Source organism: Salvelinus namaycush, chromosome 3 (genome assembly GCF_016432855.1).
Source record: "Salvelinus namaycush isolate Seneca chromosome 3, SaNama_1.0, whole genome shotgun sequence".
NCBI lineage: Eukaryota > Metazoa > Chordata > Actinopteri > Salmoniformes > Salmonidae > Salvelinus > Salvelinus namaycush.
This window is the reverse complement of record NC_052309.1, coordinates 11,701,800-11,761,411: the sequence shown is the minus strand read 5'-3', so window position 1 is coordinate 11,761,411 and position 59,612 is coordinate 11,701,800. Positions and strand designations below refer to the sequence as shown.

Genomic DNA, 59,612 nt, shown 5'->3' with positions numbered 1-59,612 from the left:
GCTGAACAAGCAGAAACAATACCCTGTGACAAGCAATCATCACAACGCTGCTGAAAAGCCAGACCGGCAGAAAGTAGTCTGGACAATGCCTATCGTAGTCATGGAAGCCTATTATCAGCCTATGAATGTGTGATGATAGGGGGAAAGTATTCAAATAGGGGTCCTGTTACCAAGGTGTTGTTGATCTTGCTATACAATTTAAGTTTGAGTTACTTAGTACCCTACTTCACGATAAGATCTAATCCTATCTACCCTCAGGTGCTTTCATGTACAACATTACAATACATGTTTGTTCTTTGTGTTGCAAAGCTAAGGCTAGTATTTATCAAGTGCCATTCTCTGGCAAGCAAGACTAGCATAAGGTGGTCTGTAAATGGTGAGGATGGAGGAGGGAGTGTATTGGTGTTGGGTAAGAGGTGAAAAACACCTAGAGTAGCATAGCCTTTTCCCCTTACTCATTTCCCCTAGACAAGACGTTGTCAGTCAATCGCACAGCATCACGAAAACCACAAAATACCAGTTCTGTTTTGCTATTACAAATACATCCAAACAAACCGTATAGATTGAATTACAGTCTCACATTTCTCTCACTCCTTAGTTTGTTCTTAAATGTATTCAGTTCAAATACAGTAGAGCATAATCTCTTATTCATATGAATGGAGTGTTGTCCCCATGGAGCTCCAGAATACATTGAATGGGAAACATTGTGGGTGCTTCATGAATGGTGAGCTGTTTGGGTAACAAAGTTGACCATGGGGGAGTGGTTGCTGCTTACTTTGTGATTATGACAAGAGGCCGCATAAGTATCAGTGTCCTGCATAGAAAACAGGTTATTAATCAAAGTCTGTTGCTCTGGCTCTTAGCTGTGATGCCTTTCCTAGATCCATAATGTACTGGAGCCAAATAAAAAAACTAATAAAATGAAGTGTTCAATTATCCTTGCTACACATTTGTGACTTTCTCAACATTATAAATGTGTGTGTGTGTGTGTGTATGGACGTGTTTAACTATACTTGTGGGGACCAAAGGTTCCCACAAGAATAGTAAACAAACATTTGACCAACTGGGGACATTTTGTTAGTCCCCACATGGAAAAAGGCTATTTCTAGTGGTTAAGGTAAGAATTAGGGTTAGGGCTTAAAGGTTAGATTTAGGGTTAGATTTAGAGTTAGGGGTTAGGGAAATTAGGATCTGGAATGGGAATTAATTGTGTCCCCACAAGATTAGTTAAACAAGAGAGAGAGAATGTGTCGTAGAACAGAATGTCCTACAAATCCTCCCATGACCATGAGGCATAACAGTCTCTAGATTGGAAGGCTCTTGTCCCAGCATGACCGTACAGCACCTTTACTCAACAAACACTAGCTGCAGATAAAGAATAGTACAGAGGAAACCCTTTCTCTCTACCTCATGTTTTCGCTGCTTTTCACAGACAAACTCAGACATTTCAGAGCTCTAGTCTTCCTCAATGTCTTATCACTCTCAGTGGCTGTTGGTCTCAGCTTCACACATAAGGCTCCATTTAAAAATAGACTGTACCTCATGGGTATCATGTGTCTATAACAGTGTTGTAAACAAATAAACAAACCGTAAGCACAAACTGACTTCTTATGTGACAGAGAATGTAGTCTTGTTGATCTTGACCTCATTAAGTAATGCTTCAAATAAACTGAACACTGATGGACAAGAAAGGTCTCTTAATTAACATACTGTTGATTGTGTTAGCAAAGTCACACAAGCTGATGTAGTGAGTAAGAGAGACTTCATGCCCATAGGGGGCACAGGGGCACGTAACCCACCTAGTCCTTTAAAAAAATGTTTTATCTGGTTTGTGTCCTGTTCCCTGTAAGTGGAAGCTCTAGCCTTTAGCCCAGCACGGATATTGCCTGTAATCTATGGTTTTTGGTTGGGATACATCCGTATAGTCACTATGGGTACAACGTCATCTATTTCTCCGGTTAGGCCTACATTAGCAATTTTTGTTTGAGCTTGGCTATCCAGGGAAAGTGTGTCGTATTCTCATGTGGCAGGGAAAATAAACTTGGCAATGTGTCGTATTCTTATGTGGGGAGAGGGAACAAACTCTGCGCATAGACAAATAGAACGTTTTAGCACCACACAAATTGTCACGACTTTTTCCGAAGTCGATGCCTCTCCTTGTTCGGGCAGTGCTCGGCGGTCGACGTCACCGGTCTTCTAGCCATCATTGATCCATTTTTCATTTTCCATTGTTTTTGTCTTGTCTTCCTTCACACCTGGTTCCAATCCCATTCTTACATGTGTATTTAACCCTCTGTTTCCCCTCATGTCCTTGTCAGAGATTGTTTGTATATTCGTGTATTATGTATTGGTGCGCGACTGGTTCTTCTACTCACTTTTATTTCATCTTGTATTTTTGATTATGGAGTTTTGTCAAGTATATTACACGACTCCATTTATACCAAGTTCGATTCTCCTGCGCCTGACTTCCCTGCCACCTACACACACGACATTACACAAATAATGGCCTCAATGCGTGCGTGGCTGGTAGCCTTATGTCTGCCTCACTGCTCACAGATTGGAATACACAACAGAATGCAATGCAACACAACAAGCCCCTGGGCTTTTTAAAAAGTGTATCTTTATTAAAAATGTTTCTGACCCGCAATGTAATTGTTCTGAACCACAAGCCGACCCACGGGTTGAAATAATGTTTTCATTCCACCCGCCAGCTGATTATTTTGTGGCTCACCTGTAGTGAACCGTGGGTATCTGACCTGATGCAAGACTCTACATACCGGTAAGCAAGAGAATGGCTCATCTTTACTGTGTCTTAGTCTGTAAAAGCAATCTACAGTTTATCTTCCCCCCAAAATAAGTTTTGTGGGTTACATACGTTTCCCAAACTCAGGATGCACCCAAGTTGATCACAAGGAGTGCCATTTTCAGAGCACATTTAGCAGGAGGGTGCTTTGAGAACCTGATACAAAAAACTATTGCGTATGTCAAGCTTCTCATACTGAAGCCCGATGCATTCCCAACACGTGAGTGGCCACTGACAGTCCCAACAACAAGCGTGAATCAATGTATGTAGCTAACATAGAATAGTAGAGATTATTAGCTAGCTAGCTAATACACTTGTCAATAAACTAACGTTATATTTCCGACATGAACCTCCATACCCTTGCTTTCACTGAGCTAGTTAGCCAACTTAGCTAGCTAGCTTTTAGTCAAATCTATGACTCAAAAGAGAAGACGTTTTACAATTGGATTTCTATGCATCTCTTTCGGTGCATAAACAATCTAAATAAGACTGTAAAACGTCTTCTCCTTTGAGTCATAGAAATGGTAATGTTAGCTATATGTTGTGGTATTTTTATGATTTGGATGGAACATTGTTTATAAATGTTAGGCAATATGGTGGAAGCTGCATGATGCACGGAAGTACTGTAATTGTCATATTTTATAGTGTTTGATCATCATTCAGATACACAAACATTCCAAAAATAAACAGGGATTTTTTTTATATGGTTATTTCCTGTAGACTACACAACATCTCCAGAAAAGACACTATAGAATACTTTAGCATCATAACTCAGAACAGTAAAGCAAATAAAATTCACTACCACTTAATCTACAATCTTCCTTTTCACAAACATTACAGGCTAGATAGACTGCTGGATTTCATCTTCAATGCGGTCATCCACGATCTGTATGTGGAGGAGGTGTGTGTGTGAGTTCGCCATTCCAGAACCCCTGTGTGCCCAGTACGAGAGACCTGACAAGGAGGAAGCCATCGCTGGATTTGTGTCCTCCTTCAGCAATCTAGGGTGAAAGTGAAGACTCTGGGCTCTATAGGTTCTTGCACCATAGTCACTGGAAGAGATGACGTATGTACGTTTCCAATGCACTGACTAATTGTTCCATCTTTAAATGTCTGTTTATGACCAAGATTATTAATTAAGAGGTGATGCACACATATACACACAAATACACACACACATACACATACATCTCACACTAAACAAACCTCTCTCTCTTCTCTGTGTCTCTGTAGAGCGTGTTTGTGTTGGTGGCTACCTCTCCTCAGCCTCTGGTATACACTCTGGTCAACATACCGTGCAGCCTTCTCCTGCTATATAAGCTGCCAGTATGTCAGTGGTCAGTTCTGGTCTACTCAAGGGGGTGGCTCTCCCATAGACACCAATGCGATAGCAGTTGGGTCTGGTCTACTTAGCTCATTTGACCTCCATTGAAACAGAAAACATTTGTATGTGTCACTTCCTTTTCCATCTCTGCTAGTAACACCAGAAGAGAACAACTGAGCCAATGCTAAAGTATCAGCAACAGCCAAGGGGGCACGGGGAGATACGTTTCCCCCCAAAACATTCATACACCTAGCCTGGGTACCAGTCTGTTTAGCTAACATTCCACTACTTGTACTCTGTGTCATGTTTCAATCATGTTTTGCAATGACACAGAGTTCAAGGAGTGGAATGTTGGCTAAACAGACACCATATACAAATCAACTGTATATTTGTATATATGTCATAACCCAGCCATCACCATGTCTTGAGACCTCTTAAGACATGTCTTAGACACCAATGAGACATCCGTCTTAAGACATTTTATAATTTATTGTTTTCATGTTTTATTAGTTATTAATATTACTTATTCACTCTAGAACTCTCATGCACATTCATAGCACAAATTGTACTGCACACCAAATCAAAGTAAGCAAGATTTATTGACCAAATAACAATTTTAGAATGATGCAACAAAATAACTTGTGGTAAAGGCGGTATAGAGCTCCAAACAACGCTTTTACAGCCAGATAGTAATCGCTTGTTTTGGGATCTCAGAGCTGCTCCTCCTGAATCTTTTCGGAAATAAAATGCCATTAGGTATCCTATCAGAAAATAACAATATCACATTTACCATGCTATTTTCTTGTACTTATAAATAGCTCACCTGAAGCAGAAAGCCCTATCGTCCGTGAGGGCTAAATGTTTGACACCAGGTAAGACCCCAGCTTTATTGTATGTCCAGTCTGAAAATAGAACGAGCCTATGTGATTCAAAGACAGCTGATTAGAGAAAGTGACCTTTCTGTGATTGCATGTAGAATCACAGACATTACATTAAACACACTTTACTGCATATTTACTTTCAATTATTGCAGTATAATTAAATAAATAATTAAACAGCATGTCTGACAGCCTTAATGTCACATTATTTTGCATGTCTTTAAAACATGGCATTAGTGTCTTGAGACATGTCTTGAAGACACACATAAAATGTCTCAAGACATAGTGTTGAGTGTCTTGAGACGTCTCAATTGCATGTCTCAAGACCCCACCAATACACATTTCTGAATGTTCTACTGCATCATGGAAAACACTAGATCCAAAAATAGCTCTGTTTGTTCGGTTAAGGACAACAACAAAAATAACTTACATATTTATTTACGTACTGTATGTGCACAATCATACCCAGCCATCATCTTTGTCTTGAGAAAATAACTTGAGGCATATTATTTCTAAACAAATATTAATCAAGTAGGTGGGGATGTCGTGGAACTTGTTGCACCTTCTGGTAACCTGTGGGGAAAAGTATACATTTAATAGGCCACTCAGTTTATAATGACATCTATTTCACATGAAATCAATAATAGTGTATAATGCATACAAACGCACATTAGGGACTTCCATACAGCAAAGGTTTTCTGCAGCAGTGCCGGTGGGCTAGTTTGGCAGTGCCAGCGACCACTGCAGAGTTTTCTGAGCAAAAAAACCTTTTTAAATTATTTTTATTTTCATTGTTGGACATAAAAGACTGTAAAAACACCAGGAAATCAGCTCCAAGTGATTTTAATTTAAGAAATCTGTTCCCAAGTATTCCCACGCATAATAGAGAGACACGTGATCGTATATAAATGTAAGCAAGGTTTGAAATTATCTGTTTTGGCTTCTTGTGGTCAATTTGCAGTCTACAAATGATTTGTACTTATGTTTCAGCCTCTCGACCATCCGCTCAAGAACAAATCGGTTACATGTGGTCTGTGGTTGTGAGGCCGGTTGGACGTACTTCCAAATTCTCTAAAACGACGTTGGAGGCGGCTTATGGTAGAGAAATTAACATTTAACTCTCTGGCAACAGCTCTGGTGGACATTCCTGCTGTCGGCATGCCAAATGCACGCTCACCCAAAACTTGAGACATTTGTCGCATTTTGTTGTGTGACAAAACTGCACATTTTAGAGTAGCCTTTTATTGTCCCCAGCACATGGTGGACCTGTGTAATGATCAAGCTGTTTGATCAGCTGCTTGATATGCCACATCTGGCAGGTGGATGGATTATCTTGGCAAATGAGAAATACGCTTTTCGTGCGTATGTGACATTTCTGGGATATTTTATTTGAGCTCATGAAACATGGGACCAACACTTGACATGTTTGGTTCATATTTTTGTTCAATATAGATAGCTATACTATTGACATTGCAAACATAATTTGTAAGCAGTTAGGGAAATACTATTGACATTACTTGAAACAATGCGACGGCTGTCAATAGCAAGCCTATCAAAATGAATTAGAATAGATGCACCTTATTCTCGTAAACTTGTTAAAGCACTGGTTTATACCGCATTTATCCCATGTAGCAACAGCTATATCAGAGAGTATCTTTAGCTATACAGAGAGTTACAATATCCTATCAGTTACCACGTGATGAATACAAAACAAACCACATACAGTATCTGAGTTATACAATTATGAGGATACAGTATCTGTTATATAACTGATTTATCTGTTTGCTCTTGTCAACTATAATGGAACTCAGCAAGTTAGTTGTCGTTTTGTTTTCAAAACTTTCTCACTGTCTTTTGGATTGTATGTCTGTGTCTGCCTGAGTGCCCGTGTTTCATAGCGAGTCATGCTGGGTCTTCCACGGAATGGGTGCCTTTTGCGTCCCGTTTATATTTTAATTACAAATTGTGAACCAATATTGAATTTTAAAAGCCTGTTTCACCATCATTGTAAAGCCCTAGTTATTGATAGTCATTTCTGAAGATGATTAGTGATTCATTAATGTCTGTCACTCATTTTAAGGTCAACCCTGTTATGTGAACTGAATTCTCATTTTAATATGGTGAAACTATTCCTTTTTAAATATTTTTTTTCAAAAGCAATTATTGAACATCTAACACAATAGTCAAATCATAGTGTAAAAACAGGTGAACTGGTTCTACTCTTTTTGGTAATTTTCTGGTGTTTTCTGGTAGAAAAAGAAGCAGGTCGAGCATAAGACTTCAACCCTATTACCCATAGATCGACAGGCTAGAAATGTTAACAATTGCATTTTTTTGTGAAGCTTGCATTTAATTGCCAATCACTGTTGCACACAACAATTATATTTTTTTGAATGCTTACTTACGAGCCCTTTCCCAAAAACGCAGTTTAAAAGTAAGAACATTTACAAATACATAAAAATGAAATTGTAACACCATAAAATAACAATAACGAGGCTATATACAGGCTATATACAAGGTGTAACGGTACCGTGTCAGTGTACTGGGTTACGAGGTAGTTGGGGTAATTGATTGAATGTATGTAGGGGGTGAAAAGCAGAAAGTCCGGGTAGCCGTTTAATTAACTGATCAGCAGTCTTATGGCTGTTCAGGAGCATTCTGGTACCAGACTTGGCTCTCCAGTACTGCTTGCCATGCGGGAGCAGAGAGAACAGACTGTGACTTGGGTGGCTGGAGTCTTTGACAATTTCTCCGACACCGTCTGGTATAGATAGAGCTTCTGTATGGCAGGGAGCTTGGCCCTAGTGATGTACTGGGCCGTATGTACTACCCTCTGTAGCACCTTACGGTCGGACGCAGAGCAGTTGCCATACCAAGCAGTTATACAGCCAGTCAAGATACTCTCAATGGTGTAGTTGTATAACTTTTTGAGGATCTGAGGGCCCATGACAAATCTTTTCAGCCTCCTGAGGGGGAAGAGGTGATGTGGACACCGAGGAAATATAAGCTAACGACCCGCTCAACTACACCCTTGTCGATGTGAATGAGGGTGTGTTCGGCCATCCGTTTCCTGTAGTCCACGATCAGCTGCTTTGTCTTGCTGACTTTGAGGGAGAGGTTGTTGTCCTGGCTCCACACTGCCAGGTCTCTGAACTCCTCCCAATAGGCTGTCTCATCGTCGTCGGTGATCAGGCCTACCACCATCGTTTCGTAGGCAAACTTAAAGATGATGTTGGAGTCGTGGGTGAACAGGAGGGAACTATGCACACACCCCCATATCCTTAAGTTCATATAAGGAGCTAAGAGCTTCTCCATAATGGGACAGTTTCTACATGCATCCAATCCAGACCTCAGAAATCTTCCTGACACGATATGAGTCCAGGGAGATATTTGACATTTTAGCAGACGTTCTTATCCATAGTGACTTACAGCAGTGAGTGCATGCATTTTCATACTTTCTTTCGTACTGGACCCCCAAGTAAATCAAATCCACAACCCTAGCATTGCAAGTGCCATGCTTTACCAATTGAGCCACACAGGATCATCTGGGGTGAGAAATGTTCAGGACACACACCTGATGCGTGTGCACCCGCTTTCATATTTGTAGAATATTCTATCTCTGGAAAAGGTATGACATATCTAAGTCTTGATTGAATCCACATATTTTCAGAAATGTGTCACATGTCTGTAGTCATTACCTGATAATTGATGTATCCTTTATGCATAATTTCAATCGATATCTTTACATGATATGTAATATAAAAATGGGCTAAATCCTACTCAACAATTGTCTGGCGACCAAATTATTCTACCGTTTCAAGCTCATAAAATTGTCCTTCACATGAAGGTGACGTATCTAAGTATACATTTGCACCACATTCAGTAGTAGGCTATACAAGGTATGGAAAGGCAAACATCATTTTATTTAATCCAAGTTGCTATTTCCAAAGCACATCTTTGCTATTTCTGCAGCATAGAAAACCCAATCACAACACATTTTTTGTAAAGATGCAACATAGGCCAATCTTTGCGAAAATGTTATTTTATTTATTTAACAGAAAATAAAAGTTGCACACCCTCAATACCCCTGCCTGCCCTGTTTGTTATGGATGGATGCAGATTTGGTTGTCAGCAGCGGTTCCTCGCAGTCCAGACCCAACGTTAACTGTCACCTTGAGGCTTGATAGGGGGTACAAAAAAAAACCTGAAGGGAATTTAGTTATTTGTTAGCTAGCGAAGTCTACAAGTTAGCTTATACCCTAACATCAAGCCTATCTAGCTAGCAAGCCCTACCTGCTGCAGGTCAAATTAGCAAACATTCTTGACTCTAGTTAATAAGATAAATAAAACATCTCAAATTAGCTACTCGCTTTAGAGTCAACTTTTTTGAGGTATTTGCTGAACAGCTTCTCAATTCATTGTTTCTCCATTTGTCAGTTCCACCACACACTCATTTATGGCGCCCAAATTCAGAAATGACAGTTGGAACTCCACAGCAGAAAATATGTGATTCCTAGATTTAATATTTGTCAAATTATTGAGCATGTCCTCAAAACTCAAATAAGCATCAGAAATTGACCTTATTTAGCATATCAAGATCCTGATATGGACCTCAGTTAAGAGCATATGCATTGTATGTGCTGAGAAAATACAGTGTATTCTCATCAATCTACACACAATACCCCATAATGACAAAGCAAAAACCGTTGTTTGAAATTTTTGCACATTTCTTAACAAATAACTGAAACATCACATTTACATAAGTATTCAGACCCTTTACTCAGTACTTTGTTGAGCACCTTTGGCAGTCATTACAGCTTCAAGTCTTCTTGGGTATGACGCTACAAGCTTGGCACACCTGTGTTTGGGGAGTGTCTCCCATTCTTCTCTGCAGATCTTCTCCAGCTCTGTCAGGTTGGATGGGGAGCGTTGCTGCACAGCTTTTTTCAGGTCTCTCCAGAGATGTTCAATCGGGTTAAAGTCCGGGCTCTGACTGGGCCACTCAAGGGCATTCAGAGACTTGTCCTGAAGACACTCCTGCATTGTCTTGGCTGTGTGCTTAAGGTCGTTGTCCTGTTGGAAGGTGAACCTTCGCCCAAGTCTGAGGTCCTGAGCACTTTGGAGCAGGTTTTCATCAAGGATCTCTCTGTACTTTGCTCCGTTCACCTTTCCCACGATCCTGACTAGTCTCCCAGTCCCTGCCGCTGAAAAACATCCCCACAGCATTATGGTGCCACCACCATGCTTCACCATAGGAATGGTGCCAGGTTTCCTCCAGACGTGACTCTTGGCATTCAGGCCGAAGAGTTCAATCTTGGTTTCATCAGACCAGAGAATCTTGTTTCTCATGGTCTGAGAGTCCTTTAGGTGCCTTTTGGCAAATTCCAAGCGAGCTGTCATGTGCCTTTTACTGAGGAGTGGCTTTCATCTGGCCACTCTACCATAAAGGCCTGATTGGTGGAGTGCTGCAGAGATGGTTGTCCTTCTGGATGGTTCTCCCATCTCCAAAAAGGAACTCTGGAGCTCTGTCAGAGTGACCATCGGGCTCTTGGTCACCTCCCTGACCAAGGCCCTTTTCCACAGATTGCTCAGTTTGGCCGGACGGCCAGCTCTAGGAAGAGTCTTGGTGGTTCCAAACTACTTCCATTTAAGAATGATGGAGGCCACTGTTTTCTTGGGGACCTTCAATGCTGCCGTAATGTTTGGTACCCTTCCCCAGACACAATCCTGTCTCAGAGCTCTACGGACAATTACTTCGACCTCATGGCTTGGTTTTTGCTCAAACATGCACTAGACAGTTGTGTGCCTTTCTGAATCATGTCCAGTCAATTGAATTTACCACAGGTGGACTCCAATCAAGTTGTAGAAACATCTCAAGGATGATCAATGGAAACAGCATGCACCTGAGCTCAATTTTGAGTCGCATATCAAAGGGTCTGAATACTTGTGAAAATAAGGTATTTCAGTATTTTTTTTAATACTTTCCGAATGCACTGTATACTACAGTACGTAGGCCTACTGTCAGTATTTATCATCATATAGAGAAAATAAGGTGTTCAAAGGCCTATCTCAGGATATCTAATGAGTCAATATCCATGATATCCGGAGGGAATGCAAAAAAGATTTTTGCATGAAAGAAAAATACGGATTTCATATTTGTCAAATTTTTGAGCATGTGCAGAAAACTTAGAAAGGTATCAGAAATCGTCCTTATGTTCAGCAAATGAAAAGGCATATCAAGATCCGGATATGGACTTCAGCCAAGAGAAGCATATCTGGAATCAATATAGCTTCATATCTTAAATATGATGAGAAAACAAAGATATGCTATGTATAGTCAGTATTTGTCAACATGAAGAAAGAAAATAGGATGTCGCATATCTCAGGCGATTGAATGAGTCCATATCTGGCCATATTCGGAGTACTCCCAATATCATATATGTCTAAAAGACACATCTGGATCCACAAAACTGAAAAAACATGCATTGGAAATGGTCTGTATTCTGAAGAATTGTAACTCGCAAAATGTTTTATTTACTTTTTCTAGCATGAGAGCTACTTAAAAAAAATTAAACGTTGAGAGCTACACTATTTTTTTCTAGCTTTCAAATGGGCACATTCTTCTTTCCCCTGCAACTCATCCCCGGGTGTTTAGTGTACAAGAGAAAACAGTGCACTATGTTTTCTGTCAATACCTGGTAAAATAATGGATAATAAACAACTCAGTTGTTATTTTTATTTATTTAACCTTTATTTAACTAGGCAAGTCAGTTAAGAACAAATTCTTATTTACAATGACGGCCTACACCGGCCAAACCCAGACGACGCTGGGCCAATTGTGAGCCGCCCTATGGGACTCCCAATCACTGCCGGTTGTGATACAGCCTGGATTCAAACCAGGGTGTCTGTAGTGACACCTCTAGCACTAAGATGCAGTGCCTTAGACCGCTGCACCACTCGGGAGCCTCAAATGTAGAATTGCTCATAGAGAAACAAGGAAATTGGATGTTCTGAGGCCATGTCAATGCTTAAATCACATCAGAATACCATTTGTTTTAGGACTGGAAGAAAACTAACACATTTAGATTTTTGAGTGTAATTCCCCTTTAATTGTGCATCTAACGAGTGAGGAATGTGCCTTCTAACTGCTGGTCTAGTGATGGTTCTATACTGCAGCTGCTCATTTCATGGCAAAGTTTGCGAATAACAAATAACACATACAAAATATATAATGACTCATGATATAGGCTAATCTCCCAGGTAAGCCTACTTTGCAGTTAACATTTAATTAAGAAAGATGTTGGGGAAAGTATTTCTGTCAACCCACAAGACGGTTATCACATCAACTGGCTACACACAGAGTGAAAGTCAAACGGGTGCACCACACAGACAGACGGGCAATTTTGCTGGAAATTAATTGGCAGATATTGTTTGAGTTTCTAAGCCAAAAGTAGCCAACCAAGGATGGGATAATGTTCACGTTGTGTTGATTAGATAGTAGCTGGGAGCTTGCGTTCTCTGATTCTTGTGAGGTTTATAACAGTTTGCAGTGGAACATGTGAAAATTTCATATACTTTCAGAATTGTTTGGCAAACTACTCATAGATGGGCTGTGAGCTACTTAGATGGGCTGCAATCGACCTGTTGGAGACCCCGGCTTTAGAATTTCAAAAATGTTTCATGTAAAGATATCCCGATATGGACCCTTTTTGCCTAGTGGTTGGACGCTGAGCTGTAGGCCATGAACAGCATTCTCAAATAGGTGTTCCTCTTGTCCAGGTGGGAAAGGGCAGTGTAGAGTGCAAAAGAGATTGCGTAAACTGTGGATCTGTTGGGGTGGTAAGCGAGTTGGAGTGGGTCCAGGGTGTCTGGGGTTAGCTTGGCGTTTTTGGGCAGGTTAGCTTGGCATTCTTGGGCACAGGGACTATGGTGGTCTGCTTGAAACCTATAGGTATTACAAACTGGGTCAGGGAGAGGTTGAAAATGTCAAGGAAGGCACTTGCCAGCTGGTCAGCACATGCTCTGTGTTCGCGTCCTGGTAATTTGTCTTATGAATGTTGACCTATTTAAAGATCTTACGTCGGCTACGGAGAGCGTGATCACACAGTCGTCGGAACAGCTGTTGCTCTCATGCATGGTTCAGTGGTGCTTGCCTCAAAGCGAGCATAGAAGGCATTTAACTTGTCTGGTAGGCTTGTGTTACTGGGCAGCTCCCGGCTGCGTTTCCCTTTGTACTCTGTGATAGTTTGCAAGCCCTGCCACATCTGTCAAGCGTCAGAGCCGGTGTAGTGGAATTCGATCTTAGTCTTGTATTGATGCTTTGCCTATTTGATGGTTCGTTGGAGGGCGTAGCAGGATTTCTTATAAGCGTCCAGATTAGTGTCCCGCTCCTTGAAAACATCAGCTCAAGCGTTTAGTTCAGTGTGGCTGTTGCCTGTAATTCATGGCTTCTGGTTGGAATATGTACGTACGGTCACTGTGGGGACGACATTGTCGATCCGCTTATTGATGCTGGTGACTGATGTGGTAACATCAATCCTATCGGATGAATCCTGGAACATATTCCTGTCTGTGCTAGCGTAACAGTCCTGTAGTTTAGCATCCGCTTCATCGGACTACGTCACTGGTACTTCCTGTTTGAGTTTTTGCTAGTAAGCGGGAATCAGGAGAATAGAGTTATGGGCTTCTTTGTGAGGAGTGAAAGTTATATATTTTTTTTCACCTCTAGTTGCACAGGTGACATGCTCGTAGAAATTAGGTAAAACAGATTTGTTTTCCTGCATTAAAATCACCAGCCTCACCACTTCTGGATTAGCATTTTCTTGTTTGCTTATGGCCAAATCTCAACGCAATATTTCTTCACACATATCCAAGCATACAGCCTCACTGATAGTCAAATGGAGTTAGTACAAATTCTATTTTTGGGAAATAACTGCATTCCCTTTAAATTGGGAGCAGCTACACAAATGTCACTAACCAACTACGAGTTAAGCCACAATCTCAGACGTGATTAGACACAGTGTTCTTTTTCTATGACAAAGGTTACTGGATCTGTGGCCAGAGTTCAACAGTTGTTTTGGAACCCACCAGGCTAAAACAGGTCTTATCTGAGCCATGAGGACCTTGCTCATCTTATCTGCTCTGAGACACACTAACTCCTGCTGTATTGTAGGTATAAAATGTTAATACCGTCAAGGTTTTTCCTGCTCTATCTGGAATAAACTTTTGTGTGTGTACCCAAAGGGTAGGGGCAATATGGCTTCTAATACGGGCAATACGGAACAGCTGTGTGTAGTAAGCCAAGTTAAATGACTAGGACTTAACTCAGTGACATCATTGACCAAAGGGCACAAAAACACTTGGCAAAGTTTTAGTTTGGATAGGATGACTACCAATTTTGTAGTTTGCCATGTAAACAACAAATCCATTTTAAAAAAGTTTATTTTTCTCATATGTACAACATTTTTACAGAACAGGTGTAAAAGCAGTAAACTAGGAATGTACATAGAGGTCACACCTGTAACATTTACTTGACTCAACTATATATCAAATCAAGTATTAAAAACAAACTAGGTAGAATTTCATAGATTCCCTAAAACTGTGTTTCTTTAAAACCCATGCAGCAGGATTCACTAGTGCCTTTCACAGACTTAATAAGGCAGCACTTTCGTCATCATTGCCCTTTATGAACGTTTTTCAAACAAACAAAACTCTTGAACACATCCAGGTTCTAAAACACTAGACCAGTGGGTAGCTGGATGCCGTGGCGATACCACAGTGGTTCTTCCTGTCTTTGGCCATGTAGATGTAGCCTTTGTCTCCCCATTTCTCACTCCAGCTGAGGAAAATACAAACAATCTGTTAGCTTCTCTGCACTTAGTTGGGAAATTATACAAAAATTTGATTTACTGCCACTTTAGAAAAATTCATGACTTAACCATAGTACCAGACCAACACCATATTCAAATAAAGGCAATGGTATTGTAGAGGTATATTCCCTGACGAAGAAATTAACCATTCCTGTGGTGGAAACGGTCAAACAAACATTCCAGGAAGAAACTCTGTACCTGTTCTTGACTATCCAGTATTTCTTGCCATCCACATCCTCTCCTTCAAAACCATATCCCACCACTAGAACGCCATGGTCCAACTCCTCACTGCTGCACTCCTTCTCATAGTAGATCCCTAGAGGGAGGGCATATAGTTACATTAGTTGGGCTAAAATGAGTTTACCTCAGCGTATGGCTGTACAACCATCTGATCAATGCTAAAGCTGCTAGCAGGCAAAGTGACAACTTTGGTAACACTTTACTTAATGGCTTTGAAAGAGAACCATTATTAGCTAGTGTGAACAGGACAGTGGACCAGTGAAGCGCACTGCTACACAAAAATAGAATGTAGGGAATCCAAATAAAATTGAGGAAGTTGATGTAACATATGTTGCGTTGCCTTTTTGCTACTAACCAGACTCATAGAACTGAAAGGACTCGTGGCCGGCATCGATGGCAACAGAGACAGGACCGACTGCAGCCACAGCCTTCATCATAGCATGCTCCTTGCCACTGGGGATGTCCACAAAACCAGTCTCGTTGGCAGCACTGAACTCTGGCTTGTAGTGGCAAGGGTCCTCATCCTGGGGAAATAGAGGATCAATAGTAAAAAAGTCATCATTAGTAAAAAAATAAAAAAAATAAGCATATCCAATGAATCAAGGTTGAAATGGCCATCTCAATGCCATTTCTGTCAGCACCTCACGCAATAATAAATCCATATTTCTAAACATTTATGACCCAGTCTTGCCAAATCCTATTGTCAAGCCAAACATGACTACAACCATAGGAGTTGGTTATACAGCGTGAACAGATCTGAGACCAGGCTAAAATAACAGAAATGGGTCTTACAGTGCCGACGTAGGGATAGGACTCCTCTGTGTCCAGGCCGGCGTTGTCCTGGATGTACTGGAAGGCCTGGTCCATGAGCCCACCGTTACAGCCCTCGTTGCCCTCCGGTCTGGAGCAGTCCACCAGGTTCTGTTCACTCAGAGACACCAGCTTGCCAGTCTTCCTGAACTGCTGCCCCTCCATGGCCCCGGTGGTGCTGAACGCCCAGCAAGACCCACATGATCCCTGAGGGAGGCGGAGATTGTGAATAGCTAGCATGTGTATAACAAAGTGACAATAATTTAGCAATTGCGAAGTAGGGGTGTAAGCAATGCATTTACTGCAACTATAAATATCCTGTGTACACAACTTGGAATGGGTTAACGGCAAACCTCAGTATTGTTTTATTCAGTGACAGCTGTGTATGGTTAAGAATGAGTCATGGCTCATGAGTGTCTGAGGTCTCACCTGGTCCTTGACGGGAGTGACGTAGCCCTTCTCCCTCCAATCAACAGCTTTAGGTGCCTGCAGGTAGTTGGGTTCCATGAACAGAGAGCCCTTGAACTTCCTCTCAGTCGTCTGCTTGTAGCCGTTCATCGTCTGCCTGAACTCTTCATTGGTCTAGGGAGGAAGGAATCAGTAAGGGCATGTTGAAATGTATGTCATTCCTGGCCAGGTGTGCTTTGGGGTTTTTAAAGTTCCTATCTGAATAGAACATTGAGGGGTTTCCAATGTCTAAGGACTTTTTAAATATTTTTTTTAAACTTATGCATAAAGATGAGTAAGTTTCAGTTCCCTTCTCAGGATCACTATTCTGTTCCTGTTTCTTCAGTACGTGCTAGTGGAAGAAACCCAACCTGTGAGTCTGGCAATGAAAGCAGGAATGTATTCAACACTGACACCTGTGGCTATGTTTTCATAGTGCCTGTGAAATATTTCCTCATTCCGTACTGTGTCATAGACCACATAGGGCATGACAACAAAAGGATTCAGCTACAGCAAACACTATGGGACAAGGCTGCTGACATGCATCTCCTGCCCCACAATAAAATGTCTCAGCAAGGAGCTTGTTCTTACCATGTCACCAAAGTGGTTCATGCCCAGACGGTAGGAGTGTTTTCCCATGGTGTGTTCGAGGTTGTGCATCTCAATCTTCTTCAGGTTTTTCTCCCAAACCATCCTCCTCCAGCCCTCCTCGCTCTGAGAAATGAGTATACTTGGTCAGAGAATGGACATACAAATCATACAGTCCCAGAACTACAAACAAAATCCAGGGAAAAATAAGTCACTACATTTTGCAATAATACAGGCCTACATGAAATGTACAGTTGTCAAGGCACCAAATAATTAATTTGAGACTCAACAAGACCTTGAGGCGCTATGGTGCCCTACTTGTACTTCAATAACACCCACCTCATGGTAGTTCTTGCTGTGCCAGTTTTTCCACAGGTGCCAATGGCCCTCCAACTGAGAGTCAAACCTAGGAGCCGCACACACAGCACTCACACAGAGCACCAACACTGCCAAGTACAGTGCTGTCATGGCCAAACAGCTGTGAAGGGAGCAAGAAGAGCTATCGGTCAGCCTTGTATTTCACAGTGTGAAGAAGCTACATTTATATATAGATTGTTATTGCCTTCAGATTATTGCCACAGGCAGCTTGGTTGACTGACATGTTAAGTGTGTGTTGCGTTTATCTAGAACCAACAGAACAGGAAAAACAAGGGCTATAGATTCTGCTCTGTGAGGAAGAGAGTTGAGCATAATGCCTGAATCAGAAGTCATATAAAAACTACGCAAATGGCAGACTGCAGCCGTCTGAACCGACGTTCTGGTTAGAATGCTGTGTATGCAAACACTGAAAGGGAGTCTGCGCAAAGTGGGACTTGGTTGGTTGCATCATTCCTGTTTTTCCTAGTTTGGCTTGATCCTGATCACAAGATGCGGGCGGATCCAAAGCCGCTGAATCATTCTCTGAACATGGACAAAGCCCAAGGAAAATATAAAAGGAAATCGAATCTCCCACATCACCATTTCCAAAAATGTAACGGTTCGCTTTAATATATAGCAACCTATAAACGATAACATTCGCGACTGATACATTTGAACACAATGTTCCCTTTGTGAGAACAAAACAAAGCCCTCTAGCGCTACACAAAAGCACTCGACTCATGGAGGGAAAAAAATATACCGTTTTACTGCTATACCTTTTCAATTTATATCAAGTTCTGTAATGTTGATATCCACGAAACTAGTCGAGGGAATGTTAGGTAACAGCAGGTATCAAAAACATAAACAAGAGCAAATGCCCGGGGTAAAGTCTATAACCCAAGTAGACGTACCTAACGTAGCAGGCGAAAATAGACAGGCCTAATACTGTACAAACAACGCAAGCCCTAGAGAAATACTTACTTAATGTATTGTCAATTTGCAGTAGAAGTGTGGAGGTCCCTGCTGTTGTGTGTCGATCAATAAATAAATATTGTATAGACACACCACTTTATACAGACAGTTTTTTTGTTGTACGGTAGGAGGGGCCTGTGATTGGTTGTATGTCACACAGGAGGGTCTAGGATTGGCTGAAATGGGACTTTATAACGCGCAGGTCCCGCCCCGAGTAAATATCCCAGCATGTGATTCCTGCCCACGTGACCGTCTTATCCGGCAGTTAGTCGTTTTCCCTCAACAGTTAGTCGTAACAGTTAGTCGTTTTCCCTCAACATTTTTTATTTTTCAGATAGGCTACTTTGTAACAGTTCTCCCATGGATACAGAAAATACAAAGAAATTGTCAGAAAAAAAAGTCAAGACATGTTCACAGCACAAGGACGACATGCATTAAGGAAGAAATGGTAGTCATATGATCGATAACACCGCACTCACGTGAGACACACCTTAATGTTAGTCTTGGGCCCTAGACAAATGTTTTGTAACACACACAAAAACAGTGGTGGAAAAATTACTCAATTGTCATACATGAGTAAAAGTAAAGATACCTTAATAGAAAATGACCCTAGTAAAAGTGAAAGTCACCCAGTAAAATACTACTTGAGTAAAAGTCAAAGTATTTGGATTTAAATATACTTAAGTATCAAAAGTAAATGGAATTGCTAAAATGTACTTAAGTATCAAAAGTAAAAGTATGAATCATTTCATATTTATTTTGTTATTGATGGATAGCAGGGGCACACTCCAACACTCAGACATAATTTACAAACGAAGCATTTGTGTTTTGTGAGTCCGCCAGATCAGAGGCAGTAGACCTCTTGATAATTATGTGAATTGGACCATTTTCCTGTCAAAATGTGAGGAGTGCTTTTGGGTGTCAGGGAAAATGTATGGAGTAAAAAGTATATTATTTTCTTTAGGAATGTAGTGAAGTAAAAGTTGGCAAAAATATGAATAGTAAAGTACAGATAACCCCAAAAAACGACTTAAGTAGTACTTTAAAGGATTTTTTACTTAAGTATGTTACACCACTGCAAAAAACAGGTAGGCCTGAAAATATTTGTACCGCAATCTCGTTCACCAGACACTTCTGCCTACACGCAATTGGCCTACTCCCTAAAACTGAGTGGGCAGCAACAAACACCACACTGCTAATTGGATGTCAAAGCCAGTCTTCTACTTTTTTTTCAGACAAAGCTCACACATGGTGAAAATGATATTTTTCTTCTCTATGAAGTAGATTCAGTGTTTGATCAACCGTGGGCTGATATGATTTAAAAAAATATACAGTTGAAGTCAGAAGTTTACATACACCTTAGCCAAATACATTTAAACTCAGTTTTTCACAATTCCTGACATTTAATCCAAGTAAAAATTCACTGTCTTAGGTCAGTTAGGATCACCACTTTATTTTAAGAATGTGAAATGTCAGATTAATAGTAGAGAGAATGATATATTTCAGCTTTTATTTCTTTCATCACATTCCCAGTGGGTCAAAAGTTTACATACTAATTGAGTGTATTTGGTAGAATTGCCTTTAAATTGTTTAACTTGGGTCAAACGTTTTGGGTAGCCTTCCACAAGCTTCCCACAATAAGTTGGGTGAATTTTGGCCCATTCCTCCTGACAGAGCTGGTGTAACTGAGTCAGGTTTGTAGGTCTCCTTGCTCACACACGCATTTTCAGTTCTGCCCACAAATTTTCTATAGGATTGAGGTCAGGGCTTTGTGATGGCCACTCCAATACCTTGACTTTGTTGTCCTTAAGCCATTTTGCCACAACTTTGGAAGTATGCTTGGGGTCATTGTCCATTTGGAAGACCCATTTGCGACCAAGCTTTAACTTCCTGACAGATGTCTTGAGATGTTTCTTCAATATATCCACATAATTTTCCATCCTCATGATGCCATCTATTTTGTGAAGTGCACCAGTCCCTCCTGCAGCAAAACACCCCCACAACATGATGCTGCCACCCCCGTGCTTCACGGTTGGGATGGTGTTCTTCGGCTTGCAAGCGTCCCCCTTTTTCCTCCAAATATAACGATGGTCATTATGACCAAACAGTTCTATTCTTGTTTCATCAGACCAGAGGACATTTCTCCAAAAAGTCTTTGTCCCCATGTGCAGTTGCACACCGTAGTCTGGCTTTTTTATGGCAGTTTTGGAGCAGTGGCTTCTTCCTTGATGAGCAGCCTTTCAGGTTATGTCGATATAGGGCTCGTTTTACTGTGGATATAGATAGTTTTGTACCTGTTCCCTCCAGCATCTTCACAACGTCCTTTGCTGTTGTTCTGGGATTGATTTGCACTTTTCGCACCAAAGTACGCTCATCTTTAGGAGACAGAATGCGTCTCCTTCCTGAGCGGTATGCCAGCTGCGGGGTCCCATGGTGTTTATACTTGCGTATTATTGTTTGTACAGATAAACGTGGCACCCTAGGGCATTTGGAAATTGCTCCCAAGGATGAACCAGACTTGTGGAGGTCTACAATTTGTTTCGGAGGTCTTGGCTGATTTCTTTTGATTTTCCCATGATGTCAAGCAAAGAGGCACTTAGTTTGAAGGTAGGCCTTGAAATACATCCACAGGTCCACCTCCAATTGACTCAAATGATGTCAATTAGCCTACCAGAAGCTTCTAAAGTCATGACATTTTCTGGAATTTTCCAAGCTGTTTAAACGCTCAGTCAACTTAGTGTATGTAAACTCCTGACCCACTGGAAATGTGATACAGTGAAATAATCTGTCTGTAAACAATTGTTGTAAAAATTGCTTGTGTCATGCACAAAGTAGATGTCCTAACCGACTTGCCAAAACTATAGTTTGTTAACAAGAAATTTGTGGAGTGGTTGAAAAACGAGTTTTAATGACCAACCTAAGTGTATGTAAACTTCCGACTTCAACTGTATATATTTATTTAACCTTTTTGATAAAGTTGCCTAAAGCTGAGAGACCCACATAGATAACTAGAAATTAGTGTCTGCATTCTTAATATACTGATTAATTATTGTGTGATAGCCTGCTGTGTCGAGAAAGTTCTGATGGGATTATAAATTGATTTGTGTAACCAATAATTCCGATTGAATTTGAAAGGGGGAGGTGTCTTACAAGTCTTTCAGGGGTTTTCTACCTTTCCTGTGTTATGATACTGACGATTTGTCGCCACAGATGGTTTTACATTTTTACCGATGTGGCTAGATGGAGTTGTCGGGACAACTATAGATTTGTAGCTAACCCTTTTCCTGACCTTAACCTCATTATCCTAACCCGCTATGTTAATTCCCCTAACCTGCCACGTTAGTTATCCTAACCTGCTACGTTAGTTATCCTAACCTGCTATGTAAACAAACAAACAAACATGCTCTTTTCGGCTAACTTTGATCATATTGTTGTTTCTTGTGTGCTACTACTACAACCCTAAGGACAACAAATGACCATTCAGACAATTGTTTCTATGTAATTGTCTGTGGAATTACCTGTAGTGGGAAGTTCAAGTCAAGTTTCGCTCATCCACCAAGAAACCCGAATCACTATTTACCTCATTTATACACTGCTCAAAAAAATAAAGGGAACACTAAAATAACACATCCTAGATCTGAATGAATGAAATATTCTTATTAAATTCTTTTTTCTTTACATAGTTGAATGTGCTGACAACAAAATCATACAAAAATTATCAATGGAAATCAAATTTATCAACCCATGGAGGTCTGGATTTGGAGTCACACTCAAAATTAAAGTGGAAAACCACACTACAGGCTGATCCAACTTTGATGTAATGTCCTTAAAACAAGTCAAAATGAGGCTCAGTAGTGTGTGTGGCCTCCACGTGCCTGTATGACCTCCCTACAACGCCTGGGCATGCTCCTGGTGAGGTGGCGGATGGTCTCCTGAGGGATCTCCTCCCAGACCTGGACTAAAGCATCCGCCAACTCCTGGACAGTCTGTGGTGCAACGTGGCGTTGGTGGATGGAGCGAGACATGATGTCCCAGATGTGCTCAATTGGATTCAGGTCTGGGGAACGGGCGGGCCAGTCCATAGCATCAATGCCTTCCTCTTGCAGGAACTGCTGACACACTCCAGCCACATGAGGTCTAGCATTGTCTTGCATTAGGAGGAACCCAGGGCCAACCGCACCAGCATATGGTCTCAAGGGGTCTGAGGATCTCATCTCGGTACCTAATGGCAGTCAGGCTACCTCTGGCGAGCACATGGAGGGCTGTGCGGCCCCCCAAAGAAATGCCACCCCACACCATGACTGACCCATCGCCAAACCGGTCATGCTGGAGGATGTTGCAGGCAGCAGAACGTTCTCCACGGCGTCTCCAGACTCTGTCACGTCTGTCACATGTGCTCAGTGTGAACCTGCTTTCATCTGTGAAGAGCACAGGGCGCCAGTGGCGAATTTGCCAATCTTGGTGTTCTCTGGCAAATGCCAAACGTCCTGCACGGTGTTGGGCTGTAAGCACAACCCCCACCTGTGGACGTCGGGCCCTCATACCACCCTCATGGAGTCTGTTTCTGACCGTTTGAGCAGACACATGCACATTTGTGGCCTGCTGAAGGTAATTTTGCAGGGCTCTGGCAGTGCTCCTCCTTGCACAAAGGCGGAGGTAGCGGTCCTGCTGCTGGGTTGTTGCCCTCCTACGGCCTCCTCCACGTCTCCTGATGTACTGGCCTGTCTCCTGGTAGCGCCTCCATGCTCTGGACACTACGCTGACAGACACAGCAAACCTTCTTGCCACAGCTCGCATTGATGTGCCATCCCGGATGAGCTGCACTACCTGAGCCACTTGTGTGGGTTGTAGACTCCGTCTCATGCTACCACTAGAGTGAAAGCACCGCCAGCATTCAAAAGTGACCAAAACATCAGCCAGGAAGCATAGGAACTGAGAAGTGGTCTGTGGTCACCACCTGCAGAACCACTCCTTTATTGGGGGTGTCTTGCTAATTGCCTATAATTTCCACCTGTTGTCTATTCCATTTGCACAACAGCATGTGAAATTTATTGTCAATCAGTGTTGCTTCCTAAGTGGACAGTTTGATTTCACAGAAGTGTGATTGACTTGGAGTTACATTGTGTTGTTTAAGTGTTCCCTTTATTTTTTTGAGCAGTGTATTAGTTTATACTAATACAATTGTTCAGAGTAAGAGATGTTGTTAAACAAGTAATACTTTATTTTCTCAAAAAGGCAAAGGGTAAAAATTGACACCCCTAAAGCTTTTTATAAATAAAGTAGTCAAAAGTTTTATATTTGGTCCCATTTTCCTAGCACGCAAGGACTACATCAAGCTTGTGACTCTACAAACTTGTTGGATGCATTTGCAGTTCGTTTTGGTTGTTTCACATTATTTCTTGCCCAATAGAAATGAATGGGGAATCATGTGGTGTCATGTTGGAGTCCATTTTGTTGTAAATATGAATATAATATGTTTCTAAACACTTCTACATTAATGTGGATGCTACCATGATTACGGATAATCCCGAATGAATCATAAATTATGATGATTGAGAAAGTTAAAGGGGGTCAAAGATCATACCCCCAACTCATGCTAACTTCCCCTGTTAATGGTTAGAGGTTAGCAGGGGAGGTGAGCATGAGTTGGGGGTATGGGTGTAAATGGGTGTTTGACAATTGGCATCCCTAGCCGCGTCCTCAGAGCATGCGCAGACCAGCTGACTGGTGTGTTTACGGACATATTCAATCAATCCTTATCCCAGTCTGCTGTTTCCACATGCTTCAAGAGGGCCACCATTGTTCCAGTTCACAAGAAAGCGAAGGTAACTGAGCTAAATGACTATCGCCCCGTAGCACTCACCTCCTTCATCATGAAGTACTTTGAAAGACTAGTCAAGGATCATATCACCTCCACCCTACCTGACACCCTAGACCCCCTCCAATTTGCTTACCGCCCCAATAGGTCCACAGACAACGCAATCACAATCACACTGCACACTGCCCTAACCCATCTGGACAAGAGGAATACCTATGTAAGAATGCTGTTCATCGACTACAGCTCAGCATTTAACACCATAGTATCCTCCAAAATCGTCATTAAGCTCAAGACCCTGGGTCTCGACCCCGCCCTGTGCAACTGGGTCCTGGACTTCCTGATGGGCCGCCCCCAGGTGGTGAGGGTAGGATACAACATCTCCACCCCGCTGATCCTCAACACTGGGGCCCCACAAGGGTGCGTTCTCAGCCCTCTCCTGTACTCCCTGTTCACCCATGACTGCGTGGCCATGCACGCCTCCAACTCAATCATCAAGTTTGCAGACAACACTAGTGATAGGCTTGATTACCAACAACGACGAGATGGCCTACAGGGAGGAGGTGAGGGCCCTCGGAGTGTGGTGTCAGGAAAATAACCTCACACTCAACGTCAACAAAACAAAAGGAGATGATCGTGGACTTCAGGAAACAGCAGAGGGAGCACCCCCCTATCCACATCGACGGGACAGTAGTGGAGAAGGTGGAAAGTTAAGTTCCTCGGCGTACACATCACAGACAAACTGAAATGGTCCACCCACACAGACAGCGTGGTGAAGAAGTCGCAACAGCGAGGCTGAAGAAATTTGGCTTGTCACCAAAAACACACACATACTTTTACAGATGCACAATCGAGAGCATCCTGTCGGGCTGTATCACCGCCTGGTATGCTCCACCCACAACCGTAAGGCTCTCCAGAGGGTAGTGAGGTCTGCACAACGCATCACCGGGGGCAAACTACCTGCTCTCCAGGACACCTACACCACCCGATGTCACAGGAAGGCCAAAAAGATCATCAAGGGCAACAACCATCCGAGCCACTGCCTGTTCACCCCGCTATCACCCAGAAGGCGAGGTCAGTACAGGTGCATCAAAGCTGGGACCGAGAAACATTGAGTGGCTGCTGCCAACATACTGACTCAATCTCTAGCCACTTTAATAATTAAAAATTGGATGTAATAAATGTATCAGTCACTTTAAACTATGCCACTTTATATAATGTTTACATACCCTACACTACTCATCTCATATGTATATACTGTACTCTATACCATCTACTGCATCTTGCCTGTGCCGTTCGGCCATCGCTCGTCCATATATATTTTTATGTACATATTCTTATTCATTCCTTTACACTTGTGTGTATAAGGTAGTTGTTGTGAAATTGTTAGATTACTTGTTAGATATTACTGCATGGTCGGAACTAGAAGCACAAGCATTTCGCTACACTCGCATTAACATCTGCTAACCATGTGTATGTGACAAATAAAATTTGATTTGAAATATAGCGTAAAGGAATAATTACAGTAAATGACAGGTATTGGAAAAGTTACTTCATGAAATCGAAACAGAGTGAACGAGAATTGTTATCAAAACCCTCCAACAGTTATAGTCGAAGCGGAGGCACATTTTATCTGAATTGACTGAAGGATTGTTTGTCTCTGACTTTGGATAGGACATACTGGTCTCTGAGCCAACTGGGAAGACACTACCACACAGGAAGAACAGGACGGATTGATTTTATTTTTTGGCAGCTGCTGAATCTACCTGTAGATATGTGGTTACTGAGAGGACGGACACACACGGTAGATATGTGGAGGTTAATAGGACTACTTGATTGGTAATGGTGTGTACAGAAACAGAGGGAAATCACATTCCCATTCCTGAGGAGTTTCTCTCTCTTAATACAATCCGTGAAGCATTCATTATCACAATTATCCTTTTGCAGTATAATGAGGCAGTTGAGAAAGTGGTGTTGATTGAAAATTATTAAAATTGATAATCTTATCAAAATTAATTATTTGATAACAATGGAGTACTGACCATTACCTCATCCATGCAACTTCAAATTTTTGCTGACACTGATTACAGTCTGACGTAAACAGATGCACTTACTCTACCTGCCAGCCATCAAGAGTACTGAAGTCAATGTAACAGTCATGACCTTAGAATGGACATATTGCCTATCACTGACTTGTGTTTACTCCTCTAAACAGGACCTAATAACAATAGGGTCTGAAAGCAACATTAACATTTTAGTTGTTCATTGTCCAATCATCTTAGCATTTCAGTATTTCATCCACCTACACTGAGTGTACAGATCATTAAGGACACCTGCTCTTTCAATGACATAGACCGACCAGGTGAATCCAGGTGAAAGCTATGATCCCTTATTGATGTCACTTGTTAAATCCACTTCAATCAGTGTAGATGAAGGGGAGGAGACCGGTTAAAGAGACAATTGAGCCTTGAGACATGGATTGCGTATGTGTGCCATTCAGAGGGTGAATGGGCAAGACAAAATATTTAAGTGCTTTGAACGAGGTATGGTAGTATTTGTATTCATTAAGGATCCTTGGCCGTAGCTACTCTTCCTAGGGTCCAGCAACATTAAGGCAGTTATATACAATTTCAAATATTACATGACATTATATTTCATAACACTTTACCCAATACATGTAGTGTGTTCCCTCAAGCCACTACTCCTATCACATATTTACAATACATCATCCATGTCTACGTGTGTGTGTAGAGTGCATGTCTTATCATGTGTGTCTGTGTGTCTCTTCACAGTCCCTGCTTTTCCATAAGGTGTATTTTAATCTGTTTAAAAAAAATCTGATTCTACTGCTTGAATAAGTTACCATGTAGCCATGGCTCTATGTAGTACTCTGCGCCTCACTTAGTCTACACAACTGAACAGGCAGCGGCATCTACAGAAGGTACCTAATGAGCTAGAGCTAGCCAAGCTTGTCACATGCTGTCTTAAAGTAAAAGATAAAGGTGTTGATGCAGCCAGAACCCAGATAACTCAGCCAGAGCAGAGGAACCTCTCACCAGCACCATCTGATGAATCATGTGACAGCTTTGCGGCTATATCACTGCCACAACCACACCAACCTAGGAGAACAAGGCAGAGCCTATGAAGACTCACATCTTCTCCCTGCCTACCCGAGGCACTCATCAGCAGCTCCCGTGGTTCCGCACCCTGCTCCCGTGGTTCCGCTCCCGTGGTTCCACACCCAGCTTCCGTGGTTCCGTACCCAGCTCCAGCTCCTGTGGTTCCGCACCCATCTCCCGTGGTTCCACACCCAGCTTTAGCTCCCGTGGTTCCTCACCCAGCTCCAGCAGCTCCTCACCCAGCTCCAGCGGTTCTGCACCCCGCTCCAGCTCCCGTGGTTCCGTACTAAGGACCAATACCTGCGGCTCCATAACCCGGACCAGCACCCGTGGCTCCATACCCTGGACCAGCATCCGCAGCTCCACATCCTGCACCAGGTCAACCCTACTTACCTGCGCGACAAAACATGCCTTATCCAGTCCCAGCAGCACCGGGCTTCCATCCAGGTTTAGGCATGCCCTATCCCAATCCAGCAGCACTACATCCTGCCCCGGGATAGATGGCACCCTACCCGGAGCCTGCTCCACCACATGGCACAGATCAGCTGATTGCCTCATCATACAGCATGCTGAAGCCATCGTTGCCCTACTTTGAGAGCAGTAGAGAGGGATTTTGCCCTCCTCAAGATGTTCCTAGATGACCTGATGAGCAGTCACAGACACCTAAACGAGTGGTATAAGTATCAAGTGCTCCTGGCCCACCTGAAACTACAGAGTGCAGTACAGCTCGCTAAGGCCTACATGCACGATCCAAGACTTTACACTGCTGCCTTACAAGCCCTGCAGGACAAGTACGGTCAGCCAACTTGTCCAGTGTGAGCTAGCCACCATCCTAAACTCCCCCGCCTTCCGGTCCGGAGATGGAGAAGCTTTTGACACCTTTGCCCTGTCTATCCACTCACTGGTAGGCATGCTCAGGACCCTTGAGGGGCAGAACGGCTATGAGCTCAGATGTGGATCGCACGTCGACCGGCTCTTGAGCAAGATGCCACAGAGCTACCGAGATGAATTCGTTGAGTACTGCTTCAATCACGGCATCCTCAGGTCTGGCACGGACCAGATGTTCACCCTCCAGACGTACATCCAGGTCAAACAGAGCTGCAGCCCTTTATCAATGTGACATGCCTAAGCCATTCAAGGCCACTGTGCCTTAAGACAGAAGGAGAAATCTGCTTCAATCCTTTTCAACGCAAGTGAAGACCCAAACCCAAAGGAACCTGCTCAATCCAAGGAGAAATCCAACCCCAAGCTATACTGTCCCCACTGTGACAATAAAGAACACTTTCTCTTCTCGTGAAGAGTTCAAGAAGCTGAACACAGGACAGATCGTCAAGTGGATAAAGGATTGGAAAAGGTGCTGGAAGTGCAGACGATCCCACAAAGCTGATGCTTGCACCCTCCGACGACCTTCCAATACATTTAAAGAGCAGCACCTAACGATCTTTCATGATGCCATACAGGAAAACCACAAAAGCATGCTCATGATGAGTGTCCCTACGACCAAGGTGTACATGGACAGACCCAACCGATCAGCGAAAGTAATGTTGTAGGTCGTGAAGGTCTTACTTTACAATGGAGACCGAGCCCTGGAGACACACGTCGTGCTCGATGATGGCTCTGAGCGTAGCATCGTCCTGCCACAGGCTGTTCAACAACTTAACCCCAATTCTGAGCCTGAGACCCTCACCCTTAGGACAGTTCGACAAGGCGTTGTGCAACTTCAAGGTGCCTCAGTTACCTTTGAGGTGTCCCCCCTGCTCAAACTTTTCAAGAAGCATCAGATACGTCAGGCATTCACCGCAGACAACCTAGGCCTTTCCGAACACTCCTGACCAGTAGCAGCTCTTCAAAAGGCGATACGACCACCTCTGTAAGCTGTATGCCACCGGTGGACCAAGCTGATTGGTTCAGACATGCCTCACTTCCTGATACCCATACAGCCAGAGTGTACAGGCCCGCCTGGTGGACCCATTACCGTCCACACTGAACATGGCTGGTCCCTGCAAGGCCCTATTAGCTTTGTCCACACATCACCCGCTGAACAACAGTGCCTGCTCACCACTACCGTTTCGCCTTCTGCCGAGCTCTTCAAAAATGTTGAGCGTCTTTGGCAGATCGATAACCTTTCCTACATGAGTGAGAAGCTGGCGACTCCATCGAAACAAGACCAGCAAGCCATGACGTCCACTCTAGGATATAAGTTGATGACGTTCAGCGCTACGCTACACCCCTGCTTCGTCGAGTCAACGATGCAACTCTCCATGCTCCAAAGGAAGCTGTACTGCCAAGCCTCCATAGCATGGAGTGAAGACTCGCCAAAGATTCAAAACACGCAGAGATGTACTGCAAGGATATCAAGAAGCTGCAGATGGCAGTTTAAGTGTCACTGGTGCCACCCGAGGTAGCCGAACAATCTACTGAGTCCTGGTTTATACCCGAACATATTGTGCATCACAATGGAAAGGATAGGATTGTGTTTAATTGTTCGTTCTAGCATAAAGGACAGTCGCTCAATGACTTTCTCCTCCCTGGACCAACCTTGGGACCATCCCTGCTCGGTGTCCTTCTCAGATTCCGTCAACATGCCGTAACTGTAAGTGGTGACATCAAAGGCATGTTTCATCAGATTCGCCTCTTACCAGCTGACAAACCGGTGCTATGCTTCATTTGACGGAACATGCGTAGAACTGAAAAATCGAGCATCTATGAGTGGCAGGTCTTGCCATTCGGCAGGACTTGTAGTCTCTGTTGTGCCATCTACGCTCTGCAGCGACACGTTCAGGACAATGTAGGAGTCAACCAAGAGCTTGTGAAGGAGTCATTCTACGTGGACTACTGCCTTTGAAGCATCCCCTCTGCCGAGGAAGCAAGAAACCTTGTTAATGGACCTCCATGCTGGAGGCTTTGAAATACGCCAGTGGGCTAGCAATGTACCAGCTGTCATCGATCACCTACCACCCGAGGCCAGATCGGAAAGCAGCGAACTGTGGGTTTCCCAAAGTAGCATGGTTCTCAGGAGCCAACCCTGGGGCTGCGTTGGAACTGCCTCAGACTCCTTGCGATACAAGCAATGCACTGCGGAGCGCTCCAAACCTACAATGAGGAATATCTACAGCATGCTCGCTCATCAATATGACCCGCTAGGCTACATCACGCCTTTCACAACCTGAGCCAAGGTAATCGTCCAGGACCTGTGGAAAGAAGGGATAGGTTGGGACAACCTCATTCAGCCTCAGAGCCTGCTGGACAAATGGCTTGGCTGGGAACAAGAGATTCCTGACCTTGCCCAGATAGAACTCCCCAGAACTTACGCACCTCCATACACTGACAATCCAAAGTCAACCAGAGACCTCCAAATATTCTGTGATGCATCAGAGAGAGCATATGGTTCTGTTGCCTACATTCGGACGACCAGTAGCAGGTGCACATTTCCTTCGTTCTGGTCAGGTCTCGTGTTGCGCCAAAGAAGCAGCTGTCAATGCTACGCTTGAAGCTGAGTGCTGTACTCACTGGGGCTCAGCTGGCCAGTGTCCTCCAAGCAAAACTCACCCTGCCCATCGGACAAGTCATCCTCTGGTCCGATTCCACCACAGTCCTTCATTGGCTCAAGTCAATTTTGTAGATACAAGGTCTTCGTAGGAACTTGTGTTGCAGAGATTTAGAACCTTACGGATGTAACCAACTGGAGGTATGTGGACACCGCAAAAACAACGGAGGATGAAATCACTCGGGCAAGACCCTGAAAGAGCTGGCCCAACCACATTGATGGCACCAAGGCCTTGAGTTCCTCCAACACTCAGAAGATCAGTGGCCTTCAATGCCTTCTGCTGACCCAGAGCCTGACAACAGCAAACTGAAGAAATTATCCTTCTACGGACATGTGTCTATCAGTTACAGTCCTCAGCTCCCAGATATCTGCAAGTTTGATACATGGGAAGACCTCATGAAGGCAACAACTAGATCCCTACACAGGGCGGCCAATCCACTCTCCAGTTCACCCAGACATCCTTGATGATGATGCAGAAGAACCTGTCATCTAGAACAGACTTTCCATCTGGTTAGAATGTCATAGCAGACATTTGGGGCAGCTGTGTAAGAACTCAGTGATGACGTCACAGCTATCACAAGCAGGCAGAGTGTTTAGTTCATTGCCAAGTGCAGCTCGCAACCTACTGCTGTAAACACAAATCTCAGTTTACGACATTATTTCCTTTGACCAATTTATTCATCACTGTGCGTTAATACCAAAACTGTAAGTAAGCTATATGTTTTCCCTGTTTTACTGACAAAGTTGTTAATAGTTGTCAGAGTCTAGGTGATGTGGGTAAGGTGGAGTCAGGCGCAGGACACAGAGATGAGTAATAATAGTAACTTTACTCAAAAATAATCTTCCAACAAGGAGAACGGAAATCCAGAAACACATAAACGAGACAACTGACAACAATAAACAAGCACAAAACCATGATGGCTCCAGAGGGTTAAATAGGGAAATAATTAAAACGTAATGGGAACCAGGTGTGTACAATACAGACAAAACAAATGGAAAAAGAAATGTAGATCGGTGGAGGCTAGAAAGCCGGTGACGTCGACCCCCAAAGTCGTGACAATAGTTGAAGAATATTTTTGTCATTATTACAGCATTATGTATCTCGTTTTTTATGCTAGCATTGTTCCTCATGAAGCTGGTTGAGAGAATGTCAAGAGTGTGCAAGGTCAGTCAAAGGGTGGCTACTTCAAAGAATCTAAAATATTTTGATTTAACACTTTTTTTGGTTACTACATGATTCCATGTGTGTTATTTCATAGTTTTGATGTCTTCACTATTATTATACAATGCAGAAAATAGTAAAAATAAAGAAAAACCCTTGAATGAGTAGGTGTGTCCAAACTTTTTGACTGGTACTGTATGTTAATATGGGCTATTTTTAGTACTTCTCTAGGTTGCTTGATTGTTATTAATTCTTTACCGGGAAGCTTATCAGAAGTAGACTTGCTCATGTTATTTATATTGGAGCTGATAGTGCAGGGTGAGCTGCACACAGTGGACTTCCTACTAGGGCACACTGCCTCAGTGCTAAAAGTGTAAGTCTGGTTCATAGGCACATGATTACTGCATACAATAGCTGTAGGATCAACGGAGGTATTCAGGGTAGTTAGGGGGACATAAATTAAGTTACTTACAAGTTACTTACATAATGTACATTTGATGCAGCATTATGACAACTGTGTCACAATGGTAGGGATTAACCGAGCAGGTCTTGGGTCATTCATAAGTCATTGTCTCACCGCAGCCTTGAAATGTCTGGACAGAGTCCAGGAGCCAAGATGATTTGGATGGACTCAGTCATTCCTGTAGAGTATCTTCTGTTTCCAGGTGTCAAAGTTGTCTATAAAAGTGTTTTGAACAGAGCTACAGTAATCTTTTAGCCAGGTGTGTAATGCCAGTAGCTGAATCTTTCACACCCGCAGCCCAACGATGGTACCGGACCTTTTTTGGAAACTTTAAGTGCTAGAATCAGTTCTTTAAAATCCATTGAGGGTATGAAATGTACAAATGTATTATCAGAGGACAATCTTCTCAAATTAAGGCCATTGGATATGTTATAAACTTCATAATACAACACATTAAGGTAAAAAACAATTTGAATGGTAATGAAATCTCTATGGGCCCACCTTGGGGGGGGGGGGGGGGGGGGGGGGGGGGTCAAAGGTCATACATGTATACATTTGGGGGTATATCGAGCCAGAATGAGCAGTATTGGGATGTGCTCTATTATCGCATGGTACCCTAGTAACCACACCAAATTCACACACAGAAAAGGAGACCCATTGGGGAAGTTTTTTAGCTATATAGAGTCATCATAGATTTAGAATGTTTGTATGTATAAACTTTTTCACCAATATAGTGGTTTCTGGATTTTAGGCTATGTTGCTTGGCAAGATCTATGAGGGCAATAATATTGAACATTGTAACACTTTTGTAGAGGATATATAATTCAAGAATACCATCTAGTGTTCAAACTTGGTTATACAACAACATTGGTGAGAATAGGTTGTCTGTAGCAACAGTCACTCCAGCTAACGTTGATCTGATGCAAGTTTTTATTTTCTTCAGAAACAATAAATGTTCCCAAACATTCTTAATCAATATGACAGAGTTAGTTTATTTGCAAGGAGACCAACCAGCTCCTATTGAAAATCAAGAAGATATATATATTTTTTAATCTAACCAAAATGAACATTATATTTCTCTCTAAAATAGTTAGTGTAACCTAGTGATACATAAGGGTCAAGTCTTTTCATAGCATGTTATTAAGCAACTCTCAAATCAATGCAGACATGAGGTGCCTCAGTCTGCAAAACATGACACATTCTATAGTCCTCTAGTGTTACAATTATATGTAGAAGTGAAGCAAAGGGAGGCACTTTGAGAACAGAAGGCTCTGTCTATCCCCTCATGAGCTCCTTCCACTCTAAGGAATCTTCTACCTCCCTCGGGTGTGAGTTCTGAGGTGTCCCTTGATCTGGCTGGACTGACTGAATCCTTTCCCACAGACAGGACAGGAGTAGGGTTTCTCCCCTGTGTGGACCCTCAGGTGGGTCTTCAGATGGGCAGACCGGTTGAAGCGTTTACCACACACGTGGCAGCGGTACGGTCTCTCTCCAGTGTGGATGCGTTGGTGCTCCCTGAACCTGCCTGAGTAGCTGAAACTCTTGCCACACACACCACAGTGGAAGGGCTTCTCATTAGTGTGAGAACGCAGGTGGACCTTGAGGTAACTGGTAGAGGTGAATGACTTCCAACAGACTGTGCAGAGGATTTGCCTGTGACTATTGTCACCACTGTGTGGTACTGTGTGGGATAGCATGTGTGCCTTCAGTTGGGAAAGCTCACAGAACACGGCTCCACACTGAGTACATGAGTGTGTCTGTGTGTCCTCTGGTCTCCTTTCTGGATCTCTCGAAACATCAGTAACACTGTCAGTGTTCTCACTCTGTGTTCTAGAACAGTCTGGATTTACTGCAGAGAGGGGCTGAGACTGAGGGGAGTCACTGGTTGGTTCTGATAGTGATACTCCATAGCCCTCGCAATCAGGTTCGGTTTTGATCTGTCCAGTTGTGTTGGTCAGTAGAGAGTACTTCTCTCTGTTCTCCACAGTTTGGGGAAGATGTGTGGGCTGAGGTGGCTCCTGATCACAGTCACTTTTCACACAGGGAGGAATGGTTATGGAGTCTTCTTTGGTATCAGCCTCCGGCCCTTGAATCTCCTCTACCTCCCGACGAGTCCTGAGTTCACCCTGTTCCTGTTTAATCTGTGTGGGCTCTGTGTTCCTCTGCCCCAGACTGGGGCTCCACTCCTGCTCACAGTACTGTTGCTCAGGGGGAGTTTGCTGCTCCGAGACCCAAGAGAGAATGGGCTGAGGAGCTGGTGGAAAGAAGACAATAAATGACATCGATGAAAGTAATGACAGTTATTGACGCTTGATTGACAAGACCACCATTGAGTTAGCTATGTCATTCCCAGAACAAGCTAGCTATGTCTCTGGCTGAATCCCATATCACCCTTCCCCCCGCCCATCCATTTGCACATTCACGCATTCCTCTGCCATATGCACAAGTGTCCCAAAGTTGAGGGTGTGAAAATTATGGAGGGTGTAGGGGCTAATTAGACCCTCCGATAACCAATTCGATCGAACCAGCAACGCTGCTGCTTCAGAGAGAAGTGGAATCCCATAAGGCACTGCATTACTTTTTAGTGTGTACTAGCAAATAGCTTCGGGAAGTATGGGGAAGCATATTTTCACCATCAAAAAGCACCTTTATAATAAAGCATGCATTATCACATTTGTAAACTTATGTAAGATAGCCTACTATTGCTAATGTGATGAGTAAATTGGATAGTCATAATGTAGGCTAATAATATACACTATACAGTGCATTCGGAAAGTATTCAGACCCCATTACTTTTTCTAAATATTGTTACGTTACAACCTTATTCTAAAGTGGATTAAATAGATTTTTCCCCCATCAACCTACTGACAATACCCCATAATGACAATGCAAAAACAGGTTTAGATATTTTTGAAAAGTTATTACAAATAAAAAACTGGAATATCACACTTACATAAGTATTCAGACCCTTTACTCAGTACTTTGTTGAAGCACCATTGACAGAGATTACAACCTCGAGTCTTCTTCAGTATTTAACCAGTGTCTGTAGTGGTGCCTCTAGCACTGAGATGCAGTGCCTTAGACCGCTGTGCCACTCGGGAGCTTCTCTGCAGATCCTCTCAAGCTCTGTCAGATTGGATGGGGAGTGTCGCTGCACAGCTATTTTCAGGTCTCTTTCAAGAGTTAAAGTCTGGGCTCTGGCTGGGCTACTCATGCACATTCAGAGACTTGTCCTTAAGCCACTCCTGCATTATCTTGGCTGTGTGAATAGGGTTGTTGTCCTGTTAGAAGGTGAACCTTCACCCCAGTCTGAGGTCCTGAGCACTCTGGAGCAGGTTTTCATCAAGGATCTCCCTGTACTTTGCTCCATTAATCTTTGCCTTGATCCTGACTAGTCTCCCAGTCCCTGCTGCTGAAAAACATCCCCACAGCATGATGCTGCCACCACCATGCTTCACCGTAGGGATTGTGCCAGGTTTCCTCCAGACGTGACGCTTGGCATTCAGGCCAAAGAGTTCAATCTTGGATTCCTTTTACTGAGGAGTGGCTTCCGTCTGGTCACTGCCCATAAAGGCCTCATTGGTGGAGTGCTGCAGAGATGGGAGAACCTTCCAGAAGGACAACCACCACATAGGAACTCTAGAGATCTGTCAGAGTGACCATCGGGTTCTTGTTCACCTCCCTGACCAAGGCTCTTCTCCCCCGATTGCTCAGTATGTCCGGGCGGCCAGCTCTAGAAGAGTCTTGGTGGTTCCAAATCTCTTCCATTTGAGAATGATAGAGGCCACTGTGTTCTTGGAGACCGTCAATGCTGCAGACATTTTTTGGTACCCTTCCCCAGATCTGTGCCTCGACACAATCCTGTCTCAGAGCTCTACGGACAATTCCTTCGATCTCATGGCTTGGTTTTTGCTCTAACGTTTACTGTCAACTGTGGAACCTTATATAGACAGGTGTGTGCCTTTCCAAATCACGTCCAATCAATTGAATTTACCACAGGTTGACTCCAAGTTATAGAAACATCAAGGATAATCAATGGAAACAGGATGCACGTGAGCTCAATTTCGAGTCTCATAGCAAAGGGTCTGAATACTTATGTAAATAAGGTATGTTTTTTATGTTTTATAAATTAGCAAAAAATTCTAAAAACCTGTTCTTGCTTTGTCATTATGGAGTATTGTGTGTAGATTGCTAAGGATTTGTTTTTATTTAATAAATTTTAGATTAAGGCTGTAACATAAAATGTGGAAACAGTCAAGGGGTCTGAACACTTTCCAAAGGCACTGTATATATTTCATTGTGACCTGATGCTGCTGACTATCAGGCAGTGAACAGGCTAATACTGAGTGAGTGACTGAGTGAATGGTGGAGAGGGAGAGGGCTGGATGTGTGTGTGTTGGTTGAGAGAGTGCTGCAGCAGAGGCAGCTGAGTCATGGACAGTGCAGCATGCGCTGTGACAACTTTTTACCAGTTGTAGGTAGGCTATTTAGATGGGTAATTATGAAGATACCCATTTTCTATAAAACATTAACATGCTATAACTGACACAACGGCAACAAAGCATTGGAAAATTCTTTAGGCGCACTAGAGCTCTTTATATAAATTCGCTCAGAGGAGGTTTAAAGTAAACTGTATTCTAATGTTGACTTTTCTTATGGATAACCATATCAAGTGAAGGGTTTTACTTATGCTCAGTTCTAGGGTCTGGAGGGCTGCACGAGTAGAAATGTGAAATGGAACTCCCTCGCGTGCTTGTGTTATTGGAAAGAGTCCACAATGAGAATTACATGACATGTGGAGAATGATAGGCTACATCTGCATCTGTTGGCCATCAAGTAGGCTATTAATTTATATTCCATTGCAGGCTACTGTAGCTTACCATTTGATACAATAAATATATTGAAATTAAGATATCACTGGAGTCATTGCAAATCAATTCTTGCTACTTGTGTAGCCTTCCGGGAGCTGGCAAACAGATTTAATAAATAGCCTAGAACTCAGTTTGTTGTAGCCTTGTGTTATTATGCAATTATTAATGTCCATGTTTAGATAATTAACTTGGAAGTTGTCAATTGTAATCATGGTCTGAGCTCTATCTCAAATGTATCATTCTCCACATTTAATGTCAGTTTCATTGTGGACTTTTCCCTGAAATGAGATGTTAGCCTATCAGGGGCAATACGCTACCTGCATCTAGCTCAGCAAACCATGGCCAAGTTGAATTGCAATTATAAACCCATATTTTAGTCGGTAGCCTATGCCTATTGTAATAACAAATCAATCTCGCAAATAGGCCATTTATAATGGTTTGTAGTCTTAACATCACAATTGACAGAAAATAACGTAACATTCATTTTTTGAAGTTCGTCCAAGTGTTTCTTGCCCAGAGATTGAGATCCTCTGTCCAACTTACATTCAACAGGAGAGTTTGAGTGATGAATCTATAGTTGTGCGCATTCGCAAACAAGATTTATTTGGGCCTCCCAAGTGGCGCAGTGGTCTAAGGCTGTGCCACTAGATATTCTGGGTTCGAGTCCAGGCTCTGTCGCAGCCGGCCGTGACCGGTAGACCCATGGGGCGGCGCACAACTGGCCCAGCATCGTCCGGGTGAGGGGAGGGTTTGGCCGGCAGGGATGTCCTTGTCCCATCACGCACTAGTGACTCCTGTGACGGGCCAGGCACAGTGCACGCTGACACGGTCGCCAGGTGTTTCCTCCAACACATTGGTGCGGCTGGCTTCCGGGTTAAGCGGGCAATGTGTCAAGACGCAGTGTTACTTGGTTGGGTTTCGTGGGACGCACGGCTCTCGACCTTCGCCTCTCCCGAGTCCGTACGGGAGTTGCAGCAATGAGACAAGACTAACTACTAATTGGATACCACAAAATTGGGGAGAAAAAGGGGTAAAAAAATATGTATTTACAATTACACACTGGGTAGTTTGAGCGCTGAATGTTGATTAGTTGAAAGCAATGGTATATTCTAATTACGTTGGTAACCAGTTCATAATAGCAAATCTCAGGGGTTTGTGGTATATGGCCAATAAACCACGGCTTAGGGCTGTTCTTTGTGGTATATGGCCAATATGGGCTATAGCCCTTAGCCGGTATATTGGCCATATACCACAAAGAACAGCCCTAAGCCGGCATGGTTTATTGGCCATATACCACGGACCTTATTGCTTAATCATAGCAGTGAAAACAAGTTAAATCGACATCCATTGATGGAAAATGATCTGGAGAGTTTAATAAGTGCGATTTATATTGTCTCTTGTGATATATTATTAAACTTGCAAGAACTATTTGGATGGAAAACCTAGTTTGCTTCTTAGCCTACTTCGTTAAAAATGACTTCTATATTCCTTCTTAATTCGCTCGATAACGTTATGGGAAATGGGTATATTGGATAAATGTGGCAACAACTCTGCCTGAGAAAACATTTTTGGGGCTAGTTTTCGGGACTTTTTAGCAGGTTTTCAAAGTATAACCTGGCAACCCTGACTGAAAAACGGATGTGGGGACTCCGCTCAGGCGTCTTTTTACGCCTGCTACATTAGGTTAGGGTGTCATCCTTCAAATACTGTAGAATACAATATAACACGTTTCTAGCTATCTAGATAATTCGTGTAAATGAGAAGTAAAGTAGTTTGGCTAGCTACATACCAGGGAAGACCGGTGTGATCAAGTGTCGTTTCAGGTATTGGTTCTCTCTCTTCGTCCGGACTATTTCTTCCTGGTATTCGGAGATCGTGTCTCCGACCACTCCAAGTATCTCCTCGGCAGCTTGCATCAAACGCTCAGTTAGATACACATTCAGATATTGTAATTTAGTCATCATTGGACGATAGGGGGCAAGAAATATTCCCGAAATACACCTAGATACCCAGACCGCTGTGAAGAAGGCCAAGTACTTCCGGGTCACGGATTTTTTTTTTCAATCTTTCAGAAAATAAGTTCCGTCCTGTATGGTTTATAAATTAATAATAAAGGCGAATATGATGGAAAATGTGCATAATTATAGATATGTTATACTAGTTGTCATACAACGAATAATTAAAAGTATTTATGCGCGATATGTGATTTAAAAAATATATATATTTTATTTTTTACCCATCTACCAATAGGTGTATTGGAAAACCTCCTGGTCTTTGTGGTTAAATCTGTGTTTGAAATTCATTTCTCGACTTAGGGAGGTAGTCATTACAAAAGCATGTTTAACACTATTATTGCACACAGAGTGAGTCCATGCAACTTATGTGACTTGTTAAGCACATTCTTACTCCTGAACTTATTTAGGCTTGCCATAACAAAGGGGTTGAATACTTATTGACTCTAGGAATGTCAGCTTTTCTATTTTAATTTTGTTGTGAAAAATCTGAAAAACAGAATTCTACTTTGACATTATGGGGCATTGTTTGTAGGCCAGTGACAACAAAATAAATTAAATCAAATTTTAAATTCGGGCTGTAACACAACAAAATGTGGAAAAAGTAAAGGAAGGTGAATACTTCCTGAAGGCACTGTAAATCAAATTCACAGGGATGAAGGTGTGATTGCAGGGTACAGTGAAAATCTTAGGCTCCCAACTCCAACATGCAGGACTAAGGGAAATAAAATAATGATCATGGTAATACAAAAACAACATACATGTAAATATAAATAGCACTATATACATAATATCAACTGTAGCAGTGATGAATACATGTCTATTGGGGTGGAGGCAGTGTAAAGACTGTTGAGGGGGTGGGAGGGAATGACTATAGGGGAGCAGCAGTCAGAGTAAATTACCATTGAGGGGGTGTGAGGTCCAAGGGAAATAAAACAGACACAAATATAAATAATAATATACATATTAACTGCAACAGTGATGAATGTTATTGGGGTGGGGGGAAAATGTCCATAGGGGGAGTTGCAGGGGAAGGAGGGAGCAGGTAGCTGACTAGTGGTGGCTATTCAGCAGCCTGATGGTCTGGGGGTAAAAACTATTGGCCAGTCTTTGCCATGATGCTCCTGTACTTCCCGCATCTGAGTGATGGAAGCGGGTAGAACAGGGCATGGCTCGGGGATCTGGGGTCCTTGATCTTCTTGGCCTTCCTGCGACACCTGGTGTTGTAGGTGTCCTGCAGGACGGGCAGTGTGCACCCAATAGTGAGTTCGACTGCGCGTATCACCCTATGAAGAACCTTGCGGTCAGCGGCGGTGGAGTTTCTGCACCAGGCTGTAATGCAGCCCAACAGTATGCTCTCGATGGTGCTCCTGTAGAACACTGAGGGCCCTCTGGGAAAGGAAGAATTTCTTCAGCATTCTGAGGTTGAAGAGTCGCTGTCATGCCTTGACCATTACAGCTTCTCTGAGATGTGTAAGCCTAAGAATTTAAAGTTATTGACCTTCTCCACAACCGACCCGTTGATGAGGATGGGGGCATATCCAGCCAGGTTCCTCCTGCAGTCCACAATCAGATCCTTTGTTTTGCTGACATTGAGGGAAAGGTTGTTAACCTGGCACCACGCCGTCAGAGTGCCTTGGTAATTGTTGTTGGTAACCAGGCCTACTACTGTCGTATTGTCCGCGAACTTGATGATGGAGTTGGAACTGTGTGAGGCCATGCAGTTGTGGGTATACAAGAGGGGACTGAGGGGGCACCCTTGTGGGGCCCCTGTGTTGAAAATCAGTGTCGAGGAGGTAATGTTGCCTACCTTCACCACATGAATATATGTGATGATAGGGGTGAAACTAACCTATGAAAACGCATGTATTATTTGGGGTATTATCTTTTATCAGATCTAATGTGTTATATACTCCAACATTACTTTCATATTTACATAAACTTCAAAGTGTTTCCTTTCAAATAGTATCAAGAATATTCATATCCTTGCTTCAGGTCCTGGCTACAGGCAGTTAGATTTGGTTATGTCATTTTAAGCAGAAATTGAAAAAAAGGGTCTGATCCTGAAGAGGTTTTAAACTGTTAGGTCACTTTTTTATATACAGTACTAGCCACTCTTTGCCTTGATGACAGCTTTGCACACTTGGCATTCTCTCAACCAGCTTCACCTGGAATGCTTTTCCAACAGTCTTGAAGAAGTTCCCATATATGCTGAGCACTTGTTGGCTGCTTTTCCTTCACTCTGCGGTCCAACTCATCCCAAACTATCTCAATTGTGTTGAGGTCGGTGATTGTGGAGGCCAGGTCATCTGATGCAGCACTCCATAACTCTTCTTCTTGGTCAAATAGCCCTTACACAGCCTGGAGGTGTTTTGGGTCATTGTCCTGTTGAAAAACAAATGATTGTCCCACTAAGCGCAAACCAGATGGGATGGCGTATCGCTGCAGAATGCTGTGGTAGCCACGCTGGTTAAGTGTGCCTTGAATTCGAAATAAATCACAGATACTGTAGTGTCACCAGCAAAGCACCCCCACACATCCTCCTCCATGCTTCATGGTGGGAACCACACGGAGATCAACCATTCACCTACTCTGCGTCTCACAAAGACACGGCAGTTGGAACCAAAAATCACAAATTTGGACTCATCAGACCAAAGGACAGATTTCCACTGGTCTAATGTCCATTGCACGTGTTTCTTGGCCAAAGCAATTCTCTTCTTATTGGTGTCCTTTATCAGTGGTTTCTTTGCAGCAATTTGACCACGAAGGCCTGATTCACGCAGTCTCCTCTGAACAGTTGATGTTGTAGATGTCTGTTACTTGAACTCTGTGAAGCATTTATTTGGATTGCAATTTCTGAGGCTGGTAACTCTAATGAACTTATCCTCTGCAACAGAGGTAACTCTGGGTCTTCCTTTCCTGCGGTGGTCCTCATGAGAGCCAGTTTCATCATAGCGCTTGACGGTTTTTGCAACTGCACTTGAAGAAACTTTCAAAGTTCTTGAACTTTTCCAGATTGATTGACCTTCATGTCTTAAAGTAATGGACTGTCGTTCTCTTTGCTTATTTGAACTGTTCTTGCCGTAATATTGACTTGGTCTTTTACCAAATAGGGCTATCTTCTGTATACCACCCCTACCTTGTCACAACACAACTGATTTGCTCAAACGCATTAAGGAAATACATTCCACAAATTAACAAGGCACACCTGTTAATTGAAATGCATTCCAGGTGACTACCTCATGAAGCTGGTTGAGAGAATGCCAAGAGTGTGCAAAGCTGTCATCAAGGCAAGGGGTGGCTACTTTGAAGAATCTCAAATATAAAATATATTTTGAATTGTTTTACACTTTTTCGGTTACGACATGATTCCATGTGTTATTTCATATTTTTGATATCTTCACCATTGATCTACAATGTATAAAATAGTCAAAAATGAAAAACCCTGGAATGAGTAGGTGTGTCCAAACTTTTGACTGGTACTGTATTAACACTATTGTTCAAAAGTTTGGGGTCACTTAGAAATGTCCTTGTTTTCCATGAAAATATACATGAAATTAGTTGCAAAATGAATAGGAAATATAGTCAAGACATTGACAAGGTTATAGATGATACTTTTTTATTGAAATAGTCATTCTTTCCTTCAAACTTGGCTTTTGTCAAAGAATCATCCATTTGCAGCAATAACAGCCTTGCAGACCTTTGGCATTCTAGTTGTCAATTTGTTGAGGTAATCAGAAGAGATTTCACCCAATGCTTCCTGAAACACCTCCCACAAATTGGATTGGCTTGATGGGCACTTCTTACGTGCCATACAGTCAAGCTGCTCCCACAACAGCTCAATAGGGTTGAGATCCGGTGACTGTGCTGGCCACTCCATTATAGACAGAATACCAGCTGACTGCTTCTTCCCGGTGCTGTGCTTTGGGTCATTGTCCTGTTGTAGGAGGAAATTGGCTGCAATTAAGCGCCGTCCGTAGGGTATGGCATGCCGTTGCAAAATGGAGTGATAGCCTTCCTTCTTCAAGATACCTTTTAGCCTGTACAAATCTCCCTCTACCAGCACCAGACCATCACATTGCCTCCACCATGCTTGACAGATGGCATCAAGCACTCCTCCAGCATCTTTTCATTTTTTCTGCGTCTCATGAATGTTCTTCTTTGTGATCCGAACACCTCAAACTTAGATTCTTCTGTCCATAACACTTTTTTCCAATCTTCCTCTGCCCAGTGTCTGTGTTTTTACCCATCTTAATCTTTTATTTTTATTGTCCAGTCTGAGATATGGCTTTTTCTTTACAACTCTGCCTGGAAGGCCAGCATCCCGGAGTCGCCTCTTCACTGTTGACGTTGAGACTGGTGTTTTGCGGGTAGTATTTAATGAAGCTGCCAGTTGAGGACTTGTGAGGCATATGTTTCTCAAACTAGACACTCTAATGTACTTATCCTCTTGCTCAGTTGTGCACCGGGGCCTCCCACTACTCTTTCTATTCTGGTTAGAGCCAGTTTGCGCTGTTCTGTGAAAGGGGGTAGTAGACAGCATTGTACGAGATCTTCTGTTTCTCGCATGGAATTGCCTTCATTTCTCAGAACAAGAATAGACTGACGAGTTTCAGAAGAAAGTCCTTTGTTTCTGGGCATTTTGAGCCTGTAATCAAACCCACAAATGCTGATGTTCCAGATACTCAACTAGTCTGAAGGCCAGTTTTATTGCTTCTTTAATAAGCACAACAGTTTTCAGCTGTGGTAACATAATTGCAAAAGGTTTTTATAATGATCAATTAGCCTTTTAAAATGATAAACTTGGATTAGCTAACACAACGTGCCATTGGAACACAGGAGTGATGGTTGCTGATAATGGGACTCTGTACGCCTATATTCCATTTAAAAATCAGCCATTTGTTAATGTTGTAAATGACTCTTGTAGCTGCAATGTCTATACTGTATTTCTGATCAATTTGATGTTATTTTAAAATGGACCAAAAAAATGTGCTTTTGTTTCAAAAACAAGGATATTTCTAAGTGGCCGCAACCTTTTGAATGGTAGTGTATATATATATACACTCAGCAAAAAAAGAAACGTCCCTTTTTCAGGACCCTTTCAAAGATAATTCGTAAAAATCCAAGTAACTTCACAGATCTTCATTGTAAAGGGTTTAAACACCGTTTCCCATGCTTGTTCAATGAACCATAAACAATTCATGAACATGAACCTATGGAACGTTCGTTAAGACACTAACAGCATGGCAGGCAATTAAGGTCACAGTTATGAAAACTTAGGACACTAAAGAGGCCTTTCTACTGACCCTGACTCTGCCCAGGGTACCTGCTCATCTGGATGAACGTGCCTTGGGCATGCTGCAAGGAGGCATGAGGACTGCAGATGTGGCCAGGGCAATAAATTGCAATGTCCGTACTGTGAGACGCCTAAGACAGCGCTACAGGGAGACAGGACGGACAGCTGATCGACCTCGCAGTGGCAGACCATGTGTAACACCTACACAGGATCGGCACATCCGAACATCACACCTGCATGACAGGTACAGGATGGCAACAACCACTGCCCGAGTTACACCAGGAACGCACAATCCCTCCATCAGTGCTCAGACTGTGCTCAATAGGCTGAGAGAGGCTGGAATGAGGGCTTGTAGGCCTGTTGTAAGGCAGGTCCTCACCAGACATCACCGACAACAACGTCGCCTATAGGCACAAACTCACCGTCGCTGGACCAGACATGACTGGGAAAAGTCACGGACGAGTCGCAGTTTTGTCTCACCTGGGGTGATGGTCGGATTCACGTTTATCGTCGAAGGAATGAAAGTTACACCGAGGCCTGTACTCTGGAGCGGGATCGATTTGGAGGTGTAGGGTCCGTCATGGTCTGGGACGGTGTGTCACAGCATCATCGGACTGAGCTTGTTGTCATTGCAGGCAATCTCAACACTGAGCGTTACAGGGAAGACATCCTCCTCCATCATGTGGTACCCTTCCTGCAGGCTCATCCTGACATGACCCTCCAGCATGACAATGCCATCAGCCATACTGCTCGTTCTGTGCGTGATTTCCTGCAAGACAGGAATGTCAGTGTTCTGCCATGGCCAGCGAAGAGCTCGAATCTCAATCCCATTGCGCACGTCTGGGACCTGTTGGATCGGAGGGTGAGGGCTAGGCCATTCCCCCCAGAAATGTCCGGGAACTTGCAGGTGCCATGGTGGAAGAGTGGGGTAACATCTCACAGCAATAACTGGCAAATCTGGTGCAGTCCATGAGGAGGAGATGCACTGCAGTACTTAATGCAGCTGGTAGCCACACCAGATATTGACTGTTACTTTAGATTTTGACCCCCCCTTTGTTCATTATTCCATTTCTGTTAGTCACAAGACTGTGGAACTTGTTCAGTTTATGTCTGTTGTTGAATCTTATGTTCATACAAATATTTACACATGTTAAGATTGCTGAAAATAAATGCAGTTGACAGTGAGAGGACGTTTCTTTTTTTGCTGAGTTTATATGGGGGGGGGGGGGGGGCAGCAAAAACATACAGTACATAGACTAAAACAATAGACAAATGAACATTTACATAAATACATTTCCAAACATAAATGACATCACACTTGCTCAGACCCACATGTTCCCACCGTATCCACACCCAACTTTGTTTCTCATGCTTGTAAGACTCTGCCCCGTATGACTTCAAATTGTGTTGTTTGTATGTAGCCAGATTTTTTCTCTCCAATATTTAAATAATAAAGCATTTGATTATTCCATTCTCTTAACATGGGTGTATCATTTGACTTCCAATATTTAAGTAATAGCGTCTTCAATATAAGTGATGAAAAAATTATTGTTCAACCCATTGGGTATCTCACCGCACCTCCCTATTCCCGTCTTGAAATATACAGATAGATGGACTAAAAGTAAACTTACATTGTAAAATGTTTGACAGCCAGCTTTCTAACTCTGATAGGTCCCTCTTTAAGGTCCACAGAATGAGCAGTGATGCTCCTTGGGTTGCAAACTCTGTTGATTTGGAAAGTAAAAGTGCTCCTGAGTGGAATGGGCCCTCCTTTACTGCAACACAATGTGCAGGCAATTAAATACAGTGCCTTCATGAAGTATTCACACCCCTTGAATTTTTCCACATTTTGTTGTGTTACAGCCTGAATTTAAAATTGATTAAATTTATACCCCAAAATGTGAAAGTGGAATTATGTTATTGAACATTTAAAAAATATATAATTACAAATGAAAAGCTGAAATGTCATGAGTCAATAATTATTCAACCCCTTTGTTATGGCCAGTTAATGAGTAAAAATGAGTAAAAATGTGCTTAACAAGTCACATAAGTTGCATGGACTCAATCTCTCTGCAATAATAGTGTTTAACATGACTTTTGAATGACCACCTCCTCTCTGTACCACACACATACAATTATCTGTAAGGTTCCTCAGTCGAGCAGTGAATTTCAAACACAGATTCAACCACAAATACCAGGGAGGCTTTCCAATGCATTTTAAAGAAGGGCACCTGTCGGTAGATGGGTAAATAAAAAAAAGCAGACATTGAATATCCCTTTGAGCATGCTGAAGTTATTAATTACACTTTGGATGGTGCTGCTGGGGCGGCAGGTAGCCTAGTGGTTAGAGCGTTGGATTAGTAACCGAAAGGTTGCAAGATCGAATCCCCGAGCTGACAAGGTAAAAATCTGTCGTTCTGCCCCTGAACAAGGCAGTTAACCCACTGTTCCTAGGCCGTCATTGAAAATAAGAATTTGTTCTTAACTGACTTGCCTAGTAAAATATCTGTGTATTTTTTTAAAGACCCACCCCGATGCAGGCGTCCTTTGATGGAGAGGAAGAAAACCGCTCAGGGATTTCACCATGAGGCCAATGGTGACTTTAAAATAGTTACAGAGTTTAATGGCTGTGATATGAGAAAACTGAGGATGGATCAACAACATTGTAGTTACTCCACAATACTAACCTAATTGACAGAGTGAAAGCAAGAAAGTCTGAACAGGATAAAACATATTCCAAAACATGCATCCTGTTTGCAACAAGGCACTAAAGTAATACTGCAAAAAAAATGTGTCAAATCAATTCACTTTTTGTCCTGAATACAAAGTGTTGTATTGGATTTGCCAACATATTACTGATTACCACTCTCCATATCTTCTAGCATACTGGTGGCTGCATCATGTTATGGGTATGCTTTTAATTGTTAAGGACTGGGGAGTTTTTCAGAATAAAAAAATAGACGGAATGGAGCTAAGCACAGGCAAAGTCCTAGAGGAAAACCTGCTTTCCACCAGACACTGGGAGATGATTTCATCTTTCAGCAGGACAATAACCTAAATCACAAGGCCAAATCTACACTGAAGTTTCACTGCAGTGGGCTAAATCAGGGTCACAGAGTGGTTATTGGTAGTCTGAAACAAATATACTTTGAAACAAGAGTATACACCTCACGGTCATGTGCTTTAAAAAAAGAAGACACCTGTACCGTGTCAGATATAGAATTGAGATGCATTACATTTTGAGTTTGCGTCCCAATATTACACTTTATAGATATTACAGAAGACTGAAATAACAAAACTGTTTGACATAGAAACACAGGATTTTCATGGTAAAAATAAATCAAATCTTTATTATTCAATTATATAAAATATTAATAACATTGCAGCCATGAGGCCAAAGAGGGCTCTTTTGGTCATTGAATGCAGGAAAGGGCTACATCTACTTGAAAATATATGGCAAGACCTGAAAATGGTTGTCTAACAATGATCAACAACCAATTGTTGCACAATCCAGGTGTGGAAAGCTCTTGGAGACTCACAGCTGTAATTGCTGCCAAAAGGTGCTTCTACAAAGTATTGACTCAGGGGTGTGAATACTTATGTAAATTTGTTATCTGCATTTCATTTTCAAAAATGTCTAAAAACATGTTTTTAATTTGTCATTAAGGGGTATTGTGTGTAGATGTGTAAGAAAAACATTATTTAATCAATTTTGAAGTCAGGCTGTAACACAACTAAATGTTATGAACGTTATGCGGTTCGTTGGGCCAACAGGATTGAGGGTATGAGATGTCATTTTGAATTAACAGGTAATAATCTTCTCAAACTAAGGCCATTTGATATGTTTTTAACTTTAGAATACATCACATATTGAGGTATGAAACAATTTGAATGGTAATGAAATCTCTATGGGCCCACCTTGGGGGGGAGGGGTCAAAGGTCATACATGTATACATTTGGGGTTATATCGAGCCATAATCAACAGTATTGGGATGTGCTCTATTATTGCATGGTACCCTAGTAACCACACCAAATTCACACACAGAAAAGGAGACTCATTGGGGAAGTTTTTTGCTATAGAGTCATCATAGATTCTGAATGTATGCATAAACTTACCAATAGCCGTTTCTGGGTTTTAGGCTGTTGCTTGGCAACCTGTGAGGGCATTAATATTGAAAACTGTAACACTTTTGTGAAGGAGAAATAATTAAAGTAAAGTAAACTCACGTGAACTCGTACATCGCCTTGGTCCGTACAATTGCCCTTATTTTAGCGCCCCAAAAACGTAATACTTCCAGATCAACTGTAATGTCAATACCATTGTAAAGCACAATTTCTCCCCTTTCCAACAGATTCAATTACATGACCTAAACGCTGCCCGTTTTTGCATAATTCAAGCAGGCAATGAGCCCCGTCGGGTCTTTTTAAAAATGGCGGGTGGGGAAGCGAAACTAATGCGTGATAGTGAGAAGGAGAGATGTGTGGGAAAATTGCTTTTTTTCACTCGATCTGTCCAACCTATCACCTTATCGCCACTAAAATGCAGATAAAACACTATAAAGAGTTTATATAATGTGTCATTACATACCTATTTGAAGGTTTGTGTCGAATTTTAAGCGGGTTTTTAGGGCGGTGCTAAAGTGATCTTAGAAGTAAACAGCGGCTTTGAGAATGATGATCGCATGCAATGATGACGCAAAAAATTACTAGGTATCCCCCCATTACCCCCGTCACTGTCCATTTCTTGTTATTAAACGATGAGAGAAGTGCTACACCTGGTGGAGAGAGATTGTAAGACAGAAATAGTTGCTTTATGCGTGCTGTAAGTTACGACATGACACGTCACGATGTAACGGAGGGTGCGTTTTTTCAACTTTTCTCCAATACTATAGAGCATTACCATGTCGATCAACGCTTGAATAGAAACCTAGTTCACACCCCCGATTTTGAAGTCAACACAGTCGCTACAGTCCCATTAGTCTTCTTTGTAGCATCGTTTGAATGTTGCGGTTGCGCACATTTGTACAGAATGGGGTGAGTTTACGTTATATGCCATCTAGTGTTCAAACATGGTTTTATAACAACATTGGTGAGGATGGGTTGTCTGTAACAATAGTCCCACTAGTCACTCCAGCTAACATTGACCTGATGTGTTTTTTTCTCTAAAGAAACAGACATTCAAAAGTAAATGTTCCCACACATGCTTAATCAATATGACAGAGTAAGTTTGTTTGCAAGGAGACCAACCAGCTCCAATTGAAACATAGTTAGTGTAACCTAGTGATACATGAGGAGATGCGTTCAAGTCTTTTCATAGCATTGTATTAGAGCAGCTCTCTTAACTCAATGCAGACATGAGGTACCTTAATTACAGTCTGCAAAACATCATACATTCTATAGTCCTCTAGTGTTACAATAATACACTACATGGTCAAAGGTATGGGGACGCCTGCTAGTCGAACATCTCATTCGAAAATCTTGGGCATTAAGATGGAGTTGGTCCCCTTTGCTGCTATAACAGACTCCACTCTGCTGGGGAGGCTTTCCACAGCTCCAAACCATTATTAATCCTCCACCAAACTTTACAGTGGGCACTATGCATTTGGGCAGGTAGCGTTCTCCTGGCATCCGCCAAACCCAGGTTCGTCTGTCGGACTGCCAGATGGTGAAGCGTGATTCATTATGCTAGAGAACGCGTTTCCACTGCTCCAGAGTCCAATGGAGGCGAGCTTCACACCAGTCCAGCCCACTCTTGGCATTGCGCATGGTGATCTTGGGCTTGTGTGCGGCTGCTCGGCCATTGAAACCCATTTCATGAAGCTCCCGACGAACAGCTCTTGTGCTGACGTTGCATCCAGAGTTTGGAACTCGGTAGTGAGTGTTGCAACCGAGGACAGGCGTTTTTACGCACTACGCGCTTCAGCACTCAACGGTCCCGTTCTGTGAGTTTGTATGGCCTACCGAGTCACGGCTGAGCCATTGTTGCTCCTATACTTTTCCATTTCACAATAACAGCACTTACAGTTGACTGGGGAAGCTCTAGAAATTTGACGATCTGACTTGTGGGAAATGTGGCAAAGGTGGTATGATGGTGTCACTTTGAAAGTCAACTAAAAGTAAATGTTATACCTGTCAGCAACGGGATTGGCTGAAATAGCCGAATCCACTAATTTGAAGGGGTGTCCACATACTTTTGCCATGTAGTGTATGTAGAATTAGTAGCATTGAAGAGAAGTAATGTCTTTATCTCTTTCTCTTCCTAAAAGCTGGGCACTGTGAGAACAGAAAGCTCTGTCTATCCCCTCATGGGGTCTTTCCACTCCAAAGCATCTTTCTCCTACCTCCCTCTGGTGTGAGTTCTGAGGTGTCCTTTGATCTGGCTGGACTGACTGAATCCTTTTCCACAGACAGGACAGGAGTAGGGTTTCTCCCCCGTGTGGACCCTCAGGTGGGTCTTCAGATGGGTAGACCGGTTGAAGCGCTTACCACACACGTGGCAGCGGTACGGTCTCTCTCCAGTGTGGATGCGTTGGTGCTCCCTGAACCTGCCTGAGTAGCTGAAACTCTTGCCACACACACCACAGTGGAAGGGCTTCTCATTAGTGTGAGAACACATGTGGACCTTGAGGTAACTGGTAGAGGTGAATGACTTCCAACAGACTGTGCAGAGGATTTGCCTGTGACTAGTGTCACCACTGTGTGGTACTGTGTGGGATAGCATGTGTGCCTCCAGTTGGGAAAGCTCACAGAACACGGCTCCACACTGAGTACATGAGTGTGTCTGTGTGTCCTCTGGTCTCCTTTCTGGATCTCTCGAAACATCAGTAACACTGTCAGTGTTCTCACTCTGTGTTCTAGAACAGTCTGGATTTACTGCAGAGAGGGGCTGAGACTGAGGGGAGTCACTGGTTGGTTCTGATAGTGATACTCCATAGCCCTCTCCATCGGGTTCTGTTTTGATCTGTTCAGTTGTGTTGGTCAATAGAGAGTACTTCTCTCTGTTCTCCACAGTTTGGGGAAGATGTGGGGGCTGAGGTGGCTCCTGATCACAGTCACTTTTCACACAGGGAGGAATGATTATGGAGTCTTCTTTGGTATCAGCCTCCGGCCCTTGAATCTCCTCTACCTCCCGACGAGTCCTGAGTTCACCCTGTTCCTGTTTAATCTGTGTGGGCTCTGTGACCTCCTGCCCCATACTGGGGCTCCACTCCTGCTCACAGTGCTGTTGCTCAGGGGGAGTTTGCTGCTCCGAGACCCAAGAGACAATGGGCTGAGGAGCTGGTGGAAAGAAGACAATAAATGACATCAATGAAAGTAATGACAGCTGTTGACGCTTGATAGACAAGACCACCATTGAGTTAGCTAGCTTGTTCTGGGAATGGAATATCTATGTCTCTAGCTGAATCCCATAACACCCCTTCCTCCAGGCTATATCAGATATGTTTCTTATTTCTTTGCACAGGAAAGATGTTGCCTTTTCATAAACACATTTCATGCCATTCCTCTACACTTAATATGACTGGAGACAAACAGATGAATAAGAATAGGTCTAGAAGGGGAGACCCAAATACAATATGACACCCATCTAACCTGGAGGAGAATATTATTGTCCGAAAATACAATATGAAGTGGCACTAACGCAACAATGATAAAGAGTGAATATGCAAACTCACCGGGGATGTTGCCGATGCTCTCCGTTGGTGCCAATAAGATAGGCTATACTGTTCGCTCAATTAAGTTGAGAATTTTGATAACTAAAAGACAGATTAGAGTCTTTTCATTGTCTTCTCTTTACATCAATAGCCAGTTGCTTTCCAAACTGTTTTCCGGCAATTGTATTTTGAAATATTGTGTGATATGCCTAGCTGGAATTTTCTACTTTTTACTGACAGTTGCAACTCAACAATCATCTATTTGGTATTTGCCGCCCACGATGCCCGAATTGGTGGCCCTTCCAACCGTAGGCAATGTGATTTAAAACAATCCACAGCTTCTTTTTTTTTTACAGAAGCTAATGAACGTCTGCAGCCAAAACATGCTTCCTGGTGTAGTAGCCTGTTTTGAATGATTTTAGCTAATTAGGCTATATCATTTTAAAAATTGAATTCTATTGGGGGTACTTTAGCCTAATGGACACGCCACCTATGCCCACTAACTAGCTAGCTAGTGTGTACCAGCTACACTACTTGACCAAAAGTATATGGACACCTGCTCGTCGAAAATCTCATTCCAAAATCATGGGCATTAATATGGACTTGGTCCCCCGTTTGCTGCTATAACAGCCTCCACTCTTCTGGGAAGGCCCTCCACTAGATGTTGGAACATTGCTGCGTGGACTTGCTTCCATTCAGCCTCAAGAGCATTAGTTAGGTCGGGCACTGATGTTTGGCTATTAGGCCTGGCTCGCATTCGGCATTCCAATTCATCCCAAAGGTGTTCAATGGGGTTGAGGTCAGGGTTGTGTGCAGGCCAGTCAAGTTCTTCCACGCCGATCTCTTCAGTAAGTCCATTTTACTGCCAATGTTTGTCTATGGAGATTGTATGGCTGTGTGCTCGATTTTATAAACCTGTCAGCAACGGGTGTGGCTGAAATAGCAGAATCCACAAATTTGAATGTGTGTCCACATTCTTTTGCATATATAGCGTAGCTAGCGTGCTACCTAGAGTGTACCATCTAGCTACCTAGAGTGTACCATCTAGCTACCTAGAGTTGTACTAGCTAGCTAGTATACATGTAGTGACGTAATGGTTGAGGGCGTGGCATGTAGTGACGTAATGCTAATGAACGTCGTAGCCTCAATGGCAGTGGACGCAGTGTGTAGTTACTGCAGTCCGCAGATAGATCTGATTGCAATTTCACAAAAAAGAATGGAGAGGTGTGCCTAATTATGTGACGTGCATTTGACACATGTAAATGATAAAATACCTCCCAAATGTAATGTTTAACTGTTACTGAGGTTTATATATTTTGGGGTATTCTCTTTGTATTTACATTTTCTGGTGTATTTCCTGTGTGATTTTGTTTTGTAATTGTAAGATACCGGGCACCCCTGCAAGGGTGACCTTGGTCTCAATGGGCCTCCCGTTAAAATAAATAAAGTATATCTCGTTATTTTGAATTTCATGTTATTTTATTATTTAAAAGTGGAACATGAATTGCATCATTCAAGTCCCGAAGTGTCCCGAAGTTAATGGGTTTATTGATCCCCGAGCCACTATCTGGAAGTCGTCCTAGTCGTACTAACGAGTTAGTAGGAGCGAGGGGGTGGTGTGGAAGTCAACGCTCTCCGCCGGGTTGAAGGGCAGCTAATGTTTCCAGTTGTCAAGGATACAGTATTTTCAACCTAACTTCCGATTCTCCGGAAAATTCGAATTTGGGATCTCCGCTCAGGCGTCTTTTTACGCCTGCTACATTAGGTTAGGGTTTCACGGTCTCTCTCTGCCCTACAGAGTAAAATACAATATAACACGTTTCTAGCTATCTAGATAATTCGTGTAAATAAGAAGTACAGTACAGTAGTTTACTTACCAGGTAGGACCGGTGTGATCAAGTGTCGTTTCAGGTATTGGTTCTCTCTCTTTGTCCGGGTTATTTCTTCCTGGTATTCGGAGATCGTGTCTCCGACCACTCCAAGTATCTCCTCGGCAGCTTGCATCAAACGCTCAGTCAGATACACATTCAGATATTGTAATTTGGTCATCATTGGACTATTATATGGGGCAAAAGATATTCCTGAAAAACACGTAGGTAACTAGACCACTGTGAAAGCAAGAATAACTAAGTACTTCCGGGCCACGAGTAAAAAAAGAAGAAGAAATCTTTCAGAATATGAGTTCCGACCTGTATGCTTTGTAAATTAATAATTAGGGCGAAGATAATAGAAAATGTGCACAATTACATATTTTATACTAGTTATCATATCAACAATAATTACAAGTATTTCTATGCAATTTATTATTATTTCAAGGCTTAATGGTCAACAAAGGGTGCATTCTACTCAGGAGCACTTCTAGTATCCAAATCCAGAGTTTACAGCCAGAGGAGCGTTACATTTTAGTCATTTAGCAGACACGCTTATCCAGAGCGACTTACAGTAGTGAGTGCATACGTTTGAATATTTGTTTCGTACTGGTCCCCCGTGGGAATTGAACCCACAACCCTGCTGCTGCCATGCTCTACCAACAGAGCTACACGTTGCTGCTCAATTTGCAGCCCTTAAAAAGAGTGACCTATCAGCTGAATAACAATAAATACCTATTGCACCATATATCATTTTCTGTCAATTGTGTCACAGTAAAAGGGAGGGTCCATTCTACTCAGGAGCACTTGTAGTTTCCAAATCCAGAGTTTACAACCAGAGGAGCATTGATGCTCGGCACTTAGTGTCAATCAGGTGTTGAAACAATAAAGCCATCCCGCCCTGTATCAGTAAAAATCTGAGAGATAGGGCTGGAGAAATGTAAAATTCACAGAAAGAGCTATGGATGGAAGGACTGGCCATCTATAAAATTATAGTTTTAACCAAGTTTTGAGGCTATAAAGTGCTTGTTTACATTTGCTTATATTTTGGGTTCTAAAGGGGTACGGCAGTTGAATTAAGCTCATGGTGCATTTATGTTATATTCTTTAAGAATCAATGGGTACATATCATTAATTTAAAAGTAAAAAAATGTATGTACCAACTGCAGATTGCCCCTTTAAAAAGAGTGGTCTCTCAGCTTAAATTCCCCCAAAAATTCATATTGGACATACATATTGCACCATAGACAATGTTTCTGTACATTATGTCACAATAAAGGGGGGTCCATTCTACTCAGGAGCACTTCTAGTTTCCAAATCCACAGCGTTTACAGCCAGCCGAGCATCACTGTTCATTTTGTGGCCCTTAAAGAGTGGCCAATCAACTTAAATTTCATATTGGAACAACTTTTTGAAGTCATGATTTCAAGAATTATTCTAACGACAGTAATACAAATAACATTATTTATAATGCTACTATTAAAAATAATAATAGCAATAAGAATAATAGTAATAACATGATTATCATTATAATAATGAACTTTATAAAACACTTTTAAATCCCATTGTTGAAAACGTGGATGCTGACTATGGCAGCCCCCCACACCTCTCTGATTCAGAGGGGTTGGGTTAAATGCGTTAGACATTTCAGTTGTACAACTGACTAGGTATCCCCCTTTCCCTTTCTTAATTAGCCCATTCGTATTGCACAATGTTCAGTACTTTTTTCATGTTGCACATATACATATTGCACAGTACACAATTTCCGGTAAGTTGTGTCCCAGTGAAATTAGGCTCCATTCTACTCAGAGAGCACCTGTAGTTTCCAAATCCACAGAGTTTACACTCCGAGGAGCATCACTGCTCATTCTACAAACAAACAATTTTTTATTTTTAAAGTGTAGAGATGCATATTTATTTTTTATTTTATTTTATTTTTTAAATACACTACCGTTCAAAAGTTTGGGGTCACTTAGAAATGTCCTTGTTTTTGAAAGAAAAACTCATTTTTTGTCCATTAAAATAACATCAAATTGATCAAAAATACAGTGTAGACATTGTTAATGTTGTAAATGACTATTGTAGCTGGAAACGGCCGATTTGTTTTATGGAATATCTACATGGGCGTACAGAGGCCCATTATCAGCAACCATCACTCCTGTGTTCCAATGGCACGTTGTGTTGGCTAATCCAAGTTTATAATTTTAAAAGGCTAATTGATCATTAGAAAACCCTTTTGCAATTATGTTAGCACAGCTGAAAACTGTTGTCCTGATTAAAGAAGCAATAAAACTTGCCTCCTTTAGACTAGTTGAGTATCTGGAGCATCAACATTTGTGGGTTCGATTACAGGCTCAAAATGGCCAGAAATAAATACCTTTTTTCTGAAACTCGTCAGTCTATTGTTGTTCTGAGAAATTAAGGCTATTCCACTGAAGATGTACATTAGTGTCTAGTATGAGAAACAGATGCCTCACAAGTCCTCAACTGACAGCTTCATTAAATAGTACCCGCAAAACACCAGTCTCAACGTTAACAGTGAAGAGGCGACTCCGGGATGCTGGCCTTCTAGGCAGAGTTGCAAAGAAAAAGTAATATCTCCGACTGGCCAATAAAAAGAAAAGATATAGATGGGCAAAAGAACACAGACACTGGACAGAGGAACCCTGCCTAGAAGGCCAGCATCCCGGAGTAGCCTCTTCACTGTTGACGTTGAGACTCGTGTTTTGCGGGTACTATTTAATGAAGCTGCCAGTTGAGGACTTGTGAGGCATCTGTTTCTCAAACTAGACACTAATGTACGTGTCCTCTTGCGCAGTTGTGCACCGGGGCCTCCCACTCCTTTCCATTCTGGTTAGAGCCATGAAAGCCGTGGTATATTTAAGCAATAAGGCCTTATGCGCAACGCCTTATTGCTATTATAAACTGGTTACCAATTTAATTAGAACAGTAAAAATAAATGTTTTGTTATGCCTGTGGTACACGGTCTGATATACCATAGCTTTCAGCCAATCAAAATTCAGGGCTCAAACCACCCAGTTTATAATTAAGCAATAAGGCACAAGGGGTTGTGGTATATGGCCAATGGCTGTGTCCAGGCACTCTGCATTGCATCGTGCATAAGGCCTCATTGCTTAAATATACCACGGCTTTCAGCCAATCAGCATTCAGGACTTGAACCACCCAGTTTATAATAGAAAATAAACAATTCTCCATTTTATAACTGAAAATGTACAATTATTTGTGTAAAACTAACACTGAAATACGAATCAGACATCTTCTGGCTTCAAAACAGAAGTCCAAACTGTCTCGAAACACCCAGTTTGTAATAGACCGTATACCATGTCTATGAAAAAACATTTCATTTTACTGTCTAATTATGTTGGTAACCAGTTTATGTAAAGGATAATCAACGAGGGGCTATGCGTTCTATAGAAAATAATGAACGACCTGGAAGGTGTGTTCCACAGACACGCTAGTGGAGTGGAACGAACCTTCCACAGAGTTGCATTATTTTCCAGAGAACCCATAGAGTGCAGAGTTGATTATCCTTTTTATACCATGGCTATAATTTAACTCATTTGCAGGTGTGTTCAACATCCACTGAAGTAGGTAGCAAGTTTACTATATTGAACGAAAATACAGTGGTGTAAAGTACTGAAGTAAAAATACTTTAAAGTACTACTTAAGTAGTTTTTTGGGGGTATCTGTACTTTACTATTTATATTTTTTACTCCATACATTTCCCCGACTCCCAAAAGTACTCGTTACATAGACAGGAAAATGGTCCAATTCATACACATCAAGAGAACATTCCTACTGCCTCTGATCTGACCGACTCACTAAACACAAATGCTTGATTTGTATATAATGTGAGTGTTGGAGATGCCCCTGGCTATCCGAAAATGGTGCCGTATGTTTTGCTTAATAACAAATGTTTTATTATTTATACTTTTACTTTTGATACTTAAGTACATTTTAGCAATAACATTTAATTTTGATACTTCAGTATATTTAAAACCAAATACTTTAAGACTTTTACTTAAGTAGTATTTTACTGGGTGACTTGAGTCATTTTCTATTAAGGTATCTTTACTTTTACTCAAGTATGACAATTGAGTACTTTTTCCACCACTGCAAAAATATAAACGCAACATGTTAAGTGTTGGTCCCATGTTTCATGAGCTGAAATAAAAGATCCCAGAAATTTTCCATACGCACAAAAAGCTTATTTCACTAATTTTTAGCATTTCTCCTTTTCCAAGATAATTATGTCGTTCTGTCCCTGAGCATGGCAGTTAACCCACTATTCCCTGGGCGCCGAATATGTGGATGTCAATTAAGGCAGCCCCCCCGCACCTCTCTGATTCAGAGGGATTGGGTTAAATGCGGAAGACACATTTCAGTTGAATGCATTCAGTTGTACAACTGACTAGGTATCTCTTTCAAATCAAATCTTATTGGTCACATACACTTGTTTAGCATATGTTATTGCTCCGACAGTGCAGTAATATCTAACAATTTCATAACATATACCCAATACATACAAATCTAAGTAAAGGAATGGAATTAAGAATATATAAAATATATGGACGAGCAATGTCAGAGGGGCATAGACTAAGATAGAGTTTGGTCAGGCCTACCCTGACCAAACCATAACCCGGACGATGCTAGGCCAATTGTGCACCGCCCTCTGGGACTCCCAATCACAGCCGGTTGTGATACAGCCTGGAATCGAACCAGGGTCTGTAGTGACACCTCTAGCACTGAGATGCAGTGCCTTAGACAGCTGCGCCACTCGGGAGCCCCATTTATTAAAGTGGCCAGTTTATCCACCAGACAGGTGTGGCATATCAAGAAGCTGATTAAATTAGCATGGACATTACACAGGTGCATCTTGTGCTGGGGACAATAAAAGGCCACTCTAAAATGTGCAGTTTTGTCACACAACACACTGCCACAGATGTCTCAAGTTTTGAGGGAGTGTGCAATTGACATGCTGACTACAGGAATATCCGCCAGAGAATTTAATGTTATTTCCCTACCATAAGCCACCTCCAACATCGTTTCAGAGAATTTGGCAGTACGTCCAACTGGCCTCACAACCGCAGATCACGTGTAACCACTTCAGCCCAGGACCTCCACAGCCGACATCCAGGCTTCTTCCCCTGTGGGATTGTCTGAGGAGGGGTGTGCTGAGGAGTATTTCTATCTGTAATAAAGCCCTTTTGTGGGGAAAAACTAATTCCGATTGCCTGAGCCTGGCTTCCCAGTGGGTGCCCTCCCATGGCTATGCCCCTGCCCAGTCATGTGAAATCCATAAATTAGGGACTAATTAATTTATTTAAATTGACTGATTTCCTTCTATGAAGTGTAATTCAGTAAAATCTTTGAAATTGTTGCATGTTGCATTTATATATTTTTGTTCAGTATAGATGGCTACAGTAGTTGCCTTGGTAACCAAAGAAACATACTTGCTAGTTTAGCCATTGAATTCTACCTTGCTGATATACAGGTCC

At 42.4% G+C, this 59,612-nt stretch overlaps 3 protein-coding genes and 1 long non-coding RNA gene across 4 annotated transcripts; 1 reads left to right on the top strand and 3 right to left on the bottom strand.

Moving 5' to 3' along the window:
- Nucleotides 1–2,330: 2,330 nt before the first annotated feature.
- LOC120044210 lies at nucleotides 2,331–5,822 on the top strand. Its single transcript, XR_005476527.1, has 3 exons — nucleotides 2,331–2,779; nucleotides 3,644–3,873; nucleotides 4,037–5,822. It is a non-coding gene; the product is annotated as an uncharacterized LOC120044210 (long non-coding RNA).
- An 8,606-nt stretch (nucleotides 5,823–14,428) lies between these two features.
- On the bottom strand, nucleotides 14,429–18,440 carry LOC120044943 (procathepsin L-like). Its single transcript, XM_038989693.1, has 8 exons — nucleotides 18,298–18,440; nucleotides 17,299–17,437; nucleotides 16,963–17,085; nucleotides 16,354–16,506; nucleotides 15,907–16,131; nucleotides 15,470–15,638; nucleotides 15,073–15,190; nucleotides 14,429–14,843 (listed from the first exon to the last, which is right to left on the bottom strand). The coding sequence occupies exons 2-8, from the start codon at nucleotides 17,425–17,427 to the stop codon at nucleotides 14,744–14,746; spliced, it is 1,017 nt and encodes a 338-aa protein (XP_038845621.1). The 5' UTR covers nucleotides 17,428–17,437; nucleotides 18,298–18,440; the 3' UTR covers nucleotides 14,429–14,743.
- Nucleotides 18,441–33,306: 14,866 nt separating this feature from the next.
- On the bottom strand, nucleotides 33,307–39,279 carry LOC120044939 (zinc finger and SCAN domain-containing protein 5B-like). Its single transcript, XM_038989688.1, has 2 exons — nucleotides 39,055–39,279; nucleotides 33,307–34,648 (listed from the first exon to the last, which is right to left on the bottom strand). The coding sequence occupies exons 1-2, from the start codon at nucleotides 39,227–39,229 to the stop codon at nucleotides 33,708–33,710; spliced, it is 1,116 nt and encodes a 371-aa protein (XP_038845616.1). The 5' UTR covers nucleotides 39,230–39,279; the 3' UTR covers nucleotides 33,307–33,707.
- An 11,234-nt stretch (nucleotides 39,280–50,513) lies between these two features.
- On the bottom strand, nucleotides 50,514–54,326 carry LOC120044940 (zinc finger protein 8-like). Its single transcript, XM_038989689.1, has 2 exons — nucleotides 54,103–54,326; nucleotides 50,514–51,851 (listed from the first exon to the last, which is right to left on the bottom strand). Exons 1-2 carry the CDS (start codon nucleotides 54,275–54,277, stop codon nucleotides 50,911–50,913), a joined length of 1,116 nt encoding a protein of 371 aa, XP_038845617.1. The 5' UTR covers nucleotides 54,278–54,326; the 3' UTR covers nucleotides 50,514–50,910.
- Between the last annotated feature and the right edge of the window lie 5,286 nt (nucleotides 54,327–59,612).

Bases quoted from the DNA above. Each gene is read 5' to 3' on its own strand.
- LOC120044943 (XM_038989693.1), bottom strand. From the start codon at position 17,427: ATGACAGCACTGTACTTGGCAGTGTTGGTGCTCTGTGTGAGTGCTGTG. The intron at 16,132-16,353 runs GTGAGACCTCAG...CGCCTCCCTCAG, and splicing joins TCACTCCCGTCAAGGACCAG to GGATCATGTGGGTCTTGCTG. The intron at 14,844-15,072 runs GTACAGAGTTTC...TATTTTCCTCAG, and splicing joins TACTGGATAGTCAAGAACAG to CTGGAGTGAGAAATGGGGAG.
- LOC120044939 (XM_038989688.1), bottom strand. From the start codon at position 39,229: ATGATGACTAAATTACAATATCTGAATGTGTATCTAACTGAGCGTTTG. The intron at 34,649-39,054 runs GTATGTAGCTAG...TCTTTCCACCAG, and splicing joins GATCACACCGGTCTTCCCTG to CTCCTCAGCCCATTCTCTCT.
- LOC120044940 (XM_038989689.1), bottom strand. From the start codon at position 54,277: ATGATGACCAAATTACAATATCTGAATGTGTATCTGACTGAGCGTTTG. The intron at 51,852-54,102 runs GTAAGTAAACTA...TCTTTCCACCAG, and splicing joins GATCACACCGGTCCTACCTG to CTCCTCAGCCCATTGTCTCT.